Here is a 72,089-nt window from a genome sequence, read left to right on the forward strand (position 1 = left end):
GATAGCAGCATGGAGAAAGTGACATTGCCAGAGGAAAGTATCTTCTTTGTAGAATATGTCTGTTTGAATACTTTGAGCTGCAAGTAATTGAATACCCAAGTCAACATGGCCTAAACAATACATTTATTATCTCTTGCAGGCAGAAAAATGGAGGCTAGGTGTTCAACGACAGGTCAATGGCAGAGAGACTCAGACACATCTGTCTTTCCATTCTGCCATGTTGGTAATTCTCTGCTCTCAGGCTTGCCTGTCTTCTTTGTACAAGAACTGCTGCATCTTTAAATTTCACAAACTTATCAGCACCTGCAGGGGCATTTTCTCTTTCCGCATCTCTTTTTATCACAAAAGAAAACCTTGCCAGCCCTCTTCCTCATACTTAAGCAGATTTCCTCCATCCTGTCAGTAGCCACTGTTGCCTGTAAATCCATGCTAAATCAATCACTCCTAGCAGGGATACATTGTGTTGACTGGCTTTGACTAATCAACATTCACCTCCTAAGGATGCCAGTTTGACAGCATGTGAAAGGGTGACCACCCCCAGTATACCGGAGGCTTGGAAAAAAGGGATGGAAGGCTGGTTGTCGGTTAGGCAATCAACAGTGTCTGCCACAAGACAGTAGAAATCGTAAAGACAAACATGGCTTTCCAAGGAACATCCTTAGCCACAAACCAATGTGTCATTTTTACATGCACTCAGTGCTCAGATGTTCACTCTCCCTGCATGTAGATTTCTTAGCAACAAATAAAAATGTGAAGTGATCATCTTTAAGTATTCAAGAATACTGTGTTTCATTTTGCTCTTCAAAATATTTGCAGCACATACATTAAATCATATATGAGCAGATGTATTATCAAAGTGTTAATATTTAATACAATGAATGTTTGAATCATTCTTTTCCATAAAAATATGACCGGCAGCACCAAATTGGAAGCCAATTTAAATGCTGAGCCAAAGGATACACACTTTTTTATCCTTGTCTGGTGAGTTTGGAATTAAAACTTTAAAACCAAATCTAATTTTCTTTAATGTAAGCCTTTAGGTATATGATTTGTATATTGTGTGGAAAGGTTTATAATGGAAACATTCAAATATAAATGCATTTAACTTCAAGTCCTTATCATCTTAACTCCCTTCTTCCCAATTTAAATTCACTTTAAAAATATTTTAAGTAATGGGGCTCCTGGGTAGCTCTTTTGGTTAAGAGTCTGACACTTGATATCTGACTCAGGTCATGATCTCATGATTCATGAGATCAAGCCCAGCATCCGGCTCTGTGCTGACAGTGTGGAGCCTGCTTCGGATTCTCTGTCTCCCTCTTTCTCTACCCCTCTCCCACTGTCTCTTATGTTTTCTCTCTCTCTCTCCCTCAAAATAAGCATTTAAAAAAATTTCAACTAATGCTATTACTGTTAAGATTTTTAAATTTTTATTTTTTATTTTTTTAAAGTTTATTTATTTATTTTTTGAGACAGAGAAAGCAAGAACAGGGGAGGAAGAGGGGAGAGGGTGAGAGAATATCCCAAACAGGCTCCATGCTGTCAGCACAAGAGTCCCATGTGGCTTGATCCCACAAACTGTGAGAGTACCACCTGAGACAGAATCAAGAGTTGGGCGTTTAACCTACTGACCCACCCAGGTGCCTCACTTCTAAGATTTTTTATTTGCTACTCTATATACTTTTCAATACCACATTAAAACTGTAGTTTCCAGGAGAGAAAGCCAGTTTTCTGAACCCTGAGCAGAAGAGTTATAAATAATTTTGAAAAGTATAAATCAAGCCTTTTGGGCTTAAACTGCTATGAAGTTGCAAAATTACACCTTCTATGAAAGTCATATGTGCACCAAAATCTTTCACCTTCTGTGCCCTCGATAGGTGATGCTTCCCTGTTCTTTACTGTGAGAAGAAGCAAGGTCTCATACTCAACTAGAGGCTTAAATCTCAGTTTTTAGGTTTGATAAAGTGTAATTATATGGTGGAAGGAGACAGGTAGCAGCTTGGGATGATTTGGTAGTTACTGTCAAATGTTTTACTTCTTTTGATCATATGCTATATACTGTAGCATTTAGAAGTAAAGCATTAAAATCATGGTTCACTATAGAAGGAAAGCAAAGGTAAATGAATTAAACAAATGCTTCTTAATAAAAAACCCTTCCTGTAGAAGGAGCACCACATTCAGTAGGATGAGTTTCCGTGAATTTAAAGTTAGTAATTTTAGTACTCCAGATAATAACACGGACAACAGGGAAACTGACACTCATTTCCCTATCAGTTCTAGAGCTGGGTTTTTAATTCGTTAGTATAGCACTGATAAATTAATTGAGGGTGCCCTTTATATGTCAACGCCAAAAATATCTACATTCCTAGAAAAGAAAAAAACCAAAAAACACTGGTCACCTTTTCTTCTGGTCACTTTGGGAAATGAACGTCCCATATCTTATGGATGACGAAGTGGGACTCTCAACTGTCAGGCAAGTGACAGCTCACAACATCATTCTATGAAACCCCTTCCCCATCTGGTCATCATAAGAGTTTAATGGAGCCAAAAAGAACAACATCTCAATTCTAGAACTGGGTCCTGGAAAACTGGGTCCTGGAAAACTGGGTCCTGGGTCCCCTTCTCCCCAGTACCTCTTCTGCATCTCTAGTGTCTAAGGTGTTAACCCATCCCTGCTCCCTCTGCATGCTCTCTGGAGCGCCCCCTTCTCTGTAAGGGTAGTTAAAGCCATTTTAGCATCTCTGGAAGGAACTAGGAAGAAGGCCTCCGAAAGCAGAGGAGCTGTGAGGGGCGGGAGGAGTGGGGGCCCTCCTTGCATACGTCCCCCCGCCAGGGTCCAGACCTGTACTCCGGGCCTCTGAATCCCAAAGCACGCCCACAAAGGCCAAGCGTCCAGGCTTCGCCGGGCCGGGGGGGAAACAGCGCGGCTGCTCCATGCTCCACAGCGGGCAGCGGGCCAGGCTGAGTAGAGGTGGGGGTGGGCGAGGAGGGGCGCTCACGTCACGTGCGCGCGCAGGGACCGCAATAAATGCCCGGGAGCTCGCGGGAGCGGCGGAAGCGCCTGGCGCCTGGCTCTGCGCACCGCGGCGGCAACGGGTGGGAGCGCTAGGTTGCCGCCAGCCTTCGCCTCCCAGCCTCGCTCCTGTCTCCGCCCCTTGCTCTAGCGGAGAACGCTCGGAGAAGCCCGGGCGCCCACCCCGGCTAGCTAACCGGGCGGCTCCCTTTCAGCCCCAATTTCGAGCTCTAACTTCGGAGCGCTTCGCCTGCTCCAGGTCCTGACGGAACCGCGGAGGCCCAGGCTCGAGTCCACCGCAGTCAGCGCCCTCGTCGTCCTCGGACGCGCCGCGCGGGTCCTTCCCGACCCGGCTGTGTGTGTGCAGTCGTGTGCGCAGGCTGGGGCGGCTGCGGGAGGCCGGCCGTCGTGTTGGGCTCCGCTCTCGTAGGCAACTTCACGCTGGAGAGGTAAAGGCATTTCTAAAACGCTTTGCCGAGTCGTCAGGCTCCACCCTTTCCTATCTACCTTTTTCTTCTAAACCTCCAGTTAAAAAAAAAAAAAAAAAAAAAAAAAAAAAAAAAAAAAAGCCCGCTTGTAGAGAATGGGCGGACACGGAATGTGGGTGGGCTACTTGGAAAGCTGCAGCGATGAGATTTGCGGGAGCTTGTTCTTGCAAGTGACTTTGTGGGCTTCACCTCCTCCTTCTGTCGCGCGCTTTCCGTTTGGGTTAAGTGAAGAATGTGCGCCTGCGGCGTGTGGGAGGAAAAGCTGAAGTTGCTGATGAACTGTTGGCTTTTTCGGGTGCAGGCCACAGGTTGGGCGCACACTTTCCAGGAAATAATGATTGAATTCTTCTTGCCCTGCGCCTGGTAAGAGGAGACTTCCTCCCAGACCATTATTTCCTATTAGTTCCGTGGGCCCTCTAGATGCGCCCGTGGATACATGTGTGGATGACATTTTGTACTTTAAAACAGTCACCACAATTTCAGAATGTGATGGGCATTCCGAGTATCTGCGAACTAGAGATAGGACACTGGTCGAAAATAATACCTTACAACGGAGGTGTTTACAGAAAACACAGTAAATAGATAATACGCTTTGCAGGCTGTATTTAACACATACGTAGCCCTTTTAAGCTTTTCAATTCAGAAATTAATTTGAAGGGTTGACTCTTTTTTTGCCATTTGTTTTGTCCTCGTGCATGTTATTTTGGTAATTATAGTTGTCTATTTTGTGGAAACAATGCATTATGAAAAATCCTCTGGAGGAAAAATGGATTGGAGATAAATTATTTCAAAAAGTGCGGGGCATTTGGGATTATATAAACAAATCAAACTGGCCTTTGTTACTGTTACTTTACTTTTGTTATTAGAAAATTAATATCTGCCTAGATTTTCACCTTAATCACACTGCATGTCGTTATAGCCAAAAGGAGTGGAAGAGCCTGTCTTGGAGATTTTCCCGGGGAAATCCTGAGATCATTCATTATGAAGTGTACCGCGCAGGAGTGGCTCAGAGTAACCACGGTGCTATTCATGGCTAGAGCAATTCCAGCCATGGTAGTTCCTAATGCTACTTTATTGGAGAAACTTTTGGAAAAGTACATGGATGAGGATGGTGAGTGGTGGATGGCCAAGCAAAGAGGGAAAAGGGCCATCACAGACAATGACATGCAGAGTATCTTGGACCTTCATAATAAATTACGAAGTCAGGTGTATCCAACAGCATCTAATATGCAGTATATGGTAAGGAAATTTTTCAAATGGTATGTACAAAAAATGTTTATTAATGCTTTCAGTCTTCCTGGTTAAATTACCTCATGCTATTATTTAATCTTTACCATTTGTCTTGTATGAAATTAAAATTTTTCTTCAGGAGTATATTCCTCTGCATATTCTTTTACTAGATTCCTTTTATTCTAAGAGTGCTTTGAATTTCGGAGTAGACTTAAATACCTTTAGATGCAATGTTTCTACTAAAAGCTTCACATTCTACTCTTACTAGGAAGATTCCTATACTGACAATCCTGAACAGCTGATGCATTTGCTTTTAAGTGAGTTAGTAGAACAATTACTTCCTAATTCCTAACTGACGGAACTTTCTTATGAATGGTGGATCTGAAAAATCAAGGAAGAATAATCTGAAGCAGTTTTCTAGATTGTCGATAACTTTCCAAAGGGTCCATGTTTCTTACCAATATGTAAATAACAGTGTGAAGGGTATATTTCTGTGGTTGCTTTATGTTATGTGTGCTTTGGCAATGACTTTTTTTCTTCTTCTGGATTTATTTATGCACTTTGCACTTTGACAAGTGAAAACAAGCCTGGACAAAGAATTAAAAAAAAAATAAGTGACTTATCCTAAAAACCTCATATTAATTTTTAGAATTAAGTACCAAGTTTGGGAATCAAACTTACTTTTAAAAAACTATTAGTATATAACTCATTAGTGTAATACTCTATGCCTGAAATATTTAGAAAACTTTTTAAACATTTATTATACTAAAATTAGGAAGGTACTAGCAAAAATTGATAATAATCATTGGTGATAGCAATGCTTATGTAGGGTGCAGTTAATTTTAAAGCATTCTAGTTTTTCTTCTTTCTGCATTCAAAATAGTGTTGAGGGGTATTTCCTATTTAGGCAGCTTTCATGATAGAAATTCTAAGTTCACATTACCCATTACAAAATATAGCATTATATTATTTTAACTTTTGCCAGAAAAAAAAAAATTTACCCTGAAGAAAGTAGGTAGCACTCAAGAGCACTCATTAGAGGTTAAGAATCAGGACCTGACAATCAGGTGGTCTGGGTTTAAAGTCTGGCACTTATAGTCACTAGCTGTGTGACTTAGGGCAACTTAATTTCTCTCTACTTCAGTTTTCTTATGTCCAGCATGCTCAGAGGGTTGTAAGGATTGACAACATAACCTATGTAAAGTTTAGCTCATTATCAGGCATATTGCAAGATCTCAGTAAGTGTTAGTATGACATATAGCTAATGTTAATGTCTCCCCATACTGTTGCAGTAAAGTTCCTAAGAAAAGTCGTTAGCTCTTTGCAAAAAATCTGTGTAGGATATGACATGGTAATGTCTCACATGTCTGCTTTTTGTGTATTTTAAACTGTTTGTCCAAAGTAAAAAATTCTAGGACTTCTTCATTTGTGAGCTTTCAAACAGAAAGAGCCAATTATGGAGCCTTTCCAAGGAGGCCGCCATATGCTTATTCCATGTGCATAGGTATTCCATTGCTTTGTATTTAAAATAAGGAAGAACTTGGGAGTTCAAACCCCCAAAAAGAAACCTGAAAATATTTGTGTGTGTTTTAAGTTATATGGAAATAATGAAAGAACAGTTCTGTAATTGTTTTCATGTCGGACTTCCAAAAAAAATAACTACCTATTGTATGATGTCTAGTCTGGGCTGTTTCTGTGAGTTTCTTTTTAGTTTCGCTGGTTTCATTCTATCCTTGAAATGCAGATGTAGAAACCAGCCAGGGTTTATGTTGTGTTGCCCTTAGATACTGTTAGCACTGGAACTGTGTCTTGGCCATTAACGGGCTGCAGAGGACTTCATTGTCCAACTGTAATACTGGAAAACATTTTCTAGAATACACATTTAAGGGAAGTTTAAAAGAACAATACTACTTTATTTGAAATGTTGTTGACTTACGTAGTACATAGCAGTATAAGTACACATTTGATCAACTTTGTGAGAATATAATTTATTCAAATACTTATTTAAAGTGTATTTATTCTGAGAAAGCAAAATTAAAGTTTGGCTTAAAGATCTGCTTCCTGTAAAATCTGCAGTACCCTCTAGGTGCCACTGCTTTGTCTATTTGTATGCCATATGTCATATCACATTAAAAATGTGAATAGCCGGTTACCTTACTTATGCTTGGTGCCTATTTTAGCCTACTCTTTGTCCTTGAACCTATGGCAATCAAGCCACATCCACCTTTATTAACATCCCATCCCTACCCCTGTTCTTATCCTCATTTAACTAATAGGTTTAAAAATGGACTCTGGAAAGCCACATCTGCCCTTGAAGAGCTTATAGACTGAGGAGAAGAGTAGACACATTTGAAAATGTTAAATAAACAAGGACACAAAATTCAATGCTCTAGTGTGTGAATAATGTCAAGAGAGTACAGAATAATGGAATATTCCTAATGGTGGGAGTTAATCAGTGGGGAAGATGGTTTTTATGGTGTTCCTGGAAGGTGGTCAGGACCCTGGATTGTGGCAAAGAGGGGAGGGCATATCTCAACTAGAGGAAGAGAAACAGACAAATGCTAGATCCAGGGAAATTTCTGGAAGAAGAGCAGGTGGAAGAAAGCACAGAACTGTGGCAGAATCAGTAAGGGCAGAGATGAATTATTGATTATAGAAACCAGTGATGCTTGGAAAGCCTCCATAATTGGCTATTTGAAAGCTCACATATAAGAAGTCATACAATTTTTTACTTTAGACACTTTACAGAGAGATATTACCCACATTTAATTTAGGGTAAATTGAAAAACTAGAGCTTTTAGGTAATCAAATTAAACTGTTGCTGAAGAGACAATGGATTTTAAAGGGAAAAATAGTAGCCACGCACCTAGATAGCAGCAAGTTCACATTTGCCTCTGCTACTCGCTGGTATGTGAGCTCTGACAGTCAGCAACCACTCTGGGCATTGCTTTTCTCAGTAGTGGAATTGATGTAAAGAGGAGCCTGGGTGGCTCAGTCAGTTGAGCATCTGACTTTGGCTCAGGTCATGATCTCATGGTTTGTGGGTTCAGGCCCCACCTTGGGTTCTGTGATGATAGCTCAGAGCCTGGAGCCTGTTTCGGATTCTGTGTCTCTCTCTGCCCTTCCCCCCCTCTTTCTCTTAAAAATAAATAAACATAAAAAATTTTTTTAAAAATTGATGTAAAGAATAAAAACACAAGCTGTAATGAGATAAGACATTTGATACTGTTGTGCATACTCTTTTCAAGCCTTTCCTTTCCATGGCTTTTAACCTCATCATTTGGTTCTTTTACGTTTCTGGTTATATTATCAACATGTTCTTGTTTCCTGCTGATCTCATAAAACTTTGTCTCTCAGGTTTTTCCTTTTGGCCGTCTCTCTTCCTGCTGGACATTATACTACTTTGGCTTAAAAACTTTTTTTTAAGTTTATTATTATTTTTTTTTTTTTTAGAGAGAGTGCACAGGTGAGCAGGGGAGGAGTAGAGAGAGGGAGAGAGAGAATCCCAAAAAGGCTCAGCACTGTCATTCTAGAGCCTGATGCAGGACTCACGAACTGTGAGACCATGACCTGAGCTGAAATCAAGACTCACAGACTTAACCACTTACCTGACTGAGCCACCCAGGCACTCCCTTACTCCTTTGACTTTAAATACTGTGCGTATATTGATGGTGTCTAGTCCATAGCATAGTGTATATCTCTATCTAACCATCATCTCTTTGAGCTTCATTTACATATTTCCTTCTGCTTTCTGAGTCATCTCCGTGTGGTGTTACTCCACAGCTACTTCAAGCTTCAGATGTCTGAAAAGAAAATGAACTGCCTTACCTTTTTCCCTCCACCTTTGCCTGTGATCCTGCTTCCTTTCCTGGATTCTTTCTTAGTGGAACTCATTAACACCTGCTTAGTCCTCTGTCAACAAAACAAAATACTCCACAAAATGGAAGATTAAGCCCATTCCCAACTCTTGCCATGCTCCCATTTTTTCTCCCCATTTTAACATAACATATACATGCAAACATGAATACACAATTACTTGTCAAATTCTGTAGATTCTGTCTCAGAAATGTCTTTTGAATTCATCTCTTCCGTTTCATGCTAACCTTTGCTCATTATCTCACCTTTAGATTGGTACCACACCTTCTCACCCAACAGACTCTACCAGTCTGTTCCTACTTTATTTTGACTTTAGTCCACCTTCCTCACTGTCACTAAATCTTTTTATTCCAACAAATCTGTGGTGGTTACTTAGCTGCACAAAACTTCTGTTAACTTCTGTTAACTTCTGGACGCTCAAAAGTTCAAGTTCACCTTGATAAATGTATAAAATGAGGCACATCCTGTCAATTCTGCCCCATGGCCCTCAACTCCCTTGTATATATCTGACTCTGTGTTCACATTGAACTATTCACTGTTCTTAAAGGTGGTTGTGCTTCCTCATGTTTCTGTGCCTCTTTACTCATTGATTTCTTCTGAGCCCAGAATGTCTGTGCATCCTATCTCCTCATGACAATCTCTCACTCAAGACTAAGTTCAAATGTTGTCCTTCTGCAAAGCTTTCTCTTGTACACCTATTCCTCTGCCCTACTCCTTCTGTGCTCCTAAAATATTTTATTCAAACCTGTTTTTAATATTAAAATTTTGTTGCAGTTAATATTCACATGTGTGATTTCTAAGACTAAAATCCTTGAAGGTAAGGATCAGTCTTTATTTATGTTTATGGCCCTGTGCCTGATGCACAGAAGTACTCAGTAAATATTTGCTGATTGAATATTGTTGGTTGTTCAATAAATGTGTGTTGAATAACAGGATGGATAGAAGAATAGGTAAGATTATATATAAGTATGAAATATGAGGACAGGCAAGAAAGAGGAATTAAAATAATGAAAGTTCTGAAAGGAAGGATATCAACAACACTAGAGATAGTGACATAGAAAATGGAAATACTAGAGATGAAGGATTAAGTGTTTCAGATAATTCAATATTTAAAATACTTATGGTATACTAAAGACTATCCTGTAATATAGAGCTACTGAGATAGTAATAAATATATTCAAATGTTCTGAAATTCAAATGGGTATTTACCTCTTGCTATAAATTTTTAACATGAGCCTCTGAAACATTAAGAGTGACTGAAATCCCAAATAGTTCACTGTGATGCCAAGTGTACCTAACTCTAGAATGTACTTTAGCAACCAAGAAATTTTACCTAAAAAAGGACACATGGGCCAATTACATAAGCTGTTCTCTCACTAAGATAAGTATTTCCACATCTTTTAGGGAACTGTTGAAAGACATTCTGCTGGGAGGGTTGATGGCTGTGCCTGTTTGCTGTCACCTCACATATGGGCAAAACTGTGGGTACACCTTGGCATTGCACTTTTCCAAATGTAGAACAAAATGAATCTGGATACCTTTCCTTCTGGTAGGCAACCAGAGGTTCGCTGAGCCAAACAACCAGCAGTCCTTTTGGCCCGTGGTGCATGTTGCAATGACTTGGTTCCAGCTTGTCACTTAGAGTCTTTCTAAGGCCATGTTTAACATGGGAAGTCAAGTTTTGTTGTTATTGTTCTTGTTTTTCCTATATTTCAGTATAGCACATGATCCCAGAAACTAGACATGAGTCAACCTAGTTTGCCATATTTTTAATATAGGACAGAATGTACACAGATCAGCTTTTTTTTTTTTTTTTTTAAATAGTCTGGGTTCTGCCCTATTTCTGTCTGTAGCCTGAATCCATGCCTGAAATAGTGATCTTTGTCTTGTGAGTTGCTGTTTACTCTCATAAATCCGTATTTTCTTACATTATTTTCCACCTGCTACATATACTCAGAATAAATGCAGATAATGAAATGATGGCTTCATAAGTCATTTGGCCAAAAGCCCATGTTTACACATTTTTTATCTTGCTGAAAGTGGGAGGAATTCACATCAATTAAGATTTTGTTACAACCCTTGATTCCCCAAATGGTAATTTATCTCTCTGTATATTGATACTTTTCAATTTGAAAATTGGTAATTTTCAAAAAGTAAATGTTTTCACCTTTTATTGACATACAGTATAATCTAATCTACATTCACTTAAAAGTGCATGAAATATCTTTCTTAGTTCAAAGAATGTTATAATTATTTAAAGTTAAGATGTTTTATTCTGTATTTAAAATAGATGATTTAATTTTCCTAAAGTGTTTTTACTTTATCTTAATAATATTGTTTAAATAGAATAAAGTTATGTTTTATTTTCAGTATCTTACTCTATGGAAGTTAAAAATTTACAAAACCTTAATTTGAATGGATAGTTGTTGTTTTTTAAAGATATTAGCACTTGAAATTAATGTATTTTTCTTTTCAGAAGTTGCATTGTAAGTGGCAATACCCATAGGAAGAAAGTGACATTACAGCCCAGTTTTATAGAATTTAGTAATTACCTTGGAGTTCTAGGAGATTAAAGATACCTCCTAAATGTAAGCAGCAAGTCAAGGGTCTTAGAAAGGAAAGAGAAGATAAGTAGTTTCAGTAGGAGAATGGAACACTCAAAACCAGAAAAATGCCATATTTTGAAATTGTTGTTGTTATTTATTCCTTCAATCAGCAGGTATTGGAGGTTACAATTATGGCAGGCACCATCTAGGGCCCAGTGGTAACCACAACAAATATTCTTCCTTGCCTAGAATAGGTATGAAGACCCTGAATCTCCAAATTCAACAAAGGGCCCACGTGGTTGACACAGAGTGAAGGGCAGGAGGTGGGGATGTGGGGGTGGGGGGGATGTAATGTAGGAAATGAGATCAGGACAGATAAAAATCATTTTAAAAACTCACTTTCAGTCTGAGTGGTAAGAAGCCATTTGAACTGTTTGGACAGAGGAATGGTATGATCTTCTACTTATCCAGAATCCCCTGGCTTTGTTGAGAACAGAAGTTAGATGGTGGGAGGTGGGGCAAAAGTGTGAGCAGGGAGATGAAGCTATTGGAATAATCCATCTAACACTAGGAATAGATTGGTAGCCATGAAGGTGGTGAGAGGTGACAAGAGCGTGAACACACACTAAAACCCCTTTGTAATCATAACATCAGTCTTGAAATTTTCAAGGAAGCCTTGTTGCAAGACTAATGAAATTGCCTTGGTGAGCCAGGCAGCAGCAGGCTGGGAGTTTCAGCATCAGGTGCAATTTTGAAATCCACTCAATCCCTGGCTATGGTTTTTTGAAAACTGGTGGCAGTTTCCATTCTGGTTTGAAGATCAATGGGGAAGATACTATATCGTTCAACTGATAGTGGTTTCCACAATGGTTTTAGAGATCTCAGAAATGACTCAGTTAGTGGATACACATTTTGCCAACCATATTCCAATAGATCAGAGGAGGTGGAACCAATCTCTGCCTCCCTGCTTTATAGGGTAAGAATGCCTGCTGTTTTCCCATGTGTTTTGCTCTCCTGTCCCACTTGCCTAAGAGCCAGTCTACCTCTCACTCCCTCCATAAACGACAGAGGATGAGAATTTTAGCATGAGAAGCAGAACAGGACAGTGGTCCAGTTCCTGTCCAGTAGTCACCAGTTTCCCTATCATGGGGTATGTCATTAGGATTTTATTTCATTTTGGAGTTAACAGATTTTGGATGTGGTGTATAGCTGTACAGAGTTTGCCTGATGAACTGGAAATATTGGAGTTACCGTATTTTTAAGATAAGAATGTACACAGATCAGGTCTTTTTGTAAAAAAAATTTTTTTGTAATGTTTATATTAGAGAGAGAGAGACAGAGTGCTAGCAGGGGAGGGGCAGAGAGAGAAGGAACACAGAATCCGAAGCAGGCTCCAGGCTCTGAGCTGTCAGCACAGAGCTCGATGTGGGGCTCAAATTCACGAATCGTGACATCGTGACCTGAGCCTAAGTAAGATGCTTAACCAACCCAGCCACCCTGGTGCCCCGACAGATCAGCTTTTGGTAGAGAAAGCTGGAGCTCAATTTTGGACATACTAAACTTAAGATTTAGCTTAAATATCCAAGTGAATTTGTCAAGAATGCAATTAGACACATGTGGTGTAGGCTAATCTGGAACATGAAGTTAACACTTGTCAGCATTTAGATGGTATTTAAAACCGTGAAAAGAAATGAGATCATCAAGGAAGTTAGTATAGGTAGAGATGTTTGAGATTTGAGCCCTTGAGACACTTTACAGTGTAGAGGTAGAAAGGTGAGGAGAAACAACAAAGGGAATTGAAAATTAGGAAAAAACAATAACAACAACAACAACAACAAAACAGGGAGCATGATGTCCTGGAAGCCAGAAATGCTGATCAGCTCTATTAGATACCGCTTATAAAGATAAGTAAAATGAGGACTCTTGAGTTTAACAACCACACTGAAGGTGTGATAAAATAGTCTAGGTGAAGTCCCAGTGGTCCAAGGGTAGTTGGGCAGAATAGAATGAAAAAATGAACATGCTTGTTCATTCACTTATTTGTCAAACATGTTTGTTCCATGTTCTATAGGCCAGGTAGTATCTGCAGTCTTAACCATTTTCTAACCCAAATTTTTCAACTTAGTTTTAGAAGATGTAATTCAATTAGGGAACATATCCCAAATTTATAATGATGGTCAATAGGAAAATGCAGTTTCTTTGCATAATTATTTTTTTGCAATTACTGTTACTGAATGCCTTCATTAAAAACAAAATAATTATCTAATAATTTATAAACACAAGCGAGTGACATTTAGTTCAAGAACATTCTTTGCTATTGTTCAGCTGTGTTCTCTCACACACAGTACTTTTAAGAACTTATACAAACAAATAATTATACATGATTTAAAATTTAAATTCTCATATTTTAATGATTTTTACTAATTCAATTAAAGCCAAATATTTACTAAACTGACATAAATATGTCTTATATATTATTGTGTGTAATATATACATATATATAATGTCTAGTTCATTGGAAGAAAATGTACAAATTCAAGTGGTAATGAATTGTCTGGTGAAGGTATTATAATAAGTATGTTTAAGTAACCCTTTCCTTACCCTCTGTCTCTGTCCCTCCCCCATTCATGCATGCGTTCTCTCTCTCTCTCTCTCAAAAACAAAAAATTTAAGGAACCCTTTCCTTATTTTCCTATATATGTGTTGCCTTTAAAATTTTAAGAAGTTACAGAAAAGCTGTTATAATTGATTAAACCAATTTGTTATTGATAAATTTGTGTTTGAGAAAGCATTTAATTCAACAAATACTGATTGAACATTTTTATGCCTGGCACTGTTCTTGATGCTGGAGAATATATCAGTGTATAAAATGTTCAACAAATTAATGAAAATAAGGAGAATGAGATCGTAGGGAATGATAGAAGTGGAGCTGATCCCACCTATCGGGTGGTTGGGGCAGACTTCTGTGAGTTGGTGGCTTTAGAGCTGAGAGCTAAGTTACAAGAAGAAGTCAGCTAAACAAAAATACAGAGATCTGGGCAAAAGGAATGCCAGACACAAAGTCTCTAAGTCAGAAATGAAGTGGGGGGTCACAAAGAAGGCTAGTGTGACTGAATTTTATTTAGTGATGAGGAAAGTGTTAGAAAATGAAGTAGACTTATAAGCGTGGGCCAGAAGTCCTTTTGGGTTATAGGTGAGGAGAAACTTGGATTTTATTCTGAGTGAAATCCACTGGAAAATTTCTTGCAAGGGATTGACCTGGTCAGTTTCCAGTTTCAAAAATTATTCTGACTTCATTATGGAGAATGGTCCACAGGAGAGCTAAGGTTGAAAGCAGAGAGACAGAAAGCCATTGCTATATTCTGAATGTGAGATGATGGTGACTGGGACCAGGGGGATAAGTGGTAAAGATGGAGAGCGGTGGGTTGTTTCAGGATATGATTTGACGCCATTGCTGAAGGTTTGGTTGATAGCTTTAATGTGAAGGTGAGGGATACAGAGGAATCTGAGTTGTTATTAGGTTTTTCCTAAGCAGGTTGGTAGATAGACAATTTTGAAATCAGTCATCAGGAAATTAAGGATAGCAAGTATTTTTCATGGAAAAGCAATTAGGTATGATTTGGGGAATAGGAATAAAGGTGCTTTAGTCCAGCACTGCTCAGACTTTAATATGCATATGAATGCCCTGGACATCTTGTTAAAATACAGATTTTGAGTCAGTAAGTCTGTGTGGGCCTCAGTATTCTGCAAGCTCCCAGGTGATGTGGCAGCACTGTCTGGGAATAGACTTTAGGCTCCCTGGAGGACTTGAAACTTCGAATAGACTTTGGGCTCTCTGGAGGACATGAAATATTGACTCTGGAATTCACATTCTTTATTTTTCCCCTCCTCAACTATCATTCACCTTCTCCATTTTTAGAAGGTAGCAGCTGTAACTACTAATGCCAGACAACAGAAATTCCTTTTCACTCTTTTAAGAAGTGTTAAGAAACCAAAAAGGTGAAGACATTTGAATGATAAAATCCCCAATGCCTAATGTTTAAGTCAGTCTAATTGGAGGAGAAATGGAAAATGAAATCTTAAAATCAGTCAATGGCACGGTTCTGCAGGATAGTGAAAAGTGAGATGCAGTCAATGACAGAATAAACAATAAAGGCCATAGGAGTGAAGATGGAGGAAGCAGAATTTCAAACTGGGCAAGTATGGACGGGCAACTAGATAAGGCCCAGGAATGAACATGAGAGTTCTGTTCAGAGACTTCCCCACGTGTGTGTGTTACCTCAGACAATAGACAATAATCCTGCAAATGGGGCAAGCCAATCAAGGTGTTGGGAGAAAAACATAAAACTGTTATCTTATATTTCCTCCAGACATGGCAAATCCATACCTGAAATACCGAGTGGCTGTATATAGTGAGACCGGATGTTGTCCAGAAAAGGGATACCAAAGTTCTAGAGGTGTTGGGAGAGCCGTAGCTCTGGATTGAGATGGAATAAGAGCATCAGGACTCCTGCCTACAAAGAAAGGGCAAGGGTTCACCAAGTGTTCTGTGAACACAGAAAACTAAACAAATAAAAAGCATCAGTATTTCACAGGAGCACCTGTGCCATGATTCCATATACCTTGGGTTTTTTGATGTTTTTTTCCAGATCTTGCCAAGCCTGCTTACCTTTGCACATGTTAGAATGCTTTCCTTGTTTTCTCTGTAATGAATTTCTTCTCTTAAGAATCTGTTTTTGTCTAAACCCTCCATACAGAGTTAGGCGCACTCCCACTCACTTCCCTGGCTTCCATAGCATTTCATATTTGCCTGTGCCCCTGGTGTTTGCATCCTGTCTCTTTCTCTGACCTTCCATTCCTTTATGGGAAGGGGCTGTGCTTTAGTAATTTTTGCATTCCCCAGCTAAGTGGCTGACAGATGCTTTAATTTGAATTTGAAATTTGCAATTCTACTTCCTCTATCTTCACTCCTATGGCCTTTATTGTTTATTCTGTCATTGCACCTCACTTTTCACTATCCTGCAGAACTGTGCCATTGACTGATTTTAAGATTTCATTTTCCATTTCTCCTCCAATTAGACTGAATTAAACATTAGGTATTGGGGATGACAGATGGTAGTTGGAAGGGGAAAAAATGGAATGAATAAATGAAAAATGAAAAGATGACTAGATTTTCACCAATAATTTTAAAATGGGTGCATGCAAAATAATTTGAGTATTTCTGTTCTGATGACAAAATGCTCTTAAAAATTGCAAAAGCATTCTTTTCAGTGAAGTATAGTGTTACATTTTACTTAATTTTATATATTGGTTAGGTAATTTTTTTGCATTTTGCTTAGGTAAAATCATTCTTTAATAATTATGACAGGTGGCTAATTTAGCATTGGATTTCAGTGTTAAAATGGCTTATGTCTCCTGAAGTGAGGATGTCTAGATCCCTCAGTAAGTAGGGAGACTCAGGAGATATAGGGATCAGAATACTATGGCTTTTGCTGGAGAACTGCTTCTAAAATGTCAATCACAATGTGGTAAAAAGTACAAATTAATATATTTTAAAGTGCATATAAGTCTTAAAGAATTTCAGAAAAAGCAATAATCAGGAAAGGCTTCTTAGAAGAGGTATGTTTTGAAATAGTATGTGGAAGAAGTTTTAGTTATTGTATGGTGGGGAGTCTGGAAGAGCATTTGGGTGATGAGAACCTTCTGAGTAAAGGGGTTGATATGAAAATATGTGTACAGTTGATTTGAAGGCAAGGACATGGAAGCCACAATCTGAGAACTGATCTAAGCCTCTATTGAGATATTTGGGACATATTTTTTCTATATATGATGAAAAGAACCTTTTCAAATGCATATCATGACAGACTGGAGCAGCCTAACCTTATTCATCTTTGTATCCAAATCTAAAAGGAAAAAAAATAAGAAGAAATACATCCTTTGACATAATTTGACAATATTTGTTTGATTTTTATAAGTGAAACTTATTACAATGGATTTCTAAGCTTAGTGTTTATGAACACTTTTTAAATTATTCCTGTGTGTATTTATCTGTGTGTATCCTATATATATATAATCTTACCTAAACTTTGGAGGTACTTGGGAGCTTCAGTGGAAATATCATCTTAGAAATGTATTCAGGGTGCCTGGGTGGTTCTGTCAGTTGAGCGTCTGGCTTCGGCTCAGGTCATGATCTCACAGCTTGCGAGTTCAAGCCCTGAGCGAGCCCCATGTCCAGATCTGTGCTGACAGCTCAGAGCCTGGATCCTGCTTCAGATTCTGTGTCTCCCTCTCTCTCTGCCCCCTCCCCTCTCCCACTCTGTCTCTGTCTCTCTCTCAAAAAGAAATAAACATTAACAAAATTTAAAAAAAGAAATTTAATAGAAACAAAGGTCTTAAGTTCAAAAGTTTATTGCTAATAGACTCAAAACAAAACTAGGAATAACTTACTTATATGTATAATTCATAGTCTGTTAAATTTGAATTATAAGATTATTTACTTTTTCATTGGGACTTTAGGTGGCAATAATTATCTTGTTTTTCAGTTACTCAGAATCTTGGATTTGAATTTCTTCCTTAGTCACATAAATATCAGCAATGTTCGCTTGAAAGGCAATGTGAATCACACCAAATTAAGCAGATCCTTAAAGGAACAGGGAGAAAGAGAACATTTATTAAGATCTAATATGGTAGGCAGTTAGCTGATATAAATTCTGTGAGATATTTTTATTCTCAAATATTATTATTTAGCAGGAAGCAATGCCACAAAAACAAGAGTTCACCAGAAAAAGTCATGGGGCTATATTCAAGAGTTGTGGACAGGGCTAAGGTGAGCCATAAGGGACCAGGATTGAATGGCGATGTCACACCCAGGTGAGGACTGGCGTCTGGAAGTAGAGCTGTGTGACAGGACACTGTTGCCATCAGAATGAGGCAGAGGGTTCAAAGGAGATTAGTAGGGTTGGTGAGGGGGTAATGCATACTTAAATACACCTCCCACCTTCTGACTTCCTGTTCATGTCTTCCATTAGCCAAATCCAATTGGAATCCAGGGGCAAGAGAACCTAACCTAAAGTAAGTTAATGTGTAGAACTGAGTCTTTTGAGACATAGAGAATGGTACTTAGGGACTGAGAATGGCTTTGTGGAAACAAATGAAGAATATTTAACATAATATTCTTTCTCAGATTTTCAAATAAGGACCTTTGTAAACCATATTTCTTAGAATCATCATCTTAGTCATTGTTAATTATTGAAGAAGACAGACCTAAAGGCATATTCCTAAAGGGCACCTGAAAACCTGATTGCTGTGGTTATTAACTTCCCTTGAGTTTCCTAGCAGCCAAGGAAAATGGGAAACCATATTTACATAGCTCCTATTGACTTCTTGGAAGCATAACAGTTTATCATTCTTGAGATGGGAATTAGTGAAAAGTTAACACAGAATTCTCACTATAGGAACAATGAGCAACTTACTATAGCAGTTTCATTAAAACTATGTAAACATATTCTTTTAAATGTTTCCTATATTAGCATTTGGTTTAAATTGAAGGTACACTGTTAAATTATAGGCTTAGGTTTCTATGTGTCCATCAGCTTTTTATTTTCCTGGTTTGCCTAAGTGTTTTATTTGTTAATCCATCTCTTTCTTTCTGAAAACTAGAAAAGCATCCCTAAATATAATACATAAAAGCAATTAATATCTTATTTACTTTCAAAACCCAAGTTATATTCAAATAGTGAAATACAAAATATAAACTATGGGAATGCCAGCTGGTGCAGCCACTCTGGAAAACAGTATGGAGGTTCCTCAAAAAACTAAAAATAGAACTACCCTATGACCCAGCATGCACTACTAGGCATTTATCCATGGGATACAGGTGTGCTGTTTCGAAGGGACACATGCACCCCTATGTTTATAGCAGCACTACCAACAATAGCCAAAGTATGGAAAGAGCCCAAATGTCCATCGATGGATGAATAAAGAAAATGTGGTATGTGTATATACATGCACACACACACACACACACACACACACACACACACAATGGAGTATTACTCGGCAATTGAAAAGAATGAAATCTTGCCATTTGCCACTACTTGGATGGAACTGGAGGGTATTATGCTAAGTGAAATTAGAGAAAAACAAAAATCATATTGCTTCACTCATATGAGGACTTTAAGAGATAAAACAGATGAACATAAGGGAAGGGAAACAAAAATAATATAAACACAGGGAGGGGGACAAAACAGAAGAGGCTCAAAAATATGGAGAACAAACTGAGGGTTTTGGGAGGGGGGATGGGCTAAATGGGTAAGGGGCACTGAGGAATCTACTCTGAAATCATTGTTGCACTATATGCTAACTAATTTGGATGTACATTTTAAAAAATAAAAAATAAAACAGGTTACAATAATAAAAAAAATGTTAGATTTAATTTCCTAAATCAGGTACCAAATTTAGAGGCCACTAGGGTAGGAGTCAGACCCAGCAATTGTCTTGTTTATTCTTGTTCATCCTCATAAACATAGACTGTTGTGAAGGAAGTTTGAAAAGAGTTAAGTAATAAAAAGTTACTGCCTGATTTAAAAAAAAAGAAAATATAAACTAATGCGTAAGTAGATACTATAGGGTGATTTATTATGAGAGTTTATATTTCCTATCATACATTTTTCTAGGCTTGACTCATTGATCAATCTTGCATTTCTCTAAACTTAATGAGCTATAAATAAACTAAAACACAGGTGTTAATTCTTATAAATTTATCCATTGCCATAAATCAAGGCTTATATAAGTGACGGATGGTACTTTTTCAGATACTAAAAGATTTCTTTAATAATGAAGTCTCCTCAAACATCTAGAACATGGTCTTGAAGATTATTAACTACTCCTCTCTTAAATGACTAAAAATAAGGAAGGCATCACAGCCTTGGATTAATCACAAAGTCAGTACACAGGTATGATATTTACAAAGCATAGGTACATTATGAATACCCTTCCGTCTGAGTTTATATCACACATGTATGTTTGAGGCAGAGAACTTAGGTCCTGGATCTTCGATCTCAGTGTCCCGTTCCCATGCCAGCTATGAGACAAGAGATAATTGATGGGTCCATACCGGCAATGCATAATATGCCATATTTTATATTAGGTGTCATGGAAAACACACACAAAAGTGTGAAGCAAAGTTTTTATTTCAAATTCTAGTTTGGGAATTAAGACTCAAAACAATGGAGACAGATCAAGGGGAATATATAGTAATTGGTAAATTGCATGCTTAAGAAGGTTCAGAGAAGTGTGTGATAAATGGAGTATCATAGTTGGAATGACTTCCAAATGGGGAGAGACTATGAACAGGACTTTGGTGAAAGGATTAAGTTTGAGTAACTAAGTAGGAGAGCAGAGAAAGAGCAGTTCCTTTTGGGGAAAATATCTAATGGATTCAGTTGGCCAAGAAACTAGACAAGTGCTAGAAGCTTGCAACTCTGAGTGTGGTTATTCATTGTGTGGTCCTAGCACCAGGTCTTAGAAAATAGCTTAGAGTTGTCTCCTAACCTACAAAATTGGAATCTGCATTTTTTTTATTTATTTATTTATTTATTTATTTATTTATTTATTTATTTATTTATTTTAACGTTTATTTTTGAGAGAGACAGACGGAGCGCAAGCGGGAGAGGGACAGAGAGGGGGAGACACAGAATCTGAAGCAGGCTCCAGGCTCTGAGCTGTCAGCAAAGAGCCCAACACAGGGCTCAAACCCACAAGCTGAGAGATCATGACCTGAGCCCAAGTAGGCCTCTTAACCTACTGAGCCACCCAGGTGCCCCTGGAATCTGCATTTTAAAAAGTTCTTCTGGTGATTTACAAGCTCTTTAAAGTTTCAGAGAGTCACTGTTGAGGGTCCCTCTTGAATAGGGGGTAGGATATAAGTGATATAGTTAAGTTATGGCTGGACTGGGAGGGCCTTGGCAGTGAGATGAGATGAGATAAATCAGTAGATGTTTTGTAGAAATACAAGGATTGTGTCAAGTTAATGGCTCTGCTGTCTCACCAGGGCAATCTCCCCTGCATCATGCATTCAGTCTCTCTGTATAATAGTGAAATTATGTGTTTAATTGAAATCTTCATGTGTGTTTTTCCATATGTTAAATTTCCATTTAAAAAATATTTCAGTTTTAATGAAGTGAAGAGGCAGATCCCTAAATTACGGGTTGCTACTTTTTAAAGGTTTTAAGGCTTTGTTTTAAAGTGGATTTTAAGTGAAATACTGCCACATCTGCCTCTTATCCCTGTAACTTCCCGGAGCCCCTCAGAAGTGCATCGCCCGGAGGTAATGCTACTTTCTCGGTACCTGGCCTCTGTGCGTGGTAACACAGGTGTTCCTTTTGAAATCTGAGCCTCGTACATTTTCCCTGTCACTAAAGTCTTTTCATAACAGATGAAGTACAGTAGTTAAACACCTGAGGTAATTTCCGAGTTGTAAGGAATGTGTTACTGTGGTTTTCTATAGTGCTTTTTATACCAGACGACTTTATCACAAAAAACATCGTATACTCTTTCAGCATAGATTGATTTGCTTATTTATTTATTTCCTTGATGTCAGTTTCTTTACTGTAAGTCTGATAATACCACCAAGAGGGATCAAAATAAGGTGACTTGAGAAATTTTATAATAAGGCATTTTATTTGGAATTTAAATCTGAAATCTCATGAACTGTCAAATGTGTGACTTGCATAGAATGACAGATTCTTTCTTGGAGGTCACGTTATTGCTGTTGAGAGAATCGTGTTGACAACTTAGCCTGTCAGATTTTTGGATTGCACTTTCTGATTCATATAGGAGAACACAAAAGTGATTTGGGGAGGGATTTAGTTTTGATGTGTGATGGATAATTTATAAACCTGTTTTTCCAGAAGTGATGCCACGATAAGAATTATCTTTTAAATAAGGTGGTATTTGGGAAGACATAACTCTATGTCTTTGATTTTCTTCAACCACTTCTACATTCATGAGCTGACTGAAAAATTCTTGTTCTATTTAGCTGTGCAGAAAAATTACATGTATATCACATGTATTTATGTCTTGGAAATCCATAAAACTATATCAATTTTACAAAATGATATGAGCTGGCCAAAAATTCTTGTTCTTTTGGCTGTGCAGAAAAATTACGTGTAGACGTCTGTGTCTTATTTCAGAGATTTTACCTTTATGTTTTCAGGATTAGGCTGAAAGGGTCCTGGTTTTAACTTCTCAGCTGAGAATATATTCTTGTCATATTCATTTAAGTTTCGGTCATTTACCTGTTTTGGACAATATTAAAACTTTCTCTAACAGAGATGATTCAGAAACAATTGAGTTCTTCCCTAGACTTACAACTGGAAGATCTGAAACTTTTCTGGTTTTGTAATCTTGTAAGTCACAATACAGCTTTAATTTTATTTTTTTAATTTAAGTGCAGCTGGTATACAGTGTTATATTAGTTTCAGGTGCACAACATAATGATTTGACAATTCTATATATTATAGTTTGACAATTCTGTATATTTTGCAGTGCTTGCCATGATAAGTACAGTTACCATCTGTCACTACACAAAGTTATTATGCTATTATTAGCTATATTCTCTATGCTTTACTTTTCATCTCAAAACTTTTTTTTTTATTTATAACTAGAAGTCTATATCTCCTAATCCCTTTCAAGCATTTCACTCATCCCCCTACCCCCACCCCTCTGTCAACCACCAGTTGGTTTTCTGTATTTATGAGCGTTTTAATTTTTTTTTAACGTTTATTTATTTTTGAGAGAGAGAGAAAGTGTGTGTGAGCTAGCGGGGTAGGGGCAGAGACAGAGGGAGACAGAATCTGAAGTAGGCTCCAGGCTTGCCTGACACAGGGCTCAAACTCACAAACCATGATATCGTGACCTGAGCTGAAGTCAGATGCTGAACCGACTGAGCCCCCAGGCGCTGCCTTATGAGTCTGTTTCTGTCTTTGTTTGTTTAGATTCCACATATAAGTGAAATCAAATGGTATTTCCTTTCTTTGAGTTATTTCACTTAGCATAATATCCTCTAGGTCCATTCATGCATGTTGTTGCAAATGGCAAGATCTCTTTGTTATGGCTAAGTAATATTCCATTGTATTCTAATAACATATCTTCTTTATCCATTCATTTTTTGGTAGATATTTGGATTGTTTCCATCCTGGCTATTATAGATAATGCCACAAGGAATGAAGGGGTAGATATATCTTTTCAAATTAGTATTTTTGTTTTCTTTGTTTAAATAGTACTGGAATTACTGGATTATATAGTATTTCTATTTTTATTTTTTGAGGAAACTCGTTGTTGTTTTCCACAGTGGCTGAACCAATTTGTATTCCCATTAACAGTGCAAGAGGGTTCCTTTTTTCCACATCCTAACACTTGTTATTTCTTGTTTGTTTTTTTTTATATTTTTTATTCTAACCATTCTGATTGGTGAGGTAATATCTCATTGTTTTGTCTTGTATTCCCTGATAGTTAGTGATGTTGAGCCTCTTTTCATGTTCCTGTTGCTCATCTGTATGTCTTCTTTGGGGAAAAAATGTCCATTCTAGTCCTCTGCTCATCACAAAACAGCTTTTAATCACAAAACAGCTTTTGCTTCTTAGTTAGAAATGCCCTTAATTGTCATCAGAAGTTTTACAGACTTTTACAGTTTGTACGTTTTTACGAGGTTTTATAAACAATACAGAGCATTCTATAAGGGACAATAAGTGCAAAATAATAGAATTTTAAAGCTGAAAACAATTGAAGAGACGTATATCAGCTTCCTATTTTTATAGATAAGGAAACAGAAGGCAAACTTGACATAATCAAGAGATAAGTTTGAAAATACATAATTTAAATAGGAAAGAAAACTCTTCCAGGGTGTATCATGTGTTTTAATTACCCATTGAAATACTTTGAACAAGTGCAAGCTTATTTTTACTCTATACAAAGAAACGAAAGAAAAATTTATCACTAATGACCTTACTTGCATGTACAGAAGACTAGCACTAGGGAAAGAGTATTTTTAATACAATTGAAAGCTAGTGTGCTGTCATTACTTCTAACAAACATTGACTGCTCACAAATGAGGTAGGCCTGGAGATATAAGGGTGGTATTCTGAGTTAAATATGCAGATGTATATGTCTCAAAACAAGAATGTTTGTGAAATTCTCTTTTGTCAAAATTTATTTCAAATGCTAAGATAGTTTTTAAAAATAATTTTATCCTGCTATTTATAGTTTTCAGTGGTGGGAAGTAGACCAGAACTTCTAGCCTAGACTGGACTTCCAACATAATTGCCTTTTCAACACCACTGTGTGTTCATAACATTATTACTTTGTCAGAAAGCAATGCATATTTTAAAAGTCCATATTAAATTGCCAATTGTATCATGGACTGATGTTTGCATTTGATTAGGCTATCGAATAGTGTGATAGTCAAAAGACCAATTTTGTCTTTTGCATTTATCTTGGAAATCCATTAAAAAATCAATTTGTCAAAAAGGTATAATGAGTTGGAACATTATTTCTGTATTAGATACTCTTGATTTGTTGTATAATTAATTACAACAATTATATTTTCCAGTTGTTTTATAAAAAGTTTACTTTCACTATTTAAAGACATTTTTCTCAACAGGTCTTGGAAAAGACCTATCGTGGCTTCATCCACTTAGGTGGAGTTTTGTGAAATGGTAGAAAATCTTGCAATCCTATTTCTCCCTGCTTAGCATGACATATAACAATTCTGAAATTATATGAGAGTTTCTATCCAACAGATAATTTCTTTGTGCATTTAAATGTGTCAGACTGTTTAAAATTGGTCAATTTCCTATTGAAATGTCTTTATTTACTCATTTACATATTTTCTTTAGTGGTGAATCCAACTCTGTAAAATAAAGTACTTAACTTCAGTGTCACCTAGTGTATTCTCTTTGGTAGACTAATTATCATGATATCTTTATTAATAAGTGTATACCAGTAATTATGTGGACTGATTAATGCCCATTGTATCCACCCCTCTCACTGATCTTTGGGTAATTTATGTAGAGTCCTACTTAAACAAATTTTCATCAGACAGATAATCTCACAAAATTTTACTCCATGTTCTTTAATACAGTCTAAAGTGAAAATGATTAATAAATCCTTTAACATTACTCTGTGGGAAATTGTTTGATTTTTATTTGAAAAATAGCCTACCTTTTACTTGAGCTTTTTTAATAGCCGTTTTGAAGGTTCAATTATAAGAAAATGCTTATCTTCAGGAAAAGTCTTAATGACTAACTTTGGCCTTTAATTCGTTTGATGTATTGTAATCATAATTTTGAAGCTATAAAGATTAAACAATTTCCAGGACATGAATTTTCAAATTATGTTTATCTGGAAAGAGCTGAAAACTTACTGTGGTCAAGAAGATATATTTGAAAATAATCGTTTTCAAGAGACAAAACTATTCTGAGTTTCAAACAGAAAGGAAAAGTAATATCACTAATATTATCACTGGTAACCTAGTATTAACTCTGTTAAAACTACATTCCTGTGTGATTTCTAGCTATCATCATCTATTATTGTAGGATAGCAGGTATTTTGCTAAGAATATGAATTGTATATGTTCACTCATGTTTCACTGAAGATAATATAATAGTGGAATTTTATGTACATGTCTAGATAACTATATACTACATTTCCAATTTCTACCAGTATGATATTTTAGTACTAAAATTGCTTTGTATTTCTAGGTTTACTTTTGGAAGTCCTTTGTTAACATTTAGGATTTCTCATATAAGCACACATACACAAGAGGAAATGATAAAATCTCCATGTTAAACCAGCTTTAAAAATATCACTGGAGACAAAGAATTCACTAGTATTCTAAATGTTTCTTTTAGTACTAAAACTTCATTGAACACTTCACTGTGCTCTGAGAAGAAGCAGCTTACAGATGTAATTGGAAAATAGACTGGTTTTCATTTCTACACACCTCAAGTACCCATTTTTAAAAGAAATGGTAATTTTAAGTGTGGTTTGGGTTTAAATTAGTGCTGGGTTAATAGTTCAGAGGGGGGGAAAAAACATCTGTCAGGACATCTTGATTTTATTTACAAACCTGAATTTAAATAGAAGTGTGTAAAGACTAACTTACATTTAAACGTGATGGGTATGAATTATTGGTGGTCATAAAACATGTAATATAATGTTGTGGCATAAAAATAAACATTGTATGCTGTTTTCACAATAATATTTCTTCCAGGACAGCTATATTTTCATTAGATTTTTTTAAAGAGTCTTCTTGATATTCATTATTGAACTTTACCTAGTAAACACCTATGCTTGACTAGATTCTTTAAAATAATTATTTTAAAAATTGTCACTAATTAATTTGTTAAATATTAATAGGAAATTTTAGTTGTATGTTCCTCTGCCTCTGTTTTTATATTAAAATAATGTGTCCCTGTTCTAGAATTATTACGGTTCATTTGATATGCTTCCCCCCTTATTTTTAGTGGATTATATAGAAAACCTACCATACCTTAAAAAAATAGCTTATCCATAGTGTATACTCAATAATTGAATTTTAGTCCTTGAAGGAACCTGAGTTATCTTCTATTCACATTTTGCTAATAAGAAAGCCTAGCCTAAAGCATTTGAATGATATGTTTTAGATTTTATTTCAATTTCTATACAACAGAGTAAACAAACTTTTGCAATATAACATATTTGTAAATCTGGAGCTAGTTGTTTATCCTCTATAAAAAAGCATCCATCTTCAATTTCATCAGAAAAACTGACGTCTGAGATTGTAGAATCAGATATAAAACAAGAGTAGATTGACCTTGAAGAAGGGTCCTATGGTCTCTCTTAAGGGCTCAGCTGAGTAGTTCCTATTTGTCATCTCTTACGTGTTTGTTTGCAGTGACCTAAACTTGCAAACTGACTCATGCCTGGGCGAGGAAAACTCAATGGAAACTCGTCCTGTATCCCTCAGTCTGTGTGTGATCTCTCCACATTATCTTGCCAGCTAGGTCTTCAGGGTAGCCAGACTCTAATTGTTGCCTCAGGTCTGTCAAGATGTGTGTCTTAAAAGAGAACTGGATAGAGGCTGCATTTCTTAACCCAGTCTGAGAAGTCTCAGTCTCGTTCTGTGTGTTAGAAGAGAGCCACTCACTATCCAGCTCAAACTGAAGGGAAGAGGAGGAAATTCAATACCACCTTTGTGGGACTTGTGGGGAAGAGTATTTTGAAATCATCACAGTGGCCTCAAGGCTTGTGCACGTGTGTGTGTGTGTGTGTGTGTGTGTGTGTGTGTGTGTGTCTTTTTCCCTTGGTGTGCGTTCCTTTGGCCTACAGTCATGACTATGTTTCTTCTATCCTTTAAAAATCAAGACAATCAAACAAATCCTCCCTGAGAACCTGGCATGTTACTTTTCTTTAACTTCTGCCTATCTCTCTTCTTCTTTCTAAAGTATTAACAGAGTAACCCACACTTGGTTTCCCCACTTTCTCCTTCCAGTCACATATGTGCCTGTGTGTTCTGATTTTCTCCCCAGCATTGTTCTGCGATTGCTTTTGATCGTGAATTAGTACTTAGCATCTCTTGTCTTTCTGGAATTTTCCGTGGCATTTGATTTTGTTGCCCACTCTCTAATCCTCCAATCCTTGTCCCATTGTTTGTATAACTTAACCTTCTTTCAGTGTTCCCTTAACCTTTCGATCCCATTTTCCCTGGTTTATGTTACTAATTCGTTTTTTTTTCCTCCCTTTCAATTTTGATAGCCCCAGAATTTTCTTTTCATTCCCCTTCTCATTCTGTATCATCTTCCTGAAGAAAGTCATCTTTGGGTGATAATTCAAAATTCATGTCTTCATCACAAATTTCTTTTCCCAGAACCTCATTCATGTATTTCTACTCTACTTGGCATACATACTGCATGAATCACAGATATCACCCTAGAAATTTGCATTGAAATACGTTAGACATATTTCCATGACAATAATCTATTCCTTCTCTATTTTCTTTCTCCATATTTGTTAACCGTCATTGTCTTCATCTTTTTTTCCTCCCTTACCACCTACCTTTAGTCATCTGTCAACCTCTAGGAATTTAAATTCTGCAACATGATTTCAGTCTGTCTGCTCTTCTCCAGTCTCATTGCTATCACCTTAGGTTGTGTCCTCATGTTCCAGTTCCAGAACTATTTTTCAGTCTTCTTAACATGCCCAGAGTTCTGTTATTTTACCAAGGTTGAACCCAGCTCTGTTTCTACCCTCACATTTACCAAACACTGCCGGTTTTTCAAATTAGCTAATTGAATATTAAACCTAGGACATAGAAAATAATTTCAGTAGTAGTTTTGTAATTTTAAATACTTCTTTGTAAATTATTTTACTTTATTTATTTATTTTTTAATGTTTATTTTTGAGAGAGAGAGAGAGAGAAACATAGTGTGAGTGGGGGAGGGATAGAGAGAGAGGGAGACACAGAATCTGAAGCAGGCTCCAGGCTGTCAGCACAGAGCCTGACACGGGGCTCGAACTCACAAACTGTGAGGTCATGACCTGAGCCGAAGTCAGCCGTTTAACCGACTGAGCCACCCAAGCGCCCCATGTAAATTATTTTAAAAGTACAGTTTAATCACTCTCATTGAATGTTGTATATAAAAATGCATATATATTTTTATAGGAATCAGATTCATTAATCATTCATGTACTCAATAAGCGTTTATTAATCACCTTGTCTATATGACAGACACAAAACACAAAAAAAATAGGCCAAAGATAACTGGCATGAGTTAAATGATTGCCTATGAGCAACTCATAGTCTTGTTAAAGAGACAGACACATAGATACTAACACTGCATTGTAATAGCTGCTAAACAAAGAAGTATTACAAAGTTCTAAGAGCCCTAAGGAGAGAATAGCTTACATCTGAGAAAATTGAAAAGGTATCTAGACTGTATTATCTAAAGCTGGATTATGAAGAAAGAATAAGAGTCTATCTGACAAATAATTGGGAGAAGAATGTTTTACACAGAAAACAATGCCAGCAAGAGCGAAGAACAGCATGTTTTATAAGGAACTGTGTGACCAAGGATCTTGAACTTTATGTATATGGGAGTTTGTTCTATGTGTTTAGACAGAAGAGTCAGTTAAGCATATTTGTGCTCACTTAGGTAATTCTAAAAATTTGTGGGGCAGATTGTAGGGATAAGAGATGGAGGCAGGGAGACTAGTTAGGAAGCTTGTGTAAAAATCTAGGTGGAAGATGGTGAGAACTCAGATTGAGATGTTGACCTTGCAAAGTAGTAAAAAGGGGAAAAACAGAAGAACTGAATAGAATCACATTATAGCCTGAAGAAAAACCTGAATTCTACCTATACATCATATGTGTGTTTCTGTATTTTGTTTCTGTTTTGAACTATAGGCATGGGATGTTGAGCTGGAAAGATCTGCAGAATCCTGGGCGGAAAGTTGTTTGTGGGAACACGGACCTGCAAGCCTACTTCCATCAATTGGGCAGAATTTGGGAGCCCACTGGGGAAGGTAGTGTAAAGTGTAACTTTTTTGTTTTTGAAAACATAAGTGATTGAAATACTTATTAATTCATTAATGAGAAATTTTCTGAGGCTTAAAGCCAAAAAACAAAGCAAATAATCACACCAACAAAATAAAAGTAATAGCAGAAAAACCAGCAATATGTTAGACTTAGTTTTTGTTTTAAACCATTGATGTAGTGGTAACGTAATGGGCATAGTACTTACGATTAATAACTTACACAAGAATCTCTCTCTACCAGACTTTATCAGTACATTTTGCAATATTTGATTTTATTTTTTCTCCAATTTTACTCACTTTGTGGTTATTTTCTCTCAAATAGATACAGACCCCCAACATTTCATGTACAAGCATGGTATGATGAAGTGAGAGACTTTAGCTACCCGTATGAACACGAATGCAACCCGTATTGTCCATTCAGATGTTCTGGACCTGTGTGTACTCATTATACACAGGTATGTTTTGGGTATATTACGCCTCATTTTTCTAAGTTGAGTTTGTGTAACTGCAGCAGAATTTACACAACTGAATTTACATACTGAACGTGGATGTCTTTCTTAGTGAATTTGGTATGGTTATTGAAAAAAGATATTGATGTCTGTAGAATAGGTTTATCAATTTCTATAAAAGATAAAAGTAATTATTAGAAAAAGTCCAAAAGTCAGTTTAAAAAAAAGACATTATCTTGGGACACCTGGGTGGTTCAGTCTGTTGAGCGACCAATTTCGACTCAGCTCATGATCTTGTGGTTTGTGAGTTCGAGCCCCACATAGGTCTTGCTGCTGGCAACGCAGAGCTTGCTTCTGATGCTGTGTTCCCCGTCTCTCTCTGCCCCTCACCCCCCCACAAAAATAAACAAACATTCTAAATAAAGATGTTATTTCAATGATTTTACATGTAAAACATGTTTAGTCTGGCCTCAGGAAATGCAAACGGGAGGAATTTACCATCTTCAGTATTTTTTATTTTCCAAAGAATAAAACTATAGGTTATTTACCACGACATTCAATATTGACCTGTGTGCAGCATTTACCTGTTTTTTTTATTCATTGTTCACATTTCGTATTGGATAAGTTCTAAACCTCTAAATTGAACAACAAAAGGTGGATTCAACTAGGTAAACCACAGACCTGAGTTACTAGCATTTTTATGGCTGACTGTTAGTGAATATAAAGCAAATTGTTCTGTCTACCTTTGCATGTGACAAGATTAAGATCAGTGGTGAATTCCATAATAACCAGTGGTGCCGTGAAAAATACACATTATATTAGAAATTGAACCCATAAATTTTTGTTCCAATACAGTTTAAGATGTGAATTCTGTTCCTTTGTTAGGTAAGCTTTTTCATGGAAACATTAACATAGCATTTAGGTTTGTGAGGATGTCACTTTTGAGCTATTTAGTTTTGAACTATTTAAATGTGTATTTTGAAGATGCTTACTTTTTATAGTTAGAGTTATTTACTCATAGCACTCTTCTTCCGATTGAATTAAACCCTGCCCAAAGCCTCAGGAAAAATATCCTTTTGACATTGCCTTATTTCATCTTAAATGATAAAGATTCATTTCTCAAGTTCAGTTTTATACATTTCTCTCTGATATATATTGTTGTCTTCATCTCGGCCTACTTTTTCCAAGCTTTTTGGGGTTTTTTTGTTGTTGTTTTGTTTTTTTAAATTTAAATTCAAGTTAACATACAGTGTAGTCTTGGCTTCAGGAGTAGAACCCAGTGATTCATCTCTTACATATAACACCTGGTGCTCATCCCAAAAAGTGCTCTGTTTAATGCCCATCACCCATTTAACCCATCCCTGTACCCAATGCCCCTCCAAGAAACCCTCAGTTTGTTCTCTGTATTTGAGTCTCTTATGGTGTGCCTCCCTTTCTGTTTTTATCTTAATTTTCCTTCCCCTTCCCCTTCCCCTATGGTCATGTGTTGAGTTTCTCAAATTCCACAGATGAGTGAACTCATATATCTTTCTCTGACTCACTTACTTTGCTTACCATAGTATCCTCTAGTTCCATCCACATTGTTGCAAATGGCAAGATTTCATTCTTTTTCATCGCTGAGTAGTATTCCATTGTGTATATATTTTCTTTTCTCTAATGTAGGTGGTGTGGGCAACAAGTAACAGAATAGGCTGTGCCATTAATTTGTGTCATAACATGAACATTTGGGGGCAAATATGGCCTAAAGCTGTCTACTTGGTGTGCAACTATTCCCCAAAGTAAGTAGACAAAACATTATTTTTATATGTAAATTTGTATATATGTATTATCATATATATATAGTTGAGTATATTGCTTTAACTCAGTTTACTTAATATGGCAACAGTTATGGTTGCCTGATGCATAACCTCAGCCCTTAAAAGAAATATGAAAATTGAAAATATGATCTTTCTCAACACAGGGATTATATTTTTATGACTTCAGTTTTACATATTATTATATTCCACAGGTATTTTTAATAATTTGGATTTATTAGAGAAAAGCATCTATAGATTAACTGAGAAATATATTTTCACCTGTGTAAAGACCATTGAATGATTATGTTGAAAATATTACAACTGTACTTAGGGTCAAATCTAAGTCTAAAGTCTGTTTATTAAAACGAATGGAATATAGATGAATATCCCATAATAGAGTTCGGTGTTCTGTAAAAGTTTAATTTTGTAATTTTTAACAATGTACATAACAATTACTTAGAATATTTTCAAAATAATAAGGCAGCAGTTTACATAGAAACCTAGTAACCAAAGGGACTCCGATGAAAAATATAAATGATTTAAATATGCATACCAAAGTCGTTATTTAGAAGATAGTAATATTTTATAGTGTCTCATAAATTATGTTATTAGACTACCTCTTACTAGAGTGGATCTTCTCTTTAAGGGGAAACTGGTGGGGTCACGCCCCCTATAAACATGGACGGCCCTGTTCTGCCTGCCCACCTAGTTTTGGAGGAGGCTGCAGAGAAAATCTATGCTACAAAGGTATGTGCTATTGTGTCACAGTATTCAGTTTGATTTATATTTTAATCCAACATCTGCATTAATTTGTACTTGAAAGGCAAAAAGCATATTTAATTATTACTTACAAAGTTTCCAGAACTCTATTTAAAAGATCTGAAGCCATTAAAAATATTTTAAAAATATATGAATGTCTATTATAGCAAATTTGTATTTAAAAGAAAGTTTCATCATTATTCCACATAACCACTTCTAATTCTACTTTGAGATTATCCTAGAGTGACAAGTATATTTGCATTTTTAAAAGCGATCTTGATATATTATTGACTACAGTTGTTTTCACAAGTGTCTTCATTTTTGAAGGATTTAGCAATCTAATGCAATTTATTTTTAACACTTTAAAAGTTTTTGCCCATATACCTATCCATGAATGTTACTGAATGATGGTCAATGAATTGCACTAACTCTCTGCTTCTTGCTACAGAGTATATAATCTCTTGTGGCCAACATGACAAATAAAAAAGATAAAATAGTATTGTAAAACTATTGTAAAAGTAGTGCTCTGAAATGCATTTAATGTCCTAAAATGTGCATATAAATACAGTGTCCTGTTTACAGCACATGAAGAGCAAACTTAGATGATAAAGCTTTGTAAAACTTCCACTCTTGTTGGGCATTTCTACTCCCTTGTACTTTTTTCTTCATGATGACCAAATGAAGATTAATGTAGACTAAGTGTTTTAGAAAACATGAATAAATGCAGCTCTTTTTCAGTATTCATAAAGAGATGTGCCTTTTTTTCCCCTTGATGACTGAGTGCTCATTAGTATAATGAGCAGACAAGAAGTAACAGTATAGTATTTCACTGTTATATGAGCCATTTTGCATTCCTGGAAGCATTTTTCATTGTGTGTGAGTCTGTTTTCCATTTTTGGCCATCCCTAAACCTCCGACTTACTTGCCCCTTCACCAGTGGCCACTATTTTACTTAAAACTGACTTTCCTCTGAAGTCATACTTCCCTTTTCTAGGTTCGGAGTCCTTGGACATACATGAAAATAACACACCTTTCCAAATTGTGCCACTGTTAAGCCCTTGATATAAATAACCTGGAAAAAAATTAAACTCATAAATTTCTGCATTTTGAATTTCCTTCTAAAAGAGGAAAACCTTTCCGTGGAAACTGATATTGTAGTAAATTAAAAGGGCATGTCAGTCCTTCTTTAAGCTAAATTTCCTATTGGGAGAATTTTAAATGTGATGCTTTTGGAAATTTTAAATGTGATTCTCCTAAAAATATGATTTCATGTCATAGGAAAGCCCTGACTTCATCAGATCACTAGGTAGACTTCATGGTGGCATTATGAAAGGCAATCACTGATACCACTCTTAAATATAAATCAAAGTTTAGAAATGACTCCATTTAGTATTAGCCGATTTTTTTCATTTATTAAGCATAAATGAATCAAGAGCTCAAAGGCTTATCCATGTATTTTATTTACTCCAGCGCACTACATAAGATCACCACCTCAAGCCAAAATCTGTGCCAAGAAACTACAGATTTTTCTAGTTTTAAATGTTACACAGGCATATAAAGGTATACCTTTATTTGATGATTTGTGCACATTTAAGGTGGATTCATATTTCTTACATCCATTCTCTCTAACAGAAGGATCAGACAGGTATTACCCTCCTCAAGAAGAAGAAACAAATGAAATTGAACGGCAGCAGTCACAAGTCCGGGACACCCACGTTCAGACAAGAGCAGATGATAGCAACAGAAATGAAGTCATAAGCACACAGCAAATGTGTAAGAGCTCTGCATTATTTACAAAAATGTTAAAGTTTATGTAGATGACAGTTGGACATTTTTAGAGTGGCAAAGCTTGATGAATTGTAGTGACTTATACATTACCTAAATTATTTTGGGGTATATATATATATATATATATATATATATATATATATATATTTTTTTTTTTTTTTTTTACTTTTCAGCCCAAATTGTTTCTTGTGAAGTAAGATTAAGAGATCAGTGCAAGGGAACAACCTGCAATAGGTAATGTTTATCCTTATTTTCAAAATTACCTGACAAAATACAAGTAATATTTTTATTTCACACTAACATTCAGAGAAACTAAGTTTTGTTCCTGATTTCTTTCATCTAGATATGAATGCCCTGCTGGCTGTTTGGATAGTAAAGCCAAAGTTATTGGCAGTGTACATTATGAAATGGTAAGTATAATAAATATAATGATTTTGGAACAGGATCTTTCTATATAAAGTTTGATTTTTTTAATGCAAACATAATGATTTATATGAAGTATAGATATTTTGCTCAGATATGTTTGTTTAAAGTCATTTAAGTAATAGCTAGTCATGTCCTATGTAGCAATCTTAGTGTTTTAATATTCTTTTCTCCCTTCTTTTTTCTCTAAGCAATCCAGCATTTGTAGAGCCGCAATTCATTATGGCATAATAGACAATGATGGTGGTTGGGTGGATATCACTAGACAAGGAAGAAAACATTATTTCATCAAATCCAATAGAAATGGTGTTCAGACAATTGGGTAAGTACCCAAATGACCTTTTGGATGAGATGATTTTAAATCTTAATAATGAGTTGACAAATTCTTTTAGAACAAAGCATAGAAGAATTTATAGAGAAGTTTGGTAATTGTCATTTCAGCTCACTTCAGCTGTGTAATTTCAAAGACAAAAAGGAGCCAAAGTATCTAAATTCAACGTTGAACATTTTCTGCTTATAAAGAACATGCTAAATAAAGCTCCACATTTTCTGGAGTTTCATTGAGGATGTATAGATTTACAGTTATCCCTAATGTAAAGCAACAGATTTTTCAGCTATAAAATAAAATAGCTCAGAGAAGGCTAATTGTTTTGTGTACTTTCCTGCCCTGTTTATGGAAAATGGATTATTTCATGCAACAGTAACTTTGCTAATAAGATAAACTATATTAGTAGGTAAAAGAGCATTTTGAAAAGTTCTCTAAAATGTAAATGTATACTATGTACCTTTTGTCCATCTAAATGTAATTTAACTCAACATAAAAGCATTAACTTTTGAAATGTTTCTCATATTAAATATATGAAACATATTATTTTAGAGCACTGCATATTTTGATATAAACTCTATACAAGTTAGAAAAATGTGGCCTTTTGAAATAACTGTAGTGTGTTTCTTCTGTGTAAAAAATAAACTTTGAACCTCATATGGAATTCCTTTTCTTAGGATGTATGACATAGTTTCTTTCCTTTGTTAACTATACAATTGCGTGACTCCACAGTGGAGGATTCATAATGATAAGAAAGAATTTATTAAAAACTCTTGAAAATTTGATGGAATGTTATTCTATGTAAATAATTTTGTTCAAAGGCTTTATGGATGGTTTTCAGTGCTTAGCAATCTCTCTTAAGCAAGAGCTGTATAGAAGCATTTATTGATTGGCTTATTAATTCAGTAAAATGTATTAATTACCTTCAATGAATAACAAAAGTTATGACCTTCAGTAAGCCAAACATTGGATTCAAGAAAATTGATCCTATTTACTTTTTTTTGTTTGAACTTAATTTTTGTTTATTACAGAAACTTGAAACATGAAGGGTGTGTCCTATTAAAATACTATCACAAATAAGCTTTATCTTTTGTAGTAGATATTTTTCTGAAACTCTGGGTATAATTAAGCCAATTAAAAATTTTGATATATAATGGAATACCTATTCTTCTATCCTGCTTTTTAATGATGCATACAATAAGGAGGAATTCATTCATTGTTGACATTTTACTAGGTACCGGGGGAACAAAAAAATGAATAACACACATTCCTTTAGGTACTTATGATCTAAAAGTCTTTTAACGCTACTTTGTATTTACCATTGTGAGAGTTTAAATAGTTCTGTTCTATGGTGACAGGGAATTAGTATAGTTAGAGTTTTAATTTTAATAGGAAACAAATATGTAGATATAAATCTATGTGGCTTTATGCTATTATCTATATGTTTTTGAGATTAGTCATGAGAAGAGATCCTCTTCTAATATTAAGAATGATTAATTTGGTTCGTATTGATTTGGTTCATACTTGAAGTTAATATGGACTTAACATAAAATAGATGATGTATTCTTACACTACAGCTTATTTAGATATTTAAGTAAGAATGTTTAAGAAGAAACAAAGTATTCATAGACTGAAAAAATACCAGAAATTATGTTGATGATGATGCATCTAAAAAATGATTGACATTTTTATGTTCTTATTTTCAGCAAATATCAGTCTGCTAATTCCTTCACAGTCTCTAAAGTAACAGGTTAGCACTTTTTTAAACCTTATTTTCTTACCACCCTGTTGCATGTTATTATTGCCAAAGAGTTGCTTATTGTCTTGTGTTTTAATTCTTCAGTTCAGGCTGTCACTTGTGAAACAACTGTGGAACAGCTCTGTCCCTTTCATAAGCCTGCTTCACATTGCCCAAGGTAATGTTTTCTAAATTGTCTCCTTATTCTTGACCAGTGAACATACGTGGATTGGGCTTTTACTCTGTGATAACTGTTTTTGCCTGGACTTCTGCTGTCTCCAGGATTTGAAGGGTATATGGTCTTGTGAATGGATAGAATTATCCATTTATAATTGTGGTCTTGAACTGCGAAGCAAAAGGGAGCATGGTTCATCACGAACTCCCTGCTATCCAGACACTCCTAGTGTGCTTTCTCCAAACACCAGAGTGCTTTTGTCTGTTCCATAATACCAGGGCTGTGCGTGTATTCTGTATGTTCACATATCTTAGTCTGCCCAGGCTGCTGTAACAAGATACCATAGACTGGGGGGGAGGTGTAAAAAATAGAAATTTATTTTCACGTAATTCTGGGTAATTCTGGAAGCTGGAGACGAGATCAAGGTGTTGGCAGTTTTGGTTTCTTCTGAAGCCTGTCTCCTTGTTGCCAGATGGTACCTTCTCTTTGTGTCCTCACAAGGCAGGGGAGGTAGGTTGAGAGAGACAGAAAGAGAGAGAGAGAGGAGAGACTCTCCTTTCTTGGGATCAAGGCCCAACCCTGATGATCTCATTTAACCTTAATTAACTCCATAAAGGCCCATCTCCAAATACCATCACAATGGGAGTTGGGCTTCAACATATGAATCTGGGGGGACACAAACATTCAGTCTGCAACAAGTCATTACCACTGAATGACACACATATTTTTAAGTATTTCCATCCACTTCCTAAATTAGATAAATCTAATTGAGATTGGTATGTCAAAAAGCCCATCTTCTGCCTTTCTTTTATTTTTGTTTTGTATACTGTCTTTTTAAAAATTATAATGGAGTTTATCTACTATACACTAATGAAAGAGTGCTTCTGGGGCACCTGGGTACCTCAGTCGGTTAAGCGTCTGACTTTGGCTCAGGTCATGATCTCACGGTTTGTGAGTTCGAGCCCCACATCGGGCTCTGTGCTCAAGCCTGGAGCCTGCTTTGAATTCTGTGTTTCTGTCTCTCTCTGCCCCTCCCCCGCTTGCACTCTGCCTCTCTCGTTCTCTCTCAAAAATAAACATTAAAAAAAAAAAGTGCTTCATTTACCTTGACCACACTAAGGTGAAAATTGTTAGAAGTATTATGGCTATAAGTCATAATCGTACATAGGAAAAATGAAGAAGTTCTTTTCATACCTACTCTTTCCACATTTTTTCCATTAATACAAGGAAATCACATATTAATTCCAAGAACCAATACTGAGATTTGAGATAGAATTATAATTGATAAACTGTAGTTACTAAAAAAACTGAAGGAGCTCACTTTTTATGGAAAAGTTTATTTTGGAAAAGTTTCATCGCTTAGCCTTTTATTTTTAAAAAATTTTTTAATGTTTATTTATTTTTGAGAGCATGAGTGGGGGAGGGGCAGAAAGAGAAGGAGACACAGAATCTGAAGCAGACTCCAGTCTCTGAGCAGTCCGCACAGTGTCTGATGTGGGGCTCGAACTGACGAGCTGCGAGATCATGACCTGAGCTGAAGTCAGACGCATAACCGACTGAACCACCTAGGCACTCCTTCACTTAGCCTTTTAAAACTAAGGTAATATTTTACTTAATAATATTGGTTGTTTACAAGGCAATAGAAGACTGTGATGATGTAAGAAGTGGGTACTTCTTGGGGCACCTATGTGGCTCAGTCGGTTAAGCGTCCAACTTAGGCTGAGGTCATGATCTCATGGTTCTCATGATCTCATGATCTCATGTGAGTTCAAGTGCCGTGTCAAGCTCTGTGCTGACAGCTCAGAGCCTGGAGCCTCCTTCAGATTCTGTGTCTCCCTCACTCTCTGCCCCTTCTCCACTCATTCTGTCTCCATCTCTCATAAATAATTTAGAATTATCCATTAATAAATATTTATGAAATACCGACTATGTACAGTATAATGCTAGGCCCTCTCAGCCATGTGACTAGGCTATGAAGACCGAATAGTAAGGATAATCCCGATAGAGTATTCCAGCATAAAGCCTTCCTCTAGTAGATGCTAAGTAAATGGCAATTTTAATATCTGTGGCATAAATTTATAGTAATATTGTTCCAAAATAAACAGAAAATCACTCAAGTAGACTGTTAATACATTTTTCCTGTTTCTTTGGTTATTCCAGAAAGGGAAATATTGCCCCAAAAGAAAAACTCTTCTAGTTAAATTTTATCTTTTACTGCTACCAACGTAACAAATTGGTAGAAGTAATGATTTATACATAATTTTGACCTTACGTAGTCTGGAAATTCACCCTTCTGTTTCCTTTTAGAGACTACTGAAACAAAGGGTTGTCTTTTCTCATATAAAAATTGTAACAGTGTCATAAATTATGTTATAACACATTATTTATATGACAGTTTATAACTTTTAGGGAACCATGTGGTTGGTACATCTGTTTAAGAATTTCATATAACTTAAGTAAGTTGAGACATAAATCTTTTGGGGAGAAAATGCCCAGGGCAAATAAACGAAAGGAAATTAACTCAAGATGAGCATGAAGAAACAATATTTACCTGTATAGTTGTGTCCTTGAGAGGTTCCATAGCTGATAGAATAGACCCAAATAAGCAATCTCTATGATTCAGTACCATAACCTTATAAGTATCATGTGTTTGTGTGTGTTATTAGAAATCTTTTTTTCTGGCCTGGGGATGACACATGGAGGGGGAGGGCAGAAATCATATCATGCTTAACATGTATCTATAAATAATCAGAGCTTTGAAGCCTATTGAATGTCCAAGATGTAAAAGCAGGTGTCACTAAAATGTTGATACATTTTTATTCAATGCTTATAAGTAAATTGTATACAAAAGAATGTTTACCAGGTCACTGTCTACATTCTTAGTAACACATAACAAGGTGTTATAACCAGAGATTAGAACACAATCAAGTAAAAACCTCCTTCAGTCTATCTTTGATCTGAACTTGCCTAAGTAGAAACTATCTCAGTTTGGAGCTACTCACCTTGGCCTTCCACAAACCAAGTGCCAAATATGGTCAAGGTAGAGCCAGCACAGTATGATCCTAAGGGCTGAGCACCTATTACTACCATAGGATGGGCAGTGAATGCCCAACTGTTCTCAAACACACATAGAAAATTTCACATTCAATGGGGACAACTTTCCTCCTATAGAAACCCCCAACAGCATCTTTTATAAAAATCAACTCTTTAATTTAAAGTTATAAAACTCATTTATTTATATTTAAATGATTCTGGTTTAGATGCTATAAGAAGCATATATCCTCTAAAGTAAACAGTATTATACAGATTTTAGAAATAAGAAATGCAGCTATTTCTTAAAAGCTATCTTAGGAAGGAGTTGCTTCAGTTGGTAAAGGTAGTTGCAATTGAAGTATTTTTAGAATACTTTGGGGAAGGGGCCCCTGACTGACTTAGTGGGTTGAGCCTCTGACTTCAGGTCAGGTCATGAATTCACGGTTTGTGGGTTTGAGCCCCCTGTCAGACTCTTTGCTGACAACTCAGAGCCTGGAGCCTGCTTTGGATTCTGTGTCTCTCTCTTTCTCTGCCCCTCCCCTGCTCACAATCTGTCTCACTCTCTCAAAAATAAATAAACATTAAAAAAAGAGTTTATAATACTTTTGGTAAAATCATTGATTCCTTCATCAGACAGTGATTTTCATGTAATCATTTTGTTGAGACTCTGACTTATTTACTAAAATGAATTCCCTTTTTTCCAGATGTAGTTTTTAATGTCCTTTTATGTGTGTGTGTGTGTGTGTGTGTGTGTGTGTGTGTGTGTGAATCAAAGAGCCCATTGATTTAAAAAAAAAAAGTGCCACTTGATAGTTTTTTAAACTCTCAGAGTGGAGTTTTTAATCATGTGATTGATTGAACAGTGATAATTGGATCCTATATGGAAATAAAAAGCTTTTGGAAATGTTATTTATTTTTTATTTAAAAATTTTTAATGTTTATTTTTAAGTGAGAGAGAGATAGAGCATGAGTGGGGGAGGGGTAGAGAGAGAGGGAGACACAGAATCTGAAGCAGGCTCCAGGCTCCAAGCTGACAGCAGTAAGCATGACACGGAGCTCGAACTCATGAGCCTTGAGATCATGACCTGAGCAGCCAAAGTCAGACGTTTCATCGACTGAGCCACCCACGTGTCCCTTGGAAATGTTATTTAAATGAGCTAAGCCAATCAGATATCAGTAAGGCAATAGGATATCTGGAGAAAGAATATTCCATGCTCAGAGAAAGATAAGTGCAAAGGCCCTGAGGAAGAGCCTATTTTTGTATGTTTGAGAAGTGACAGGCCAATATGACTGGATCTGGGGGAAGAAGTGGAAGAGGAGGAGGATATGGAGTCAGAAAGATAATGGGGGGACAGGATATGCAGGACTTATTGGCCATTGTAAGGATTTTTTTCATTTATTCTGAACGAGATGGAAAGCCACTAGAATATTTGGAGCAGAAGAATGATATGATTGGTCTTGTGTGCTTTAATTCAAGTGGGAAAAAAACCAACACTGGAAGGAGCAAGGTTGGAAGCAGGGAGATCATAGGAAAGCCTATAGCAGTAAGCTAGACACCAGATGATAAAGTCTGGAGCTATAGTAACTGAGGTGTTTAGGGATGCTCTGATTTTATTTCATGGATGACCAATAGAAATTGCTGGCGGACTGAATGTAAGGTGTGAGATAAAGAGAGGGATTGAAGCTAGAATAAAGTTTTTGGCCTGAGGATCTGAAATAATGGAGTCGCCATTTATTGTATGAAGCCTACATAAGGAACAGATATGGGGACTGGAGGAAAAGATTAGGAATTTGGTTGTAAACACCCTTAGTTTGAAATTGTTATTAGATTTTAGTGGAGATATTGAATAAGCAATAGGACACAAATTTGGAACTAGGAGGTCTCAACTGGGGATACATATTTGGAAATCAGTAACTTATAATCATAATTAAAACCATGGAATTGAAGGATATACCAAAGATGTGGACATAGAAGAAAGAAGCTAGATGTGTGAGTCAGACAATGAGTCAGTTTTTCAAGTTACCTGTTTATTAAATCCTACAGAAACATTGGGTACAGTTCCCAGATACTGAGAGATACAACCTGATGTGTCTTTCTGCTTAACCCCTAAATTAGAAAGCTTCCTGGTTAAGTTAGAAAATAAAAGAAACACATTTGTGCCAAAAGCTGGAAGTGGGTAAATTAAGCAGAAGCAATTGCATCTACTGCCTGGCTTCTACAATTGACCTATTTTAGAAAAAAAAAAAAAAATGAATAGGGTGAGAATGCTGTTAACATTTGTGTATGCATGTCTGTGGTCTTATGAGTAAGAATGGCTAAAGAAACCTGCTACTTAATATTTGTATATATATATTTTTTTCAGAGTCTACTGTCCTCGTAACTGTATGCAGGCAAATCCACATTATGCTCGTGTAATTGGAACTCGAGTTTATTCTGATGTAAGTACCTTAATTTATGCAGCTCTCAGTATTCATGTATATATGTGTTTACACAATATTTAAATGTATGTATATACATTTATATATAGAAAAAGGAAACAGATTCTGTGTTGGTATACATATTCTCAGAGAAGCTAATCAATAATAACACTGAAAAACAACTATTCTTATGCAAATATGAGTGCATAATAATTTATTTTTACCAAAATTTTTTTATGTCCTGCCCATATATGTTATATCAGACACTTTTGAAATAGACCAGAGGCATCCTTCTGAAGGAAAATTCATTTTGTATTTTTATTATTTTTTATTTTTTGAAGTTTATTCTGAAAGAGAGAGAGAGCAGAGGGGAGGGAGAGAGAGAGGGAGAGAGAGACCCAAGTAGACTCCACAGTGTTAGCACATGGGGCTCTATCTCGGGAACCACATCATGACCTGAGCCGAGATCAAGAGTCAGACACTTAGCCGACTGAGCCACCCAAGTGCCCCTCATTTTGTTTTTTTAAATCTTCCTTTTGGTTCTTCAGTATTTGTAATGTAAACTTGATAATTAAGAGATTGTCAAATGTATGAACAATATCTTACACTGCCAAGGGAACATGTTTTTCTTTTGTTTTAAAAAATTTTATTTTTTTACCAGTTTTTTAAATTTAAATTTTAGTTAACATACAGTGCAATATTAGTTTCAGTAGAATTCAGTGATTCATCACTTACATACAACACCCAGTGCTCATCACAAAAAGTGCCCTCCTTAGTATCCATCACCCATCTTGCCCATCCCCCACCCACCTCCCTCCATCAACCCACAGTTTGTTTTCTGTCATTGAGTCTCTGGTGGTTTGTTTCCCTCTCTCCTCTTTTTTACCCCTTCCCATATATTCATGTGTTTCGTTTCTTAAATTCCATATATGAGTGAAATCATATGGTATTTGTCTTTCTCTGATTGACTTATTTTGCTTAGCATAATACACTCTAGTTCCGTCTATATTGTTGCAAATGGCAAGATTTAAAGAGCACCATAAAATCAAGAACAGATAATATGTTAAAATACATATGAAAAGAAAGCACTTGAGGGGATGTTATAATGGACAACATTACTGGGTTGGACAAGGACTCTTAGCTGGGAGGCCTTCGGTATGGACAAGTGCTTTTTGAGCCACGTTTCAAGTGTGGGTTGGGGAATTGGATTAGGGACACATTCTAGGTGGGATGAACAACATTTACAAAAACGGGGAGATGACAGCAAGTGAGATGTATGCATAACACATAGGTTTGCTTATCTTTGAGCAGGTGAGCATTGAATCTAAAAGGGGTTGCAGCCAATTTTGTGTGAGGGGTGGGGTATCCAGCTCTTGAAACATGTAAATGGAGAGTCTGAATGCATGTTGATGAGTTTAGATTTTATGTGGCAGACATTTAGAAACCGTTACAAATTTCTAAGCCAGAGAGTTGCAAAAACAAATTCAGGAAATATACTCTTGAAGCACATATTCAATAGAATACCATGGAAGTAGGTTTGTAAAAAGAGACCTGAAACAGTATTTACCACCTTATTTCTGTTGGTGAGTTCATTGAAGTCCAGGGTTTGTTTTCATTCAGCTTTACCTTTGCAATTGTTCTCCACATCTGAGTCCCTCCCAGGCTTCAGCTTTGCCCTGTGCTTATATGCAGCTTAAATGTCCTGCTGGTATAATAATTTATTAGTCCTCATGCTTTACTTATCTTCCTGACTGTTAAAATCATGGTCATTCTTCACGTCCTAATTTATTGCCACTTTCTCTGTGGAGTGTTTTGCTGGATCTCCTACTACATGTATTACATAGCCCTTCTTTCAACCCCTAGAACTTTATTTTTTTTTTACTTTTAGCACTTACCTGATTCTGTTAGTGTTATGACTATTTCTCTATCTCTTTCATTATTTTGAAGTTCCATGAGGGCAACAGCCAGGCAATTGGAGCGTCATTTTTTATTAACAGTTTGATGTATGCCAACCTGTGAACAAGACAGAATTATATCCTGCCTTAACAAAACTTAGAGCACACAGTGACATCAGAAATTTAGCAAATACCTTGCACATAAATATTTGTTGAAGAAATAAATCCATAAATGTACATGAATAAGCCTATCTAGAATCTTCAAAGATTTCAGAAGAAGTTATTCTTTTTAGATTGTCCCTTTAAGCACCAAACTTTAAATTTTAATCATGCCCGGTGAAAATCTTTCATAATATCCTATACCCTCTTATACCTATAGGCCGTCTATTTTTCTAGAGTTTAGGTTTTGTTAGACTTTGTGTCTTGAGATCATTTTATCTTCCTACCTTATTGGACTGCATAGGCAATTATGTATAGGAAATGATTGTATAAAATCATTTTAAGAGTTAGTTGGAAATGCAAGGACTACTATTATGTGGTCAGTGCAGATTCAGAGATTCAAGCATTAACTACCAAACTCCCCCTCCCCCCACACACACAAAATATATTATTTCTTTAAATACAAGATATGGAAAAATTTCTCTCTCCCTCAACCCCTCCACCTTTCTCTTTCTCTGTTTCTTTCCGTTACTACTTGTACATTTTATTGCTTTGAATTTTTCTCATTTGTTACAAGTAAAGTTAATTTCTGCATTCATTAAAAGTGTTCCACTGTTTTCACAGATAAATTCTTTTTTTCATGATATGTTAATTCTTACAAAGTACGGGTATAAAAAGAAAATCTCTTCTGACCTTTGAACTCAAATAGGAATGCCTGCTGACTGCATAGTTATGGGCAAAACAATAGTTTCAAAACATATTAAGTGCTTGGATTTAGTGAATGTTATATGTAAGCACTTTTATGCCTTGGGGAAAATGCTGATAATACTCTTTTAACAGAGCAAGATAAATACTGAAATGCGTACAGAATTATTTTTAATTTCATCTGTTATGAACCATATTGGATACAAATATTAAATCAGTGAGGAACTTTAAACTGTGAATAAAATGCCTCTTTGGAGTAACGATACGAGGTTTTAGATATATGGTATTTTTTGATATAGCAAAAGCATGAAAAGGATTAAACAGCTTGGCATTCAGGCTCTCTGATCTAATAAGTTCTGACTGATGCCACAAAGTTCAGAGCACAGTAATAAAGCAAGGTCATGTAAGATGCACATGCTTATGTGAACTTAAAACAGCACATTAAGTCACTCACATGTGCATAGAGAGAAAAATAGAACACACTAGTACGATCAGAAAAGACCCCTGGGATATGAGGGGGGATTGTTTCATACAGAAACAGTTCAAGTGTTTCATTTTGTGGGATTTCCTCCGGCTGTATTCAGCTATTGACAAATTTTGGTAGAACATTAGGATTAAAGCAAATGTTAAAATCTGGAGAAGTCTTGAATGGGGCAAAATAAAAAAAAAAAAGTCAACTTTTAGAAGTCCATAGGTAATGGTTTTAAAAACATGGACCTGAAACAATAATTTTCTCTTCTGTAGAACTCCCAGTTCAATTAAGAAGGTATAACTGGTACAATGTAAACATAGTGCCTCATGTCAGACCATTCAAACCAAGGTGATAGACATTGCAGATATAGGTTGGAAGCTGTGATTGTTCTTTATATTTTGCTTCATGGTTAAATTTTCTCTGTGTAGGCTATATTATTTAATAGAAGAAAACTCCCCATTTAATACACACCTGTATTTTGGAAAAGGAACCGTAAAGATATACAGAACTATCATCTGTTAATAAGACAAAAATGAACATAAACCAAGTACAGATAATGTAACCTGTTAACATTTGGTCAGAGTGACTAGCAAAAGCTAAAATTTAAGCAATAAAAGGAGCAGGGATGCCTGGGTAGGTCCGTTGGTCAAGCTTCCAACTTTGGCTCAGGTCATGGTCTCACAGTTCATGAGTTTGAGCCCATGTTGGGCTCTGTGCTGACAGCTCAGAGCCTGGAGCCTGCTTAGGATTCTGTGTCTCCCTCTTTCTCTACCCCTCCCTGCTCATGCGCTCGCTTTCTCCCTCTCTCTCTCTCTCTCTCTCTCTCTCTCTCTCTCAAAAATAAACATTTAAAAAAGAGATAAAAAGAGCAAATTTGTATCTGATTACTTACTTCCACTATAGAAAAAGCCTGATGTTTGGAAAGGCAAGTGTTCTTAGATTAAACGGTGATGGGAGTTTACCATTGTGGCCACCCTTGAGATCTGCTTTCAGACTTGCTCAGAATTGGCTTTAACTCTGTGACTTTTGCAACATTCCTTTATGCACAGAACATCAACCCGTAACTGCTGACTATCTGTATAGAGACAGGTGCCAGTGACTTTGGTCCAACAGAAGAGTAGACCGGACAAGTTCAGCAGGAATTTCCTAATAACGGTGGGTTTTTCCTTGTTGCCTCAGCTGTCCAGTATCTGCAGAGCAGCAGTACATGCTGGGGTGGTTCGAAATCATGGTGGTTATGTTGACGTCATGCCTGTGGACAAAAGAAAGACTTACACTGCATCTTTTCAGAATGGAATCTTCTCAGAAAGGTAAATTTAAAAATCTGTTTACATATATATTTTGTATTTTATATACTCAGAGTCTCTCTCCCTCTCTCCTCCCGTGTCTGTCTCTCTTTCTCGTTCTCTATATATACATACATACACCTTTATGCTTGCTTTATAACTAACTCACTTTAGTATGGGTTTGGAGTTATGTGGCTGTGCCAGTGTGTTTCCTTTGCACACTGAAATAGTTGGTCTTCCAGGGATGGGAGAATCTGAAGTACCAGAGGTGCCTGTCTCCTCCAGGCTTATAAAAATCAACATGAAAATCGGATTATGAGTCAGAACCACTCTTTTGTTAATTGTTAATAAGGAAATTTCTTTCATCCTCCTTTGGATTTTCTAGATTAGTTTTTATATGTAATTCTTTCTAGGTGAGCAGGGCACTGAATATTTTTCTAATCCAGTTATATGACAAAGTATTTGATAAAAGAGTGAGTCTGGTTTTCTCCAGAACCAAATTCTCTTTTTGATTGGAAGTTTGATATCTATTATGACATAAATCCATGCTTTCTGGTCATCTCATACTATTTGGTCCATTAGTATTATATATTTTTGTGGTTTGGGAAAATTCGTATGACTTACTTTATCAAGTAAGTTAAGTATCAAGTAACTTATTTATCAAGTAAGTTAAGAGCACAGAACCTATAGTGATTTTTCAAATCATTTGTACCTGTACAAATAATATTAGCTCTTATGTATATTGTATGGATACAGAAAAATTTCTAACTTTTAGACATTTACTGGATTCTTCAGAATTGCCAGTGGAGGAGGTTCCACATCTACGGTAAAGTTTCTCTAAAGGACACCAAAGGATGTGCCATGCAGGGTATCTAGATTGACTTCCACATAACCATCTGAATGCCATCTTTATAAAAAGACAGCTTTGCATTTACCATCTATTTTCAGCAGATCATATCAAGAAGCCATTGTTAAGAAGGTGACTTCTCTTCTCTATAACCTGACTCATGTGGTTCATAGGAATAGTTTAGAGCACTAACTTATTATTTCCTAAGTCTGACAAAATTTAAATCATGTTGCTATCATACTGATAAATATTTTTAACATCTATGGTTTCAAGAAAAAAATTTAAGTTTATTTAGAGAGAGAGCACAAGCGAGTGGGGGAAGGGAGAGAGAGAATCCCAAGCAGGCTCTGCACTGACAGTGGAGAGCCTGATATGGGGCTTGAATTCACAAACTGAGATCATGACCTGAGCTGAAGTCAAGAGTCGGATGCTCAACCGATTGAGCCACCCAGGTGCCCTGGTTTCAAGAAAAATTTTAGTGAGGAAATTTAATGGTCAAATCTGAAAGATCCTAGGAATGTCTTCAGTAAAATGGAAACACACACATACACTTAATATATACACATTATATATATAATATATATTGTATGATATATATAAAATAGATACGTATAAACTACATTTTTGAGTTGTAGAGTGTGATAGGCAATTTAATAAGCTAAAACTAAGTGGTGTTTCATTTACCTGTCATATTTCTTATATTTATTCTAAAACCATAAGATGATATCCTGAGAAAACTGAGAATAATCATTATTTTTGAGCACCTGCTATGAATTTCCCAGACACTGCTGAGCACGTTTAGTAGCTCAGCTCCACCAATGGCCCAGTAAAGTCAATTCTGTAAACCCTGATTTAATAAATGGGTTAACTTAGGCTCAGAAAGGTTAAATGATGTGCCCAAGCTCTTCTAACTAGTCAGTCTCAGAGCTTGAGTTCAGCAGTAGGTCTGTAGACTAAGAAATATGCATTTTTCCAGTGTATCACTGTGTACAAAGAATAAGTACACCAAACACATCTACTTTCTAGAGTACTCTGTCAGTGTCCTATAGATAAATATGGCTTTTGATTGGCTATCTACTTGTATGAAAAACCTAGTGTGTCTGTGTGAGTACATGTTTATGTGCACTCTTGTGATACCCTCATACTTCTTCACTCTAAAAACTCTCCTCTTTCTTTTCTTGTATGTAAATATATATGTAAAAGGAATTGCACTTGGTCTCCCTCTTAGCATTTATTGTGTTTATCTCTAAAAGCCCCTTTTTATTATTAAGAAAAACTTCATTCAAAAATGTAAAGACTTCAAAAGTTTACATTTAATTAGACTAAACAACAATTAATGGTATTATCGATGTTTTACCTTTTAAGCATTTAAATGAAACATATCTTAACTGATATTGCCAAATAAAATATAAATAATTTAAGAAAGAATTAAATGTATGACTCTGTATCACTTTTAATTTGTGTTTTAAAATACGTTGTGTTTAAAATGAGATTGAGTGCTTGTATGCGTGATTCCATTTCAGTGAAGAAATTCTTAGGACCTTTCAGATTTGACCACTAAATTCCTCACTAAGACTTTACTTGAAACTATAGATGTTAAAAATATTAATAAGTATGGTGGCAACATTATTTAAATTTCATCAGGCTTTAAAAATACTAAGTTAGTATTCTAGAGTATTGCTTAATTATCACTGTCTTCTCAACTTGCAGTTAACTTTTAACCATATTGGTCAGTTGTAAACCTGGATCTCAGTACTCCTCCAGTAAAATGGAAAAACAGCTGCCTAACTCTGTTTTATAAGAATCAAAGGTGGTAATATGGGAAAACATGATCTGGAATCTACTAAGTTCTATATAAAATACTATTATTACTGTGCACCTTAAATTTTAGTAAACTTTCAGCTCAGCATACAACCGAGATTTAAAGAATTATGTCATTCTCAGTCAGGCTTTCCAATAGCTATAAATTATAGTAGCCTAAGAAAGTTGGCCATCTGGATTCATAGAGCTGCTTTCTTGACTGTCATAAGTAAGCATGATTTATTTGGAGGATTATATGTAGAGATGACATCAATATACTTTTTGTATTTTTTGCAGTTTACAGAATCCTCCAGGAGGAAAGGCATTCAGAGTATTTGCTGTCGTGTGAAATGGAACACTTGGAAGAGGATCGTAAAGACTATTCCAAATGCCGTATTTCTGAAGTTTGTATAAAATTGTAACATTACTGTACAGAAGATATCAACTATTTTCAGCCCCCAAAAAAGTGCCAAATGCATATAAATCTTGATAGACAAAATCTGTAAAAATAAAACATGGGACATTATTAGCTTCAGGAAAGGTAATGAATATGTAATGGTTTTAGAAATCCTGTGTTAAATATTGCTATATTTTCTTAGCAGTTATTTCTATAGTTAATTACATAGTCATGATTGTTCTACATTTCACATGTTCTTTTATATGGTGCTTTGAATATGCCACTAATAAAATGAATCTAAACATTGAATGTGAATGGCCCTCAGAAAATCATCTGGTGCATTTAAATATAATCAACTCTCAAAAAATGAAGGGAACCATATTATCACATTTTTCCCAGTTCAGTACTATGCCATTACCTACTCCAAATAATCTGAAATTGTTTTCCACTTAATACCTGTATAGTTTTTCTCTTCTGTTAAGTTTAGGCATATAGAATATTATGTCCTGATATTGCACTTCTTATTTTGTATAAAGTAATTCCTTAATATCCAAATGAATCTATTAAAATGTTTGATTCCTTGGGAATGGCTTTACTAGTAAGTGGAATGAACTATTTATTCCATAGTAGAGTAGTGGTATGAAAACATTCCTAGTGATAATATAGTGAATATAGGGTTAAGCACAGGCAGCCAGAACTTTCTATGTGTTGTTCAAACTGAGGTCACACATTTTTCTTTTGTATCCTGGCAAATACTCCTGCAGGCCAGGAAGTATAATAGCACAAATTTTAACAAAGGTAAACTAATGTATTGCATCACCATTGCCACTGATTTTATTAATGGTAAATGGCCTTGTGTATAAATGTTTCCATATTATGGTACCTATGATGGTGATATATTTGTTTCTATGAAAAATGTATTGTGCTTTGAGACTAAAAATCTGTAAAATGTTAATTTTGGTAATTTTTTTTTCTGCTGGTGAATTTACTCTTTCCTTGTAAACATATTAAAATTAATCATGTTTCAAAATATTTTTAGTTTCATTTCTTCCTTATTTTGATTTAGAAATCATTTTAAATTAACAAAATTATTGCAAGTCTTTTAAACTTGGGTTACTGACATTAATATAAATAACATCCTTAATACCAGAAGTCTGTGAAGTCAACTTGATTATTTAAGTATTTGTATATGAAAAAGAAGACCAGATAATCATATATTTATAAGCATTGTATCAAGGGAAAATTTGAATAAAACGAGGAAAGAATCTGAAGGATAGAAAATAATTACTAAAAATTGACCAGACAGTAAATACTTCATACATTTTCAGAAAATAAGTGAGTATGTGTTCAGGAGCAGAGAAAAGGGAGATAAATCTCATGCAGAATCTGGGAAAGCAAGACAGCTGGATAATAGAAAAACAAGAATAGAGAGGCTCACATTGACCGCTGCTGGAGAACAAATGGTAAAGAAAATCATGTCATGATCACCTACCAAGCACTGGCCAGAAATTCAGTAGTTCAAAATATAAGTAGTCAAAACTTAAGCATTTGTAGATTAAAAATATCAAAATTTAAAGCAGATTTGTGGGCACATTTTTTTTTCCAAAGACACATTACATCTTCTTAAATAGCATGATTGAAATGTAAACTTTGCCCAGATTCATCTTTTGCTCTCCATTGCACACTCCCCCTCAAATAGGGAAGTCCCATCTATTCTTGTCAGTACAAGGTTTCTCGTATTTGTCCCTAGTCTAGATATTCATCATCAATTTCCTATACTATTTCAGTGTCTCCAACTGGAGCCTCATGTTGTTTCTCTCCATTCCTTTTCAATCCGTCCTCAAATTTTTCACTGGAATTTCTCTTCCATAAGTTTCCATTATCTAAGAAAACCAAATCATTTTATAAAAACATTTAAGAACCTCCATAGCTTGGGACACCTGGGTGGCTCAGTCAGTTAAGTGTCTGACTTCCGCTCAGGTCATGATCTCAGTTCATGGGTGTGAGCCCCACATCAGGCTCTGTGGTGACAGCTCCGAGCCTGGAGCCTGCTTCAGATTCTGTGTCACCCTCTCTCTCTGCCCCTCCCTCACTCATGCTCTGTCTCTGTCTCTCTCAAAAACAAACATTGAAAAAAAATTAAAAAAAAAAAGAGAACGTCCGTAGTCTTGCTCCATATTGCTTACCTATGCTTTTCTATACAAAGTGTGGCCTTGAGTAAGTTATTTAACTTTCTACACTTTACCTCACCTAAAAACTGGGACAAATAATACCCAATAGGGATTACTCTAAGAATTAAATGAGGTATTTTGTATAATGTAGTCAACGTCAAACATGTGCTATGTGGTCAGTATATGTTAGTCTTGTTATTATAATCATTCTGTTATTTACCTTGGGAAACTATGCATCTATCATGCTACACTACCTATCCATCAGCACTTGAAGTGAAATCCTGTAGGAATTCTCCTGCAATTCTCCTGGTAAGAAGTAAATTATGCCCTTTTAATTTGACCATACTAATTTTTCTATTTTGCCTTGTATTATATTTAAGGATAATCTCCTTGAGAATTTTAACATTCTTATCTTTTTACCCCAGGGACAGTGATTTTTTACATTCTATAAATGGTTGGTCAATATTGATAAATGGATATTCCAAAAATTCCTAGTTTTATTCTTGACATAAATGAATATTGCTGCATATTATCACATCATATTAGAGCTAATGAAAATAGTTTATTGATAAACATTCTAAATGTGGATTTAAGACAGGTCAATGCTTATAAAATACTATTGATATTATTTCAACTTTTAAAGTTTACCAGACCATGTGTTTCCTTAATGTTCTGAATCTAATAAAACTGATCTGTGTATTTCAAGCAAAGCAGAATTCTCCAAAAAGATTTTCTCTTCTAATCTGTTGACTCATTATAATGTATGCTTTTCTATTCAATATTATATTTTGAAATCTTGACTTCTCTAGCATTTCTAAAATGTTTCGAAAAGAACTGTAAACTCTCGAAGAACACAGTACGCTAAACAGAGCTATCATTTCTGCAAATATACCAAACGTCAGATTTAGGGTTTAAACTAATTTATTGCACAAAGAATGACATCGTTTAAGTTGAGTTAAAACACTTATCTGAAGTGATATTTCAACCGTGGCACCATAATTTTCAGGAGTTGAAGAAATAGTTTAGCCAAATAATGTGATCCTCTTTCACTAATCTTTTAAAATTAAAGGCTAAGTTATATCAATTTGAAGTTTTTAAAGGCACTAGGGGATGCCCACTCTCCCGTGGATTCAGAATCTGGAAAAGCGATTACATCATACTCTGTTTAATCCTGCTGATTTGGGACATATCCAGCCATTGTAATTCACTGGTGCCTCCCATCATCTCTGACCCTGGTCAAGCCCACATGCCTTCTGAGATCCCGGGAGGTTTGGTTCTGAGGTATCGCGAGATCGGACTTTCGCAGCATTATCAATTGTGCTGTGGAGCAGGAGGGATTCTGGTAGCTGGGGGTGTTCTGGAGAGGTCAACGCCTTCGGCTTGTCCTAGCGCTACGCACCCCAGATCCTGGGAAATCCCAGCAATCCTGGATGCTAAGCAGGAATCTCGCATAAACAGCTCGCTCGCTATCCCTTCGCCTTTCCCCGCGTGTCCTGGGACCGCATGCCCGCGTTAACAGGGGCCGCCCCAGCCCACCATCTGCCTGGGGCTGGGGGCTCCTCCTACTGCGTTCCCCCTGCCTAGTGTGGAAGGTCGCATGAGCCAGAGGTGTGTGGCGGACGCACAGGGCGTCTTGGGGAGTCAGGTCTCCCACGTGCCTCTTATCCACACTTAGCTGCACTGCTCTGGATGGCAAGACTGAGGAGCTCCTGCGATATCTGGCCGCAGGGGAATAGGCCTCTCGGCTTGGGGGCCTTCTGGACCTCGGCAGCTCAGTGTGTACCCCAGAAGTCCAAGTCTGTGGCCTGCTCTAGCCTCCACTGCCCAGACCCAGTTGGGGGCAGCCTGGACCTTGCAGTAATAGAAGCAAGCCAGACCCTGTAGTTGCACTTAGCTGAGAGGTGAGTGTTCATTTATAGCTGGTAAGTACAAGTGATCTTTATTTTAACTCAAAGAATTCCACCAGAAGTGTTTATCATACATTAGGGGAAGAAAAGAATTGGAGACAGTTGTTGCTGCCTAATAATAAGATTTTTGCTCCTACTTGGCTTATTGCTTTGGTACTGCTGAGATGTTCAATGGAAGGAAATAATTATGGTAATATTATCCAGAACAGATGTGCTGGAAAATGTCCCATAACTTTGATATGGTTTTAATCGACAAAACAAAACAAACAATCTTGGGCTCCTTTGAGAACTGTAGTTGGACAACTTCTGCCTGTCTTGTGTGTGAGTTTATGTGTGTGTATAAATTTACATTTGTCACAGATTGATACTGTGTTAGAGAAATGTCTTAGAGTTCATCTAACTACCATTTATTCTCTCAGTTTGCTGATGGAAAAAGAAAATGAATATGTACTGTTTTGGCCAAAGTCACATAGAGCTGTGACTAATTTCAAATAAATTCTTTATATTTCCAATCATATTTTCTATATTTCCCTGAGATACAGTCAGGAATAAGAGAACAAGCCAAATGTTAGAGTCCTGATACCTAAATACTTTGATTAGGTCCTCACAAACTTCAGAAAATATCAAAAGTTATTATAATGTAATCAAATACTGTACATGTAAGGGTGATTGCCATACTAGTAAGAAATAAACCTAATTAGGTAGTTAAATGTGTCAGTTTAGGAGCATATTGGTTTGTTGCATTTGAACTTATTTTTAAAAAGTAAGATGGGGCACCTTGGTGGCTCAGTCTGAAGCGTCTGAGTTCGGCTCAGGTCATGATCTCTCGGTTGGTGAGTTCACGCCCCACGTCAGGCTCTGTGCTGACAGCTGGATCCTGGAGCCTGTTTCAGATTCTGTGTCTCCCTCTCTCTCTGCCCCTCTCATGCTCTGCCTCTAAATGATAAATAAACATTAAACATTTAAAAAAATTTTTTTTTAAAGTAAGATACGTCTTTTACCACATAAGCTCTCTCAAAGATGTTACAAAGCAATCAGACAACTAGTATTTCCGTGTGAAATAGAAGCCTATCAAATGCTTTTTATAAATAGTACTAATAGCCATTTTCACATAGTGCTTGTTTGTGCCAGGCACTGTCCTTAGCAGCTTACACCTAAACTCACACAATCGACACTACAATGCAGTGAGGAGAGTACTGTTATTATCATGTTCATTTTATAGATGATAAGAGGGGTTCAGTAACTTCCTCAAAAATCATCCAAGAAATAATTATTGGAGCCAGGATTCTAACTGTTAAAATAATGGCTCTGGATTCTGTGCTCTAATTAGTTATTTCCCCTTCGGTAGCCAGCATCTTTTTCAGTAGGTGTAAAAGTAGGTTTACAGTCTAATCTCTGTATGTAAACATCTTTTTCAGAATAGGTACAAAGTGTGAAGATATTTTGTCATAAAAAGATGCCCTGAAGAAGTCATTTATTACAGAGGAGGCATCCAGCAACCAGACATGCTCCCCTTGGGTTCCTAAGGGACATCACTTACACACTTAAGTCCCTTGTGCGATTCCCTGGCCCCTTGATTGTATTCCTGTGTCTTTCCACCCCCCACCCCTTTGCTTCCCATCAGTCTCATGTTGTGAGGGCTATCCCTCCACAAGCAAACCTATCAAAGCATTGCCCAATAAAGTTTGTGTGTGCTCCTTGTACCTCTGGTTATATATTTTTCCTTGGTCAGCTCTGAAATATATTTACCCCCTATGGTTAGTATATATTTTCCATTTGCACATCTGTTTTTTATTCCTTGTTCCTTTTTTTGTCTACTTTTGAGTGTATGAGGTTTTATTTAATTATTTCATTAATGTTAAAAATACAACCGTCAGTTATTTTACCAGAAAAAAAAATACATATATTATGGGAATAGCAAAGAATTGCAAGCTGGGATGAGTAAACTACAGAAAAACTATAGGCAAGTTGTGAGAACAGAAGGGAGGAGCACTTTCATAGAGGAAAGGGGGAGAATTGGGAGGACTGTTATAAATAAAAAGTCCATTGGAGGAAACTGGGAGTTCAGACTATGTGGCTTTTCATTGGCTGAGTTGTTATTGTTCTTCATTGGCTGGATTATGGTAGGGAGAAGAGAAGAAATCTTTCCCTACTGCTGGTGTGGTGCCGTAGTAGCTAACATCTTAGTAAGGACTTGCAAGGTATATCTTTTCCTGTTGGGTTTGCAATTGATGAATAGCAGTGCAGGAGAGCTCCCTGCTGGCCTCTTGACTGCCTTCTAAAGGTTTTTTTTTTTAAATTGTTTTTCACAGTTCCATTTTCTCCTTCTCCATTCAGAGTTTAGCTCTGTTATTTTTCTTACAGTGGTAATTTCTAGAGAATGTACTATGCATTCTTTATGTATTACTGTCTACATTAAATTAGCACATTTGTCACTTCTCAATGCAAGCACTTTCAAACACTTAACTCTGTTTGCCCCACTCCTGCCTTTTGTGCTGTTATTGTCCTAAATTTCACTTCTACATTTGTGATCTGCCTTACAAGATACTATTGTTGTTCACTGGAGTAGTCATTTGCATTTACCTTTTCATTTGCATTCATTTGCATTTACCTTTTCCAGTGTTTGTCTTTATTTCTGACGTCTGTGTTTCCATAGGGTCATATTTATTCAGTATGAGGAACTATCTTATAATATCCTGTAGTGAAGCCTACTGATTGTGCATTTGCTCAGTTTTTATTTATATCACGCATCTTTACTTCACTTTCATTTTTGAAGGATATTTTTGCTAGAGGGAATTCTAGGTGAATTGTCTTTTTCTTTTAGATCACTTTAAAGATATTCCATTGTCTTCTGCCTTCCATACTAATGATGATCCTTAAGGTGTAAATTTTAGCCTCTTTTTTTGTCTTTCTGGTGCTCCTTTGAAAGCAAAGTGTGATTTTCTTTGGCTGCTCTTAAAATTTTCTTTCTCTTTATTTTTTGGCAACCTAACTAATAACCAACAAGTAACTAAAATATCTAAGTCACCTCTTTATTTCTTATTTCTCTTTGATTCTTGGTGATTTGTTTATTTTCTTTTTGCATGCCTCATATGTTTGGACTGGATCAAAATTGTAGAAATTCAAAATGATGTTATCTTCCTCCAGGTGGGCTAAATTTTCTTTTGGAAAACAGCCAGAGCACTAGTGGATCACCTTGGTCCCATTAAGACTTGGTTTCAGTCCTTGTTAGGGCTATTTTATTTTTGTCTTTAATCCCAAGGCGTAGCCCTTAATAGTAGAGCATAGCCCTTCTAGGGTCTCAGATTTAAGCCTTGGGAATTTACCAAAGCCATCCCACCTTGGCAGTGTTTGAACTCTAGCTATTCTCCCAACACCCTGTGGCTGCTGCAATCTTGGCTTAAGCATTTTAACCTCCCACATTCTGTCTCTACTAAGATTTAAAAAAATTTTTTTGGAGTCTTAATCTCTGAGTGCAGTTTAGAAGTCAGCCCGTGATTTAGGGGAGATTTGTATACTAATTTTTGAACTCTGTCTCTGGGGTTTCCTTTTCCCCTGCTGTTTGTCCTTTAAATGGCAGTCAGCATGGCAGTCCCCAAATCTGCCCTCAGTCTCCTCCGTGCAGCAAGACTTGCATTTCCTGCCTAGTTCTGTTTCCTTTGTCTGATATTTGGAAAATGACTTCAGTGAAAAAGGCCAGACGGAATATGAATCTCACATTATACATTCCCTTCTCTCAAGGAGGTTAGGCCTTCAAGCCTTTTCTATATTGATGCCTTCCAAAACCTTCAAATCCATGTTTTATAAAATTTTTCAGCTTTTATAGTTGTTTTTTGCTGGATGATCAGGCCAAAACAAGCCATTCTACTGTGGCTGGAACCAGAAGGTCTCATGTGTTTATTTTTATGAATTGTATTTTATTCAGAAAAGGCAATGTAATCCATGACGACAATGAAAAAGAATATGGAAATTTAAAAGATATATGATGAAAAGTATATTTTTGTGACCCCCAGTTTCCCTTTATAAATTCAACTAAGCTTCATATGTATTTACAATCACAGATATGCATGCATTTGAATGTATGTATGAATTTGTGCATATATGCATGTGAACTCTTAACCATTTTGCTACTCTAAGAAACTAACACTTCCTAGGGCTCCTGGGTGGCTCAGTTGGTTGAGTGTCTGAATTTGGCTCAGATCATAATCTCACAGTTCATGAGTTCGAGCCCCATGTCAGGCTCTGTGCTGACAGCTCAGCGCCTGGAGCTGCTGCCCCCCTCTCTCTCTCTGCCCTTCCCTGCTTGTGCTGTGTCTCTCTCTCAAGAATAAATAAACATTAGGAAAAAAAAAAGGAAATTAACACTTCCTTAGTATTTTAAGCTGCTTTTGCCAGTCAATTTTCTTTACATTTTAAAAACTTTGTATGTTGTTAAATTTATCAAATCTTTTTCTTAATGATTTCTGAATTTTGTGTTGTCTGCTTTAAAAGGGTCATTCTTACTCCAAGTGTATGTTAAAAAAAATCTTCATTGTTTTCTCCAAGCACTTTAAGGTTTTCATTTATTATATTTAAATGCTGCATCAATCTCAAATTTATTTTGGTATATGGACTGAGGGAAGGAGAAATCCAACTATATTTTTCCAAATGGCTATCCATTTGTCCTAGCACTGTTTTTTAGATAATTGATCTTTCCTACATAAATTTGAAAATGTTGCTATATTTGAACCAAATTTCTATAAATATTTGATATAATTATTGGCTTTATCTTCTGATCTATTACTATCTTCTGATTATCAGCCACTGCTAACATGCTTTATTAATTTGCTTTGTAATATGTTTTAATGTTTGGTATGGCTTACTACTCATGTTTTAACATTTTCCCAACTGGTCTCACATCTTTTTCACTCACATTTTCAGTGTAAAAAGTCATTTTTTGTCATTAAATAATACAGTTTGAGAAACACAGGTAAAATATTGAACACCCTGTGCTTTTGCTTTTGGTCATAATTGTGGTTCCTGCTATTGTATTCTCTATCCTTTCTTTTATTTATTTATTTATTTTATTTAAATTCAAGTTAGTTAATGTACAGTGCAGTCTTGGCTTCAGGAGTGGAATCCAGTGATTTCTCTCTTACATATGACACCCAGTGCTCATTGTAGCTCTAGAGCCGGTGACTTGAGGTCATATGTGATATGCACTCTGTGATGTTCTAACATGTCCCTGTTCCCCCTGTGCACATCCTCAGGCAGAACCTCTTGAGAGTTCCTTTTCTTTTTGTATCTCCTGGTACAAAACTAACTCTAGTCCATCTATATAGGACTTTGATGACATAAATGTTTAAAACATACCACAGGGGTGCCTGGATGACTCAGTTGGTTAAGTGTCGAGTCTTGATTTAGGCTCAGGTCATGATCTCATGGTTGCTGAGTTTGAGCCTCACGTTGGGCTATGCGCTGACAGTGTGGAGCCTGCTTGGGATTCTCTCTCTCTGCCCCTCTGCCGCTCAAGCCCTTTCTCCCTCTCTTTCTTAAAATAAATAAATAAACTTAAAAAAGAAGTACTGGATATAAACATGCAACAAGTTGTACTCGGTACCAAAAAGAATAACATAGCAAAATCTGTGTTTCAGCTTTGAACTTTGCATTGAACTCACATAATTCTCACTTACTTCCTATGCTACAAATATTGATTACATTGTTGTGAGTAATAATTCTTCATACAATGCTAAATGTACACAGATTCTAAAATTTTAAATTATGATTTAAAACTTTAAAGTATGATTCCAGTCTATATTTTATGGAAGCAAAATATATTACAAAACTCATTTAATATTAACACAAGCTTCTGTTACATCTTTTAATAGATGAAAATTATATTATATTAATTTTTGTTATGCTGATGGAAATGTCACAAAACAGTTCCTGATATTCCATTAATGTCTTTCAATTTACAAAATTTTGTCACATATAGTATTTAATTTGAGTTTGACAAAAACTCCTGGAAGTAGATGCTTGTATTCCCATTTTACAGCTGAGTAAAGCAAAATGCAGGAATGGTAAATGATTTCAGACTCAAACTCTTATTCACTGCACTCCAAAAGGAATTGAAAATAAATAAGACAGTTTTGTTTTAAATGTGATAGCTATTAATTTTGTGTTAAAAAGCTTATTAAGAACCTGTGGTCGGGGCACCTGGGTGGCTTGGTCGGTTAAGCGTCCGACTTTGGCTCAGGTCATGATCTCACGGTCCGTGAGTTCGAGCCCCGCTTCGGGCTCTGTGCTGACGGCTCAGAGCCTGGAGCCTGTTTCAGATTCTGTGTCTCCCTCTCTCTCTGCCCCTCCCCTGTTCATGCTCTCTCTCTGTCTCAAAAATAAATAAAAGTTAAAAAAAAAAATTAAGAACCTGTGGAGGGGATTCCAAAATTCTTCTTGCATTTATTTAAACACTGAAATCATTGAAATAGTGAAATGATACACGTTTTATTTTACCTGTTATGACTTACACATTTTATTTTACCTATTATTAATATCAGAATATTTTCTTATCACAAGAAGTTCAAATATCACTTTTTTTCTAATAGAAAGCCCATGAAATATTTTACCGCAAAGGAATAAGCCATCAACAATCATAGAGACATAGAAAAGTATTACTATTGTACATTTCAAAGGGGAAAACTAAAATTTTGGGGGAAACTAAATATTTCTGTCATTTACTACTTTATTTGAAATGTCAAACAATTTAATAAGGAGGAATTTTTAACACAATTTAAAAAACTGAAAAATAAAAAATAAACTGAAAAATAAAAAATAATAAACTTTAAAAAACATTGTTTTATTTATGGGATAGTATCGATAAATATTTACACATCTAAGAATTTATGTACAAGAATACACATAGATATAGTATATACATATTAACCATTTAAGTATAAACACAAGACAAATTTACTTATTACATATGGGTTACTTCTTTTTATCTGTAAACACTCTATTGCCTAATAACACCACAGATGATAAAGTGTTGAAATTATAGCATTTGGCATGAAGTACAATAAATATGAGGATTTTACAAACATTTGAAAATGAAAATATGAATAAGAAATCCTTTATGTGCTCTTTATTAATAGGTATTAATATAAACTTCATTGCATATGTTGTATTGTCTTTCCTTCTTTATATGAGTCATCTTGTTTAAACCATTGAAACAATTTCCTTGTATCAATTGAGGATCTATCACAATCCTGAAAGGAAAAAAAGAATGTTCCTCCGCAGTTAAAAAAAATTATACCAAGCCACAGGTAATTTCTGCTGGTTCCAATGGCTCTTCCCCAGCTCTCTTGGTCAATATGATGTTCTATTTGACAGTAGCTGTTAGTGTAGCACTGCCAGAAAAAGCTAGCCTGTGCATGCACCAGCCAATATTCCTCCACATCCTCACATGTTGAGTAAATCTTTGCTTACTGGCAGCCTTGTCTACTGGTTGGAGCACTTGACTGGAAAGGAGAAACAGATATAGATGTGAAAACTTGGTCTGAAAGAAAGAGGAGACATGGAAAAGTTCGGGGGGAAAAAGGGAGAAAGGATCTGAGAAATCTTTTCCTTAAAAATAAAAAGAATAAAAATTTTAGAATGATGAATAAAAGTAGAAAATATTCATGTATAATTCTTAGCCACCTAACCATTGCTTCCACAGAGTTTTAAAACAACACAATACAATGAAAAAAAGTGTTTAGATAAAAGTATCAATAGTATTGACTTGTTACAAATTCTTTATACTCCGAAGAAACACAGTTCTTTCAAGAGTGAGATGAACGTTTACTTCAAGGGAAACATGCCACCATAATCGACAAGGAAATGTTGTCATTGTTCTCAATTAAAAAAGCATTTAATGTTTATTTATTTTTGAGACACAGAGACAGAACATGAGTGAGGGAAGGGCAGAGAGAATGGGAAACACAGAATCCAAAGCAGGCTCCAGGCGCTGAGCTGTCAGCACAGAGCCCAATGGGAGGCTTCAACTCACAAACCATGAGATTATGACCTGAGCTTAAGTCAGATGCTTAACTGACTAAGCCACCCGGCCACCCCTCTTCTCAATTTTTCTGAGCCCATATTTAGCCAATATGTTCTCGTCCTTTCGAGTCTTCTTAAAATGTCTACAGATAAATGTATACTAGCTATCATTTCCATTTATCCCTATACAAGAAAGAAGTAAGTTATTTCACTTTGATAGAAAGTGTCAGATTGAAAAGACTTGATAGTTGAACAGATATTGAAAAATATTTCTTTCTATTTCCAAAACCCTAATAGTCACAGAATAAATGAAAGAAAATGTAAGTATATGTTCTGATTGAAAAAAAAATAAAGATTTATGTTTGTTTGCATTAAGAATTTTTAATCATAGGATGATAACCTAAGTAAAGTATAAGTGAATTCCTAAGCATAATATAACCATAACTAACAGCACAAATGTCATAATAAGTAAAACTCAAGTATTTGTTATGTTCTAGGTGTTTATAATTTATTCTATACCTTATATAACAAAATAAAAGCTGAAAGTTGTCATTTTTGGAAAGATGACAAGGAGGATCAAGAATAAATAAGCTCCTGGAATAAAAATATATTTTCATAAACATCATTAAATATAACTACAAACAAAGGTTAAAATGTTTCAAGTTATTAAGGCCATCATGCTTCCTATTCTACAATCATTTTTAAGCACATTCCTTTCATAAACATAATGTGTACAGGTTAACTTGTATGAAGAGAGAACAACAAACTACTTTGTCTTGCATTATCAACAGATGAGCAGTCATCTATGAATGAAGCAGATACAAAAACTTGCCAATATCAAACTTTCAATGAGATTTTTTGGTAAACATATTCAACATACGAGGATAGATATATAAATTTCCATAAGCATCAGTTGTTTAAGGAACATTTTAGATACCTTGGACAAGGTGGATATGTAATGTAAAAGGTTAAGCAAGATAAGATATTACCAGAACTTAGAATTCAAAGACTAGGCATAAGGTAAAAGAATACCCATGATGTAAGTGTATTACATTGAAGGCAGGGCAGACATAGAAAGCAAATTAGAATAATAGAACAAGTATCAAAGGGTTAAAGATTTTGGCTGAGATAAGGAAGTTGAGAAATAATGTATCCCTGCATATTCATAATAGAATCGATATAGCTGGAGAATGAATGAGTTGAGAGATTGAATTAGGGAAATCTCCCAGGAAGCAGCAAGATAATATAAACTTATAGAAAACAAACAAGAAATGCTAAGAGATAGTGAATCCAGAAATAGAAACGTGTAAATCCACACAGAAGCTTCCAGAATAGAGAATGAATGTAGAAAATAGTTGAAGAAACAATTAACCTAACATTTTCCAGGATTGAAAAAAAAAGGTGAAAAGCCTGAGGTTGCAAGTATTCAGAGTAGAAAAGAGGAGAGAAGAAAATTCACACCTAGTGCAGTGAATTTTAAGAGTATTAAAGTCAAAGGGAAAATTTTAAATATTTTTAGAAGAAAAGAAAAGACCAAAAAGAACAAGCTTCAGATGAACATCAGGGATTTAAGTAGCACACCAGGTGTAAAATATCAAAAGGGTAGTATTTTTTTTTAAGTTTGGAAAATAAGAACTTAAAATTTTAGACTTTTCTATTCAAGCATATTAAATTCAAAAGTGAAGATACAAGAACCATAGTCTCAGGCATGTATAATTTCAGAAGGTTTTACATGAAGATACACATATTAAAATTAAACACTCTTAGATGTAGCAATCAGATAAGAGGAGAAACCATTATAAGAGAATCCTACAAGAAGTCTACCAGAATAGAGTAGCCCATTTCTCCCAGATATTCTCCCTTACAACTAAAAATGCCTACACATAACCCACAACAGGGAAGCATTGGGTATCTCTCAGAGGCAGAAAGAAGACAGGTTGCTTAGGAAACTCAGACTTGAAGAACTAATTGTTGGTGAGTTCCTTGGGTTTCTTATTGCTCCTGGACAGTCTGGATGTACTGATGTATAAACCTCCAGTCTGGAGAGTACTGATTAAAAAAAAAAGTGGGGGATAACCTGATAATAGAACATGTTTTTGGCAATATCTCCCCTACTTCAGTCAAACACCAACAGAACATCCACCCCTATACCTGTGGTTTCAGAGAAACGGAGGGTGAAGTTGATCTTCCACACTATGCCTGCCTCACAGAATCCAGTGATTCTGACGGCCCCATTGGCTGTTAGTGGGCCCAAGCAGGCAGCTGACCTTCCATTCTCAAACAGCTTAATTAGGAGATTCTTTAGTTCCCTAGGTAGGGTAGTGGCAGTGGGGCTAAATGGGAAACTGGCGTCCGTTCCCCACCCAACAGAAGTGGGCAGTGCTCCTTTTACCCCCCACCCAGGTAATTTCAGTGTAGTCCTGTGATTGGTGAGCCCCCACGTTACCTGGCATCAAGGAGACAGAACAAGGTGGTGCAAAGCACGCTACTCACCCCTCTACGGCCTCCCACCCCACTACTCACTCCTCTGCCACCTCCCGCCCCAGCATCAGCAGGGTTCAGTGAAATAGTAAGAGATAGGACTAGTTTGTATTCTGCTTTTCCCTCTCTCTTCCACTAGTAGCATAGGGCCCAGAAAGGGCTTGCTCTTATACTTCTACTTGGAAGAAATTGTGCTGCACTAGTGGGTACCCCACTTGTGTGGGGCGGTGTAGTTGGGCCAAGCAAGAGCTAATCTTAAATACCTGCTTGGCCTTCGTGCTACACCTCAACAGGGGAAAACCTTTTATAAATAAATATATTATAATTTATATAAATACATAATATATATATAGAATTCCTGGACATAACACAAATTATATTTATATGTATGTATTTCATTTTATTATATTACAAAATCAAAAAAGTCTAGGATGCAATTAAAAAATCCTATCAGGAACCAGGAAAATACCACCATGTGAATGAGAAAAGACAGTAGCAACAAAGACAAATCAAATGTTGGAATTATCTGATGAAGATTTTAAAGTAGCCATCATGAAAGCACTTAAGCAATTTAAAATTCTCTTGAAACAAATGAAAAAAATAAAGCCCCACATCTCAGTTAAAAAATAGAATACCAAAGGAGAACCAAGTGGAAATTACTGAACTGGAAAATACAGTAGCGGAACACATAACTCTCTAGATGGGTTCAGTACTTAAGTGGAGATGTCAGAGGATAAAATAAATTAACTTTGACATATCAAAAGGGTTTACCTGGTCTAAATAACAGAAAATGGAATGAAAATAAAGTACTGCCTATATAAAAAAACAAGAAAGATCCCAAGAAAACAACCTAACTGTATGCCTTAAGGAACCAGAAGAAGAAGAAAGAAGAAAGCAGCAGAAGAAATGAGCCCAAAGTTAGCAGAAGAAAGGAAATAATAGAGATTAGAGCAGAAATAAATGAAGTAGGGGACTGAAAAATTATGGAAAAGATTATCCAAACTAAGAGTTGTTTCTCTGAAAAGATAAAACCAAAGCCAAAAATCCTTAGCTAAACTAACCAAAGAGAACCCATATCAACAAAATTATAAAAAAGGAGACATACAGCTGATACCACATGAATTCAAAGGATCATCAGAGACTACCATGGACAACCTAGAAGAAATGGAAAAAATTCGTAGATACATACAATTTACCAAGACCGAATTAGGAAGAAATAGAAAATCTGAATAGACCAATTACTAGTAAGGAGATTTCTTCAGTGACACCAACCTCCCAACCAATAAAGGTCAGGACTAGATGGTCTTATTGGTGAGTTCTACCAAACAAACCTTTAAAAAATTAACACCAGTCCTTCTCAAACTCTTCCATAAAACTAGAGAAGTTCAGGCTCCCAAACTCATTTTCCAAGGCTGGTAGTATCTTGATACCAAAACCAGAAGAGGATATTACCAGAAAAGAGAACTATAGGCCAATATTCAATGAATGCAGATGCAGAACTTCTCAATAAAATATCACCAAACCAAATTCAGTGATACATTCAAAGGATCATTCACCATGATCAAGTGGGATTTATCCCTGGGGTGCAAGAATGGTTCAGTGAACAAATCAGTAACTTTGATAAACCACATTAACATAATGAGATATAAAACTTACATGATCACCTCAATAGATGTAGAAAAAGCATTTGACAAAATTCAACAACTATTCATGATAAAAACTCCTTAACAAATTAAGAACATATCTCAACATACTAAATAGTGACAAGCCACAGCTAACATCATACTTAACAGTGAGGGGTTGAAAGCTTTTTCTCTAAGATCAGGAATAAGACAAGAGTGCCCAATCTCATACTCCTGTTCAACGTAGTACTAAAGTCCTGGCTAGATCAATAAGACAAGAAACTGAAATAAAAGGTATTAGAATTGGGAAGGAGGAAATAAAAAAGTTTCTGTTTAAAGGTGACATGATCTTATGTATAGAATACCCTAAATACTTGATAGTAATAATAATAATAAAAAAAAAACTTTGAGAACTAATAAATGAACTCAGTAAAGTTGCAAGGTCCAAGATCAACATAGAAAAATCACTCACATTTCTATACACTAACAATGAACTATTTGAAAAATAAATTAAGAACACAATCCCATTTTAATAGTATTTAAAAAATTAAATACTTAGGAATAAGATTTAACTGTGGAGGTGAAGAAACAAACCAAAAAAAAAAAAAAAAGTAAAGATTTTATGTGTCCATGGATTGGAAGAATTAATTTTCTCATAGTTTCTCAAATACTCTGACAGACAAATAGAAAGTAAATAGCATTTGAACAGATATGCCTTCTTTTTGATACTCTTTAACCATTGGGCATTTCTTCTTTTTGTTTGTGTTATCTCTTAAAACATGAAAAAAAAAACTATTTTGTGTAGGAAATTTAAGAAATTAATCATGGGTGATTCTGTGTTCAATTTTATTCACAATATTCTTATATATTCATGATTGTTTTTCCAGTTTAACATATTTTAAAGATCCTCCTTTCTATCTTTCAAATACATTGAACTGCATTTAAAAAAAATATTAATCTTCTGGCTTTCTCAATTGTCAGCCTGTAGCATACATTTTTTACAAGGGAAACTTACTTTCCATACAGAATTTATAAAACTGAAATAATGATTCAAATACTGAGTTTATAAAGTATGAGGTGCCCCAAAGACTCTCTTTTAAAATGTAGGGGAGAAGAAAACTTTGGCAGGAAAGTCCTATGTAAAGCAATTCTTTCTTCCTGGAAAACTGTGGGTATTAGCAATTTTTGATGTTTTCATTAGTTAAAAGAAAATACCAAAGTCATCCTCCTGTGGTTTTGTCTTTTTAAACTTGAATCTGAGTTTCCATTTTTTTAGGCAGCATATTCCTGCTGCTCAGTACTTTATACTGGCAAGGATGCTAGAACTCTGAAGAAAATTTTGAATGAAACTGCTCAGGTATTAGATAACAGGACAGTTGCTAATTCTGTTGCTAAACTGATTCATGAGTAGTCTTTTTCACTATATACCTATCCTTATATCCTTATAGACATGTTATTCGCAATGCCAAATATTTTTACTAAGTCATAAATCGGGTGTATCATTTCTCTGCTTATAAGGCTCTCTTTTGCCTATGGGATATTCCAAGCTCCTTCTTGATCCTTATAAAGCTTTCCATTACTATGAAATGGGTGATTTTATAATCAGCCTCATTACTTGCTTCTCTGGCCCCAGAATTTATGGTCCCACTATACCAAGGTATCTGTAGATCTCCACAATCTAAATGCATAATACTCTTTACTTCTCTACTTCTGCTTGTTGGTTTTAGAAGTCTTTTCCATTGGAATAAAACAGCATGTTGCAATGTTGGGGGGGAAAAAAAACGTTACTTGAAGGCATCTATTTAAATCTGCATGATATTTGTATAAACTTGGCTCAGACCCACAGATCTGTATTCAGTTTCCATATGTGTAAGATGGTAGGCAGTATCTCATGTTTTCACTTAGATTGCTGTGCACTCCTAGGATCTTACTTTTTATGGTGACTGTGGGATCCTAGTTCTTGGTCCTATTGAATGTTCAGTCTCATGTCTCACTTCCTGAGACTCTTCTCTTCTCTTTGCTCCATACCAATACATGTGTAGAAAAAAAATTGCTTTTCCTTGAGTTTCTTAAAACCCAAGTATCTGTGTGTATAGTGGACCTTATCTTAGTCTAGGGTAATGGAAAACATTCGTATTGAAACAAAAATGATTCAAAACTGATTATAAGTTCCTGTTATTTAATAATCCTTTAGGCATCCCAGTGTTTGAATTCCATACACATTTTGTCCCAGTGGACTTCCATACCAACCAGATCGTTTTATAAGTTTTACACCTTGTTATCTTTTTAGTCTCTTTTCTAGGCCCTCTTTTTTACCAGTACACCAAGATCCTCTCACCTTGTAATGTTAAGCAATTCCACATAATTCTGGACTCATCACGGCTTCATATGAGTTAATTTAGTTAACCAAAAGGGACTTAGTGGCATTAAAGTTTAGACTCATTTTTACCCCTTCCTTCAGTACATCTCTGTATAAAGAAATATAGACTTATATACTCCTTTGCTATGAATTAGGTTAGCTTTCATAGAAGCCAGAAGAAGAAACAGTACATCTAGTATTTAAAATAATTCTCTTTCCTCTCTGCCCACCCTTAAACATGTGTCCTCACTTTATAAACACACACCCTCTAACACATCTGTCAGCAAGATGATAAGCTCCCTGAAGGCAGGGTGTTCTGTTTGTCTTATCCACCACATTTCAAATGTTTGAATATTGTCTGATATATAATGGTACTTGATAAATAAATATTTTTAATTAAATTAAATTTTGGCTAGTTGCTGCATATTTCTGAATATTATCTTTTTAAGGTTATCTGGAAGTTTTAGTTTGTGTTATTGAATACAATAATATCTTTTATTTATATAATACTTAAGAATTCTAAAAGCACTGTCATGCAAACAGAAGGACTTTGTGAGGGTAGATAGAATAAGTAATATTATTTCTGTTTTGGGGGTAAGAACACTGAGATACAAAGATAGTATTATTTTTATTAACTAGTAAATTTGAACTCCGAATTCAAAATTCATGTCTTTGTATGATGATTTTGACTGCTAATAAAGGGCATATGCAAATTCATACATGGTACATGAAGTATTCTTTGTTTGTGAAATTCAGAACTGAGTGTTGGAAGAAGTTTTTTTTTTCCTTTTTTTTAATATGAGAGAGAGAGAGACAGAGAGACAGAGAGACAGAGAGACAGAGAGAAACAGACAGCTGGGGAGAGGTGCAGAAGAGGAGAGAGAGATCTTAAGCAGGCTCCATGCTCAGCACAGAGCCTGACGTGGGGCTTGATCCCACAACCCTGGGATCGTGACCTGAGCTGAAATCAAGAGTCGGACGTTCAACCAACTGAGCCAACCAGATGTCCATATAAGTTATTTGATTTAAATAAATAGCTGCCCCCACAACATAAAAGCATACTAAAAGCATACTTATGCTAAACTACTGGAAGCATAATTTCTTTACAATACCTCCATGAAATCTTATACACATTAGCTGCTTTGAGAAGAAAAAAAAATTATACTTCATTACCTGTAGCTGCTTTACAGATATAAGGTTATATCTTTGTATTAATAATTCATTAATTTCATGGAAGGCATAAGACCATACAGAGCAAAACTGTTGATAAAAATGCATCATTCTAAAGTCAAGCACACTACCTTTCACAGGGGTGTGTGTGTGTGTGTGTGTGTGTGTGTGTGTGTGTTGTTTTCTGTTTTATGACAGAGTTTATTGTGTAGTTACTATGTGACAGGCACTATCCTGAATCCTACAAATACAGGAAACTTCCTTACTCTCTTTGAGCTCTCATTCTCAATATATTCACAATCTATTTATATATTTACAAAAATATATAAACTAGATAAGAAGAAAATAATATATATGGAAAATGTTTGATAAGTGTTTACAAAACAAGTTCAAAGTGAAATTTAGTTGGGAATTTTGAGGGGGGAAGCTATAAGTCCCCCCAATTCAAGCCATAGGTTAGCACACTTGATGGCTTATGACTTTTAGTGCATAGCTTGTTTTTTGCATAAAGTTCTTAAAACTGAATTGAAACTACATAACTGGCAGAGCTAAAGTGTAACATTATCACAAACACAATGGCAACAGCATTATTTTGTGTTTCATTCCAGTGACTGGTACTTCTGGCCAATGGAGTGATATGCGCCTACTTAGAACTGAATCATCTTTTGTCAAGCTAGGAAAGAAAGCACTGGTGCAGCCAGGAGTTCCTCCGGGCAGACGTCATTTGGGTTCTCTAATTTAGTAGGGTGCAAATAGATCCTAAAATTAAAAACCCAGTCCTCTGTTTATTTCTTCTGTTTGGGAAGCAGTCAATAAACTCCACAAAACATGAGCTCTGTGCTGTGTTTCCAATGTCAGCTGCCCCTGTAGCCAATTTTGCTTGCTATGAAAGGATTCCATTGACTTTCACCAACCAAAAACACAGGAGACTGACTATCCAGGAACCCCACTTTATTTTCAGTTATGGCTTCTTCTGTTTCCATATTTAAAAACAAAAAGTCTTTCTTACCTCTGGTTTTCCAGTTTAACCAGGTCTTCAATTTTACTAACAATATTATGTTTATATGATGTTTCAACCCAGTGGAAGCCCCAGTTCCTTATATGAATATATACATAGTCTGTCTTTCTTCTCCTTACCTTCCCATCCTCCACCCCATACACACAAATCACGTCATTCCTGAAATACGACCTCTCAAGGGTGGAGTATACTTCATGCTGAAACAGCATATAGCACTGAGTATGACTGACTTCATATGGGGCTTGCTGAAAGACTAGAGGGGGAAAAAAAGAAAAAAAATTGCACTTCTCTGAGCAAAAGCCATCTGGTACTCTGCACAGAAATGAGGACAGTTATTGTTCTCCGGTTCTCCTTCTCAGAGGGATAGGTTCCAACCCAGGTCACCCTGCTGTACATTTGTGTAATAGCATGTTTTGTGCTTTTCTAAATTTGAGCTGAAGTCTTAACTCCACCCTAAAGCAGCAATGTATAATGAAAAGAGCATCACGTTTGAAATCAGAATATCTAGGTAAATTTGACACATTTCCTGTGAGATTATAAGGAAGATATTTTAACTCTTTTGAGCCTCGACTTACTGATTTTTAACATTTGAGTAATAATAATGTTAATCATAGGAGATAATTTGGAATTTAAAACAAATATGGCAGAATTTGGTTTACTATACATTTTAGTGTAAATTTATTACATTAGGCTGGGATCTTTTGGGTTCTAAGTGACTGTTATCTTTTACTCCAGCTGAAAAAAAAACAAAAACAAAAAACCCCAAAAACATAATATGGATTGTAGGCCCAAATCTGGATCTGATGCTTGTCTTGATTCTTTTTCTTTGTACATCTTGCCTCTTTTCTTGGCCATCTTCTGCTGATTCACATGTGCTCTCCCCATGTGGATGACAAGGTAGTAGATGACAGGCTTCTTGGTTGATATACAAAAGGAGAAAGACCCTCTTTCACAGTGTGGTTAGGTGGTAAATTTCAAGAAAAGGTTCTAATCAACTATAATTGAGTTATATGTCCAATTCTTTGCTGTAAATAGTTTGGGTCACATGGCTATGGTTAAGGGAAGGCATCCTAGAATAACATGGAATGAGAAAAGAGTAGTTGTTTTTGTTTTTGTTTGTTTTTTTTTCTGAAAAGAGGCGTGCTGTGCAGAGAAAA

The 72,089-nt window shown here is 35.9% G+C and overlaps 1 protein-coding gene across 2 annotated transcripts; it reads left to right on the forward strand.

Moving 5' to 3' along the window:
• The first annotated feature begins 3,019 nt into the window (after positions 1-3,019).
• On the forward strand, positions 3,020-51,220 carry CRISPLD1 (cysteine rich secretory protein LCCL domain containing 1). 2 transcript variants are annotated; one of them, XM_019453310.2, is made up of 15 exons: positions 3,020-3,459; positions 4,418-4,737; positions 29,593-29,711; positions 30,046-30,178; positions 31,835-31,950; positions 32,615-32,715; positions 34,360-34,500; positions 34,689-34,749; positions 34,859-34,925; positions 35,130-35,260; positions 36,970-37,013; positions 37,107-37,179; positions 42,573-42,648; positions 47,038-47,168; positions 50,089-51,220. In XM_019453310.2, exons 2-15 carry the CDS (start codon positions 4,480-4,482, stop codon positions 50,138-50,140), a joined length of 1,503 nt encoding a protein of 500 aa, XP_019308855.1. In that variant the 5' UTR covers positions 3,020-3,459; positions 4,418-4,479; the 3' UTR covers positions 50,141-51,220. The 2 variants fall into 2 exon arrangements, with proteins under 2 accessions (XP_019308855.1, XP_019308856.1); XM_019453311.2 differs by lacking the exons at positions 3,020-3,459; positions 4,418-4,737; positions 29,593-29,711; positions 31,835-31,950 and having other exon boundaries at positions 30,111-30,178.
• Positions 51,221-72,089: the final 20,869 nt, after the last annotated feature.

The sequence above is a fragment of the Panthera pardus genome, unplaced genomic scaffold, assembly GCF_024362965.1.
Source record: "Panthera pardus isolate Hobbes unplaced genomic scaffold, ASM2436296v1 HiC_scaffold_7, whole genome shotgun sequence".
NCBI lineage: Eukaryota > Metazoa > Chordata > Mammalia > Carnivora > Felidae > Panthera > Panthera pardus.

Bases quoted from the DNA above. Each gene is read 5' to 3' on its own strand.
- CRISPLD1 (XM_019453310.2), top strand. From the start codon at position 4,480: ATGAAGTGTACCGCGCAGGAGTGGCTCAGAGTAACCACGGTGCTATTC. The intron at 4,738-29,592 runs GTAAGGAAATTT...TTTGAACTATAG, and splicing joins CATCTAATATGCAGTATATG to GCATGGGATGTTGAGCTGGA. The intron at 34,501-34,688 runs GTAAGAGCTCTG...TTTACTTTTCAG, and splicing joins CATAAGCACACAGCAAATGT to CCCAAATTGTTTCTTGTGAA.